This window comes from Notothenia rossii (genome assembly GCF_949606895.1).
Source record: "Notothenia rossii genome assembly, chromosome: 9".
Classification (NCBI taxonomy): domain Eukaryota; kingdom Metazoa; phylum Chordata; class Actinopteri; order Perciformes; family Nototheniidae; genus Notothenia; species Notothenia rossii.
The window spans coordinates 78610483-78682571 of NC_136907.1; the positions used below are offsets into that span (position 1 = coordinate 78610483).

The 72089-nt window shown below is 39.7% G+C and overlaps 3 protein-coding genes and 2 long non-coding RNA genes across 11 annotated transcripts; 4 read left to right on the top strand and 1 right to left on the bottom strand.

Annotated features, from left to right (window-relative positions):
* Positions 1–21291: 21291 nt before the first annotated feature.
* Positions 21292–26050, top strand: LOC307020569. 2 transcript variants are annotated; one of them, XR_013802918.1, is made up of 4 exons: positions 21292–21711; positions 23234–23428; positions 24792–24952; positions 25781–26050. It is a non-coding gene; the product is annotated as an uncharacterized lncRNA (long non-coding RNA). The 2 variants fall into 2 exon arrangements; XR_013802919.1 differs by lacking the exon at positions 21292–21711 and having other exon boundaries at positions 23090–23428; positions 25781–26047.
* A 648-nt stretch (positions 26051–26698) lies between these two features.
* LOC307020570 lies at positions 26699–28776 on the top strand. 3 transcript variants are annotated; one of them, XR_013802921.1, is made up of 4 exons: positions 26730–26905; positions 27167–27234; positions 27736–27779; positions 28667–28776. It is a non-coding gene; the product is annotated as an uncharacterized lncRNA (long non-coding RNA). The 3 variants fall into 3 exon arrangements; XR_013802922.1 differs by having other exon boundaries at positions 26731–26905; positions 27736–28776; XR_013802920.1 differs by having other exon boundaries at positions 26699–26905; positions 27167–28776.
* A 5015-nt stretch (positions 28777–33791) lies between these two features.
* On the bottom strand, positions 33792–41318 carry LOC307020549 (uncharacterized protein). Of its 4 annotated transcripts, none has more exons than XM_079651996.1 (18): positions 41064–41318; positions 40029–40140; positions 39767–39899; positions 39591–39665; positions 39027–39422; positions 38735–38839; positions 38394–38626; positions 38136–38314; positions 37453–37546; positions 37136–37371; positions 36804–36918; positions 36285–36402; positions 36113–36204; positions 35557–35674; positions 35358–35459; positions 35086–35259; positions 34443–34619; positions 33792–34215 (listed from the first exon to the last, which is right to left on the bottom strand). In XM_079651996.1, the coding sequence occupies exons 2-18, from the start codon at positions 40095–40097 to the stop codon at positions 33893–33895; spliced, it is 2739 nt and encodes a 912-aa protein (XP_079508122.1). In that variant the 5' UTR covers positions 40098–40140; positions 41064–41318; the 3' UTR covers positions 33792–33892. The 4 variants fall into 4 exon arrangements, with proteins under 4 accessions (XP_079508122.1, XP_079508121.1, XP_079508120.1 ...); XM_079651995.1 differs by having other exon boundaries at positions 40029–40287; XM_079651994.1 differs by lacking the exon at positions 41064–41318 and having other exon boundaries at positions 40029–41051.
* Positions 41319–42283: 965 nt separating this feature from the next.
* On the top strand, positions 42284–44932 carry LOC307020563 (GTPase IMAP family member 7-like). Its single transcript, XM_079652020.1, has 2 exons — positions 42284–42350; positions 43547–44932. The coding sequence occupies exons 1-2, from the start codon at positions 42326–42328 to the stop codon at positions 44443–44445; spliced, it is 924 nt and encodes a 307-aa protein (XP_079508146.1). The 5' UTR covers positions 42284–42325; the 3' UTR covers positions 44446–44932.
* A 4850-nt stretch (positions 44933–49782) lies between these two features.
* Positions 49783–52017, top strand: LOC307020565 (GTPase IMAP family member 9-like). The gene is made up of 2 exons (XM_079652023.1): positions 49783–49879; positions 50916–52017. The coding sequence occupies exons 1-2, from the start codon at positions 49855–49857 to the stop codon at positions 51785–51787; spliced, it is 897 nt and encodes a 298-aa protein (XP_079508149.1). The 5' UTR covers positions 49783–49854; the 3' UTR covers positions 51788–52017.
* The last annotated feature ends 20072 nt before the right edge of the window (positions 52018–72089 follow it).

The window sequence follows — 72089 nt, forward strand, 5'->3', positions numbered from 1 at the left end:
CACAATCTCCTTTGACTCCTCCTCCTCTTCCTCCCACAAAGAGTATTTCTGTTCAATTTCTGTTCAGTTAGGGCTTAAGAAATAAACCTTTTGTCAACCTTTACGCTGACTCCCTCATAATTATTGGTTGTTGTGTTTTATTGTCTCCAGGATCCCTAGACCTTAGTGTGTGTGTGTGTGTGTGTGTGTGTGTGTGTGTGTGTGTGTGTGTGTGTGTGTGTGTGTGTGTGTGTGTGTGTGTGTGTGTGTGTGTGTGTGTGTGTGTGTGTGTGTGTGTGTGTGTGTGTGTGTGTGTGTGTGTGTGTGTGTGTGTGTGTGTGTGTGTGTGTGTGTGTGTGTGTGTGTGTGTGTGTGTGTGTGTGTGTGTGTGTGTGGCCTCAAACTGTGGAATTCAGACTGTAAGGGTAAAACAAAACGGCCACCTTTAGTAGGTTCAGGTAAACTATTCTTCTCATTATCTGAAGTTAATTGGGTACCAAGTTACGATAGGAGACTGGACAAAAGTCAAGCTCCCCTCTCACATGTTGGAAACTAAAAAGGTCCAGTGTCGGTCTATGCAGTGCAGGGAACATGGACACGTGTACAGAAGAGTATGTGAAAAGGGTTAGAACAAAGAATCAGGGAGGTGTTGTATCGTCCTTCACCTAGGTCAACCAATAAGAAACATGGAGGCTTTAGCTATACAAATGCTAATACATGGTTTGTTTAGCAGTTTGATCCCAGGGTCTGCTCGGACTTTGTTTTCTGTCTTTGACAAAATAAAGTTATTTTGCATCGTGCTCTGTCTAACTCCAGCGACTCCCTCTGATCCTGTTAGAATGTGTTGTTAGAAAAGTGATGAGGAGGTCCGGACTCGTCAACTAGCCTGGACCGAGATCTCTCCCAACACATTGTCAATTTAAAGTAGCATCTAAAACTGCTTTAAACCCAGGGACGTCTGTCCGTATCTGAAAATAAAGCCATTGTGTGTATTGAAATTTCAAGAACATTTAACTTTTAGAAATTGTTTATTTTTTTCAGCCTTCTCCTCAGATATCAGATACAATGATGAGACTCTCAGGATTCTGATGGAGGGGAAGATTGAAGCTGGGCAGAGCTCCACAGGAAACACCATTCCTGGAATGGGGGAAGTTCTGATGAGGATTTAACAGTGTGAGTTTAATTAAAAGGATCATCAAAAAAACATAATAAACCACTCACACAGGGTCATTATGTCACCTAATGGGCGTTTTTGGTACTTCTAGTATATTTAGCTGATAATGCTATTTTAATATTTTCTTGAATAAAAATGATAAGTGTAGGCCTTACAGTCATATTCTCTCTTTCTTTTTCCACCACTGTTTACCAGCCACATGAGGGTGCTGTATCTCAAGGTTTTAAATCATAGTTGACCTTTCTCTGTTTCACAGCATCTGAGCTTAATTAGGTCACACAGTGATCTTTTGCCAAACATTTATACAGTAACTTTAGCATTTAATAACTGCTAAGGTTGATGTCAATAATGGTGGACCCCAACATTGCTGTTTTTAAAGCTAGACCAATAGAATGATACAAAAACAGGTAAGATTGGTTTGTGATTCCAAGGCGCTCCCTGGCCAGCGTAGAGATCCCTCCACCTAGTCTTGGCCTCCTCCGAGCTGGATGTGCCTGAAACACCTCTCTAGGAAAGTGGTCAGGTGGCATATTTACCAGTTGCCAAAACCAACGAAACGGGCTCCTTTCTACATAAAGAAACAGCGACTCTGAGTCCCTCCCGGATGACTGAACCTCTCACATTATCACTAAGTGAGATGTCAGACACCCTCCGGCGGGAACCAATTTTGTTCGCTTGTATCCGCAATCTCATTCTTTCGGTCATGAAGAAGACATACTTTATGAATCCCCAAGTGGAAATTACTTGTTTCTGGGGTTATTATTTCGCTACACACACATAGCTGATATGATCACATATCAGACCACATGCAATTGTGGAGGGGTGGCAGAGCGACGGGACTGCCAGTCATCCAGGAGTAGATGGGGCACCATCAAGAGCCCCTCGGATGTGCCAAGAAGTGAGTGAGTGAATTGGCACTCCAGCTACCAGTACACACTCAGTATTCTGGTCCGACAGGGACGTGAACCGGTGATCTATGATCCCCCCCCCAGCCCCACCTCACTCGAGAACAAGACCCATAGACACTTGAACTCCTACACTTGGGGTGATGACTCACTCCCTACTGGGAGTATCAGGGCCTCAGATAAAGAGATGCTGATCAACAGAGACTACGAGCTGCAATTCAAAGGCCTGGCTTCACTTCACTCTGTACGTGCAGTTTCTTTGTGCCATTTAGAAGAACAGAGGGCATTTCTTGTAAATGCTGAAGGGAGGGGGGAGCAGGGTTTACTGAGGGCAGTTATCTAAAAGCAATCAATTAAATGATATGGGACTTTCAAGGGTTTTAATCATTTCAGTCAATCATTGAATAAGAGGTGCAATACAATCATATCACATGAATGTGATAACCTAGCCGGGAAAGAAATGGCAGTAAAATAATAAAGATGGTCCATTTAATCACTTTGTTTCTTTTTGAACACGTTGACAAAGATCAGGCTGTTGTCATAGTGTGGATCAGTGCCACACTTTTACAACAGTTGAAGGAGCAGTCAATCTGTCCATTTGTTGGAGCAGAACTTTCCCAGAAGAGATGCTCAGTATAAAAAAAGTAATCAGTATATTAGTTCTATAATACTCAGTTTAACACAGTATATGTATATAGTGCAGGGGAGTCCAAACTACGGCCTGCGGCCCTCAGTAAATGAGCCCCATGTCAAATAAATTCCGTCATTTAAAGTTGAAGACATTTTCTAACAAATCTTAGTTCATAAAAAAAGCCCAATAACTTATTTACTACAAGCTTGAAATAGACCCTTCCTGTTTCCCTTATTATAAACAATCTGAGGCTTCTGTTTTAAGGAATGAGCTGCTAACTAAATAATTGAAACCCTATGGAGGCTGTTTTCTTTCTTAAAGCTTATTCAACTATTAAGCATAATTCACTTACATTTCATTGATTTTGTTGATTTATAACTGAACTTATGAGGCAATAAACCTCACCTCTAGTGAGTGGTCCAGCCCTTCCTATGTTTTTCTGTATGTGGCCCTCAGTGAACTAAGTTTGGACACCCCTGATATAGGGCTGCCAACACTCACGCATTGAGCGTGAGAGTCACACAATTAACCCATATCTCACACACTCACGCCACACAGGCCTTTCCTCACACTAAGTTTTCGTCCAAAATAAATGGATATAAATATAAAAATAAAGTGAAGGAACCGCAAACCGAGCGGTCTACGAAATGAGACGGTCTTCTGGCTTAGTTGAGTAAAGTTGGAACGATATTGGGAGATTCTGATTTCACTCATGAACAAAACGTTATTCAGACACAAAAGACGTCTCCTAAGTACCGTGGTAAGGTTGAAAACGAACTACAATCACATTTTGATCAAAAAAAGCCAATACGCGCCGTCCTCCGAGCTAGACACATTACATTGGTCTCTGTCCGCTAGTGATGTGTCGGTCGCGAACGAGCCGGCTCAAAGAGCCGGCTCTTTTAAGTGAACAACGGGAGCCGGTTCACGCCCACGAACGAGACGTTTTTTTTTTTTTTAGATAAGTAATACAAGACAATGATATGATGATCTCCGCGCTGCAGCTGCTCCGTGCATGCATGCAGTGGTAATATCCAAGGATTAGAGACGGTTGGATGCTGCTGTTTTGAGCATTGCAATATATTTATTTTCACTATGTTATTTATTTATGATTATCTTTAGGCTCAGCAAAGATTTGATGTCAGCTGTTGCTGTCTTTTTTTCTATTGTTAATACTGAAATAGAGCCCTGCTGTTTTGTCAGGGCCTTTTCTTTAAATATAATTTTAAAATGTCGATACAGTAGGCCCTTTTTTATAATGTCTATGCTTAATTTTTTATAGTTGTTGCTGTCTGCTTTGTGTAGCGTGGTTCTACAAGTCAGTGCATTCATTGGGTGGTATCAGAGAGTTACAAGGGTCTGTAAATGCAATGAAAACATTTTGCCACAGCAAATAATTGAGATTAAACATGTCATTTTTACTTTTGAATACTTCAGTACAAAGGATGTATTGAATAATGTAAGTGATACATGTGTACACATATAATTCATTAGTCAAAACAGGGCTACATTTGATTAAATTAAAACAGGTATAATATGTGGTAAACTGAAGAGCCGTTTGGGAGCCGAAAGAGCCGGCTCTTCTTGATGAGCCGAGCTAAATGATCCGGCTCACCAAGAAGAGCCTGAATTCCCATCACTACTGTCCGCAGCCGGAGTAGAAACGAGTGCTCAGGGGCCGTCTGCAAAATGCAACTCCGAAAAAAGAGAATACAATAATATTCAATCACTATTATCCAGCTTATTACTACCAAATCCATTTGTAACACTGTACACATGAACGCTTCTTTTTTCGGTTCACCGAGAAAAAAATCTCACTCCAAGCTGAACTCAAATGTTGGCAGCCCTGCCTGATATAGTGTAATGTGAGGGTTTTCACACGGTCAGAACAGTGTTTCCATCATAATGTGGAGGATAGTAGCGGGGTCTGCTGCTAAGACTGGTATGTGTGTGTGTGTGTGTGTGTGTGTGTGTGTGTGTGTGTGTGTGTGTGTGTGTGTGTGTGTGTGTGTGTGTGTGTATGTGTGTGTGTGTGTGTGTGTGTGTGTGTGTGTGTGTGTGTGTGAGAGAGAGAGAGAGAGAGTGTGTGTGTGTGTGTGTGTGTGTGTGTGTGTGTGTGTGTGTGTGTGTGTGTGTGTGTGTGTGTGTGTGTGTGTGTGTGTGTGTGTGTGTGTGTGTGTGTGTGTGTGTGTGTGTGTGTGTGTGTGTGTGTGTGTGTGTGTGTGTGTGTGTGTGTGTGTGTGTGTGTGTATGTTTTACACATTTGAAGGTTGGAAAGGACGGGCAGAGGGATTAGAGGAACGCTGAGTTGACAGATTGGATTTTTTCCAATTCACAACGTTTGTAAAGGAAAGCAGCACTTCCTATGAGAGGCCGTCTAGCTCACAACTCATACTTGGTCTTACAAACAATATCAGAATCTCACACATACACCATTAAACTCTTTTATACATATTGCTAAACCAACCCGGTATCACGGCAAGACGTGAACATGTGACGATCTACCACGCTGGGAGACGTGAATTTGTCACGGTTTCGTCCCTTCAAACGTGACAATTACCCGGTATTGTTAACATGGCCCAACCAGTGGAGAAATACCCGGAAGTGCCAAGCAAATGTTCTACCGCGCCTATTGGTCGGTTAGATGTTTTTAATTAATTTTTTAATATTCACACTCGATTTTGCCGTTTTTCTTGTTGCCCTAGCTGGTCGACACCTCTTTCAGCAGAAACAAAGGCTACATTAATGTATTAAATCAATGTTAATCCATGTGTGTGGATCATAGACTGTATATAGGCCTATAAAGGATGTGGAATTAACGGACGTGACGTTGTGCGATTGCGTTGCCAATCACAACCCTAATTATATTTTAAAACATTTTAGAAGCCCTCAAGAAATACTTTAATGTACATTTAAATGTGAAGGGATGTGTGTAATGTGGTGATTGGCATTATTCACCCACGGATCTATGGGTTGGGGTATTGTTCCGCACGGATATTTTAGTTAACCGGACTTCCTGTTGATGTGAAATCCGAAAATATTTTTTAAAAATAAAATACTTTATTCCGAGTGTGCTTGCTTTTCTCTTTGGGTGTCATCACATAACGGCATTGTAATACACGGTTCGGCTGCATTACATATTACATATCTGCCGTAGTTCTCTATTTATAGAGCCCTGATGAGAGGACTTCTAGACAAACTTGAAGAACTGCCGCCGAAACTGAATATGTGATGTGGATCATAAATATATCAGCAATTAAACAACATCTTACATTTCTTTTCACAAAATACGTCTCCTCGCAGTATCAATACTAATTTGGCTGACTTTTATATTTGATCCAATTGGTAGATAGGCTGTATTTTACACTTCTACTTGAATAAAACTGAACTTTGTACGATGAATACTTCATAAAATACTGCAGATCCTTTATCTTACCTCTTTCTAATCTACACACATACAAGTATTTAACTGAAGTTACTCAACAGTGTTGTTGAAACAGAGTTGGAGTTCATTCACACGTCACATACTACAGTGGGTAATGTTTTCAAGAAACATTGAACAGTGCTACCTCATATGACACAGGAAAAAAAGAAAAGACTGGACCCTTTCTTTGCCATTATATAAAAATAGCGTTGCTACAAAATTATAAATTAGGCTTACTAATAAGACAAGTCAGATCTGAAGCTACAGGAATCTGCTGCAAAGTGCAATAAAAAGACACAATTAATAAAATCAAAACCTTTTTTTGTTGCATTTTAGTAGAGTATACAAATAAATGCCTTTTAAAATAGGATGCAAGCAACATAAAAGCAGAATTGATAATAGACTATAATCAATTTATGTTTGCATTCTTATACCATGTTGTACAATAATTAAAATGAATAAGTTCAAACAAACTAAAACTTACAGCTGATTAATAACGGTATCTAACTTGAGTTTTTATTATATCAAAAACCTGTTGAAATGCTACTGTTATTTTTTCTGTCCCCAAAAAGCGCGTGGGCAGCCTCCAGGAATGCTTCTTTCACAACTTCGCCGTCTTTGAAAGACTTCATGTGTTTCTCAAGAACGTGACTGACACGATAAGATGCTATGCTACCAGCAGGGTAGGATTTTCACGGCGGCCATGACGGCAATGGCCGTCGTAGCCCCTCGGTCTGGCCATTATGCCCCACAAATAATTGTACGTCCTACGGCCACCATGTGCCCCTCACACTGTTAAAATCTCGAAGTTGCTTTAAAAGCGTCAGAACAGTGTTTTCTGAACTGCATTATGCTGCGTTCTGTAAGCAATTCTAGAACCCTGAAGGCAGGAGAGACTGAAAAGAGTCAAGGGAAGCTTATAAAAGTTAACAGCATTTAATTACACAAAAGATGCGGTGGTGTACAAAATGAAATGTGCGAAGCCGGTGAGTCGGGCGTTAGTGTCCACGACAGTGGACGCAGGTAACGTAATGTCCCCATGATCTGAACTGTTATTACCTGCAGTAGATGCAGTGTTACTGCTGGCGATAAGGGCTGGTTGTTTTAACCATTTGCTGATGTCCATCACTGACTGCTGTGTAAGCACCTTGCAGATGACGAACGCGCAGCGGCACAGGTCACGCACACCCGACATAATAACGTTACTTACCGTTTAAATTGACCAAATAAATGCAGCAGACAATGTTATTTAACCACAATTACACATTTTTTTATTTCAACTAAATTCTTCTTCTTCTTCTTCTTCTTCTTCTTATTATTATTATTATTACTATTACTATTACTATTACTATTATTATTGTAATATGTTTCACTTTTAATTTTTCTTTTTTTTCACTTTACATTTTTCAAATGAGGGTGCATAATGACTCAACTGAGGGTGCAATGCACCCTTATGCACCCCCGTAGAACCGGGCCTGGCTGACGTTGAAACCTCCTATGCCTGTAAGTGCCAGATTTACACTGGTAAAGCTGCTGGCAGTGCTGCCGAGGTGGGCCAGGGAAAGCGTGTCGTCCTGGAAATGACAGAGGGGCTCCAAGGGATCACTGTGACTTGTGACAATTTTTTCACGTCATATGCACTTGTGCAGGAGCTACTAAAGAGGAAAGTGGCCCTGGTCGGAACCATCCGAAGAAATAAGCCTGAGCTTCCATCCAAACTCCTGCAGGTGAGGCAGAGAGCTGCCCTCTCCTCTCTTTTTGGTTCTACCAAGAACACCACAGCGGTGAGCTACATTCCCAAACGGGGGAGAAACGTGCTCCTCCTCAGCAGCAAACAAAGGGACCCAGCTGTGACAGAGGAGGAGAAAAGGAAACCTGTGATCATGGCAGACTACAACCACTGCAAGGGAGCTGTCGACAACCTAGACAAGGTATGGAGGCATTACCAGTATATAAATAATACATGATACAGTTGTTAATAATTTAAAAGAATATTTGTATTAATTTTGTATTGGTCTTTTGTGGGTTGTGGGCTCCTACAGCTGCAGGAGGATGACCCATCGGTGGCCACAGGTCCTCTTCCACAACATGATAGATGTCTCTGCCTTTAACGCATTTGTGCTTTTTACTGCTGTGGATCCCTCATGGAAGCAAGCCAAGTCCTTCAGGAGGAGGCTTTTCTTAGAGGAGTTGGGGAGATCTCTGGTGTCTGCAAAAATCATGCGGAGAAAGCATCCACCTCGTACACCGGCTGCTGTTACCATAGTGGCGGACATACAGGCCTCGCCAGCTGCCCCTGACACCGGTACAACCGCAAGCGGCTCCACAAAAAAGAGGGGACTGTGCTGGATGTGCACTGGGAAAAAAAAGAAAAGTGCAACCACTTGCATCAGGTGTGAAAAGTTCACCTGCAGAGAGCACCAAATCCCCTGCTGCAGGTTTTGCTGGATGAACTGATCTCTCTCTCTCTCGCACGCACATACACACACACACACACACATTATTTGTTATCTCCATCTATCTTACTCCCTCTCTAACACACATACTTGCTCTATCTTCATCCATCTCTCATTTTATTCAACACACACTCATACATATTGTTCTGTTTTGACTGTTTGATTTGTTCATGAATGTTGATTGCAGTTTGGAAAATAAATGTTGACATTGATACATCTGATGCTGATTTAAAAATGATTTCAGAGAAAGTTGAAAATAGTATTACTTCAGTGTTTTTATAGGTCATATAATTCAATGGTAAAATGTCACATCTGGTGATTTACAGTAAAAGGGACACATTTAACTATTTTCCTCCAATATAAAACCCTGACATTATAAAATGCATGATTATAGACCGGTATGGCGGAGAGATCAAAAGATGTGGTTATAATGGGAGTGGATGGGACACGAGTGGCTAATGTGTGAGTTTTTTGTTTAATCTGATTTTGTGCAAAAACTAATAATCCACCAAAATAAATGTTGTTGCCAATCTTTGATATATCCAAGACTGTGATAAAAAAAAAGCCGACCCCCCCAACATTTATTATATGGAAAATAACTGCCTTTTTGTGCATGTTTTTCATAGAAAACACAAATTCATGTTTTCAAACTGGAAGTTCAAGGGTTAAAATCCTGAACATAATTTATCATTTGGTATTTTTGATCAGAACTGAAGTTGATTGAAAGATTTAACACCAAAAAATAAAAAAAAATATGAATCTGTTGTCATTTTAGAGCAGTTTTTGGAAGTGGACATTTTTACCAAATGACTAATATGTAACTTTTTTGTTCAATCTGATTTTGTGCAAAAACTAATAATGCAAAAAAAAAAAAATTGTTGGTATTTTCTATTAGGGCGGAAGTTGCTTTAAAGATTGAACCCAAAAAAGTTGTGAAAAAAACCTTTTAATATAATTTTTTAATCAAAGTATTTTGCAGTGGACATTATTGTCTTGAATGACTAATTTGCGTAGTCCAATCGAATGATACCGGAGGGTTAAGGAATGAGCTTCTAACTAAATCATTGAAACCCTTTGTAGGCTGTTTTCTTTCTAAAGCTCAACTATTAAGCATAATTCACCTACATTTCATTGATTGTGTTGACTTATAACTGAACTTATGAGGCAATAAACCTCAACTCTAGTGAGTGGTCCAGCACTTTGTATGTTTTTATGTATGTGGCCCTCAGTGAAAGAAGTTTGGACACCCCTGATATAGTGTAATGTGAGGGTGTGCACACGGTCAGAACAGTGTTTCCATCACAATGTGTGTGTAACTACATGTGGAGGATAGTAGTGGGGAGTGCTACTAAGGCTGGTTTGCGCGCGTGTGTGTGTGTGTGTGTGTGGTGTGTGTGTGTGTGTGTGTGTGTGTGTGTGTGTGTGTGTGTGTGTGTGTGTGTGTGTGTGTGTGTGTGTGTGTGTGTGTGTGTGTGTGTGTGTGTGTGTGTGTGTGTGTGTGTGTGTGTGTGTGTGTGTGTCAAGGTTAAAAACAAGGCTACAAACTGTGGAATTCAGAGTGTAAGGAAAAAAACGAAAAGGCCACCTCTAGTAGGTTCAGGTAAACTATTCTTCTCATTATCTGAAGTTAATTGGGCACCAAGTTACGATAAGAGAGTGGACTAAAGTCAAGCTCCCCTCTCACATGTTAGAAACTAAAAAGGTCCAGTGTCGGTCTATGCAGTGCAGGGAACATGGACACGTGTACAGAAGAGTATGCGAAAATGGTTAGAACAAAGAATCAGGGAGGTGGTGTATCGTCCTTCACCTAGGTCAACCAATAAGAAACATGGAGGCTTTAGCTATACAAATGCTAATACATGGTTTGTTTAGCAGTTTGATCCCAGGGTCTGCTCGGACTTTGTTTTCTGTCTTTGACGAAATAAAGTTATTTTGCATCGTGCTCTGTCTAACTCCAGCGACTCCCTCTGATCCTGTTAGAATGTGTTGTTAGAAAAGTGATGAGGAGGTCCGGACTCGTCAACTAGCCTGGACCGAGATCTCTCCCAACACATTGTCAATTTAAAGTAGCATCTAAAATTGGTTTATACCCATGGATTGTCTGTCCGTGTCTGAATTAAAGCCAATTTGTGTTTTGGAATTTCAAGAACATTGATCTTTTAGAAATGGTTTCTTTATCAGCCTTCTCCTCAGATATCAGATACAATGATGAGGCGCTCAGGATTCTGATGGAGGGGAAGACTGAAGCTGGGAAGAGCTCCACAGGAAACACCATTCCTGGAATGGGGAAGTTCTGATGAGGATTTAACAGTGTGAGTTTAATTGAAAGGAATTGAAGAAAAGTTGGTTTATTTCAAAGCCAAACAGAGAATTAAAGCTACGATTCCAAGTGCTGACTACAGTCTGCAGGTTTTAGTGACGTTTAGAAGAACAGAGGGCATTTCTTGTAAATGCTGAAGGGAGTGGGGAGCAGGGTTTACTGAGGGCAGTTATCTAAAAGCAATCAATTCAATGATATGGGACTTTCAAGGGTTAGAATCATTTCAGTCAATCATTGAATAAGAGGTGCAATACAATCATATCACATGAATGTGGAAACTTAGCGGGGAAATAAATGGCAGTAAAATAATAAAGATGGTCCATTTAATCACTTTGTTTCTTTTTGAACACGTTGACAAAGATCAGGCTGTTGTCATAGTGTGGATCAGTGCCACACTTTTACAACAGTTGAAGGAGCAGTCAAACTGTACATTTGTTGGAGCAGAACTTTCCCAGAAGAGATGCTCAGTATAAAAAAATAATAAGTAATCAGTATATTAGTTCTATAATACTCAGTTTAACACAGTATATGTATATAGTGCAGGGGAGTCCAAACTACGGCCTGCGGCCCTCAGTAAATGAGCCCCATGTCAAATAAATTCCATCTTTTAAAGTTGAAGACATTTTCTAACAAATCTTAGTTCATGAAAAAAGCCCAATAACTTATTTACTACAAGCTTGAAATAGACCCTTCCTGTTTCCCCTTATTATAAACAATCTGAGGCTTCTGTTTTAAGGAATGAGCTGCTAACTAAATAATTGAAACCCTATGGAGGCTGTTTCCTTTCTTAAAGCTTATTCAAGGATCAAGCATAATTCACCTACATTTCATTGATTGTGTTAACTTAACAGAATTTATGAGGCAATAAACCTCACCTCTAGTGAGTGGTCCAGCCCTTCGTATGTTTTTCTGTATGTGGCCCTCAGTGAACTAAGTTTGGACACCCCTGATATAGTGTAATGTGAGGGTTTGCACACGGTCAGAACAGTGTTTCCATCACAATGTGTGTGTTACTACATGTGGAGGATAGTAGTGGTAAGTAGTGCTAAGGCTGGTTTGCATGTCTGTATACAGAGGCCTGTACTACGAAGCTGGTTCCACCTAACCTGGATATGTTTGAGTTAGCCGGTTGGCCTAATCCAAAACATACGCGCTCTCGCTAAACGGTACGAAGACGCGGGTTATCAAGTGGATCGCTCAAGCCAGCCGTGTCCTATCTAGTTAGGTGCACGTTCACATGAAAGGGGTGGTATCTGGAGCATTCGACCAATCACAAACATGCAGAAGTGTACTGACAGCGTCATACTTCCTGAATGAAAAGTCAACTATAATATTAGACATATGAAGAAGTTAAACTTTAAACATCCATGACTTAAGCACTTTATCCATCAAAGCCACATAGCTGCACCTGCAAGGTGAATACAGCTGTTAACAGAACAAGTATGTGAATGCGTACATTAACAGGTTTATGATATCACTGCCCCGTCTAAGACACCATCTGACCTTAATTACATTTGACTCGAGTGTTTCGTCAACTTAATGTGTTGCTTAAAATAATACTTCTGCGTACAGTATGTGACACTGTGAGTGTTGCACGGCCAGATATACGGCTCAGCTGACTCAGATAAGGAGATATATGATACATTATGATGTGATATGAATGATAATGGGACACATCGACGTCTGCACTGTGAGTATGGGCTCAGAACAGTCTCATAATACACACATGCACACAGAAGGATTCACACTTGTATTTCATGATCCGCAAAAGGATTCACACTTGTATTTTTCAATGCACACACAAATGTGTTCCGTTTCATATACATGTAAATAAAATCCAAATACAGAAAAAAGTTTTAAATGTGTATTTTTGATCCACACATATTTGTTTTCCATTTGAAACCTCTGAACCTGCAAACACAAACCGCTTTCTGTGCACGGATCGCTGTGCATTACTGTGTGGGTTTTTTGAGACTCCCCTGACGGTCAGCCGATTCGTAGGCCTACTTGTAATTTTTTCTATCTATAGCCAATCAGATGTCTCCTCAATTCTAAGCCAATCACATGAGCGCGCCCCCACAAGGGAAGATTTCTTGCGTTCATGACGTAGCGCTTCATGTACGCACTTTTCGCAGTCCGGAGCTGACAGGTCCATGGAGCCTGCATGCAGGCGCTAATCTCAGGACACCACCTCCACTCTCAGTACATTGCCACTTTCCGAACAGGAAATGCACGCAAATACAAGCCTTTATATTATTAAGGTTCAGCGCCACTTTCCGAACCATTGATGAATGCGTGTGTGTACACAAAAACGGCAGGTAAAACCGTTTTAAATGTGTGTTTCCTGTATGGCGAATACAGCTGCTTTATTTATGTCTGTATGAAGTTGTTGTGAGTGTGGAGGGAGCAGCTACAGGTTAGCTTAGCCTAATGGATCAGTGCACTACGAAGCCAGTGCTAGACAGTGACCACTCAACGGGGGGGGCCCCGCCGGTCATTATCGGCCGATATTCACTCTAAATAGTTTGATCAGTGCTCCCTATAAAGGCCGATCAGGAGAGCTGGATCTGATCGATATGGACATAAACGAGAGTGAAGTGTGACCGGAAGCGAGAGAGAGATCAGATCAGCTGCTGAGTCTGACGGAGACATGCAGCTCTGCATGATCACCTGAAGCTCCGCCCTCAGTTTAGCGAGCTGACCGGACTGCGCAAAATGCGTATATGAAGTGTCATGAACGCAATAAATCATACCCTCATGGGGGCGCACTCATGTGATTGGCTTAGACTGGAGGAGACATCTGATTGGCTATAGATGAGATAAATTACAAGTACGAATCGGGTGAGCGTCAGGGGAGTCTCAAAAAACCCACACAGGAATGCACAGCGATCCGTGCACAGAAAGCGGTTTGTGTTTGCAGGTTCAGGGGATTTAAACGGAAAACAAATATGTGTGGATCAAAAATACACATGTAAAACGTTTTTCTGTGTTTGGATTTTAGTTACATGTATATGAAACGGAACACATTTGTGTGTGCATTGAAAAACACAAGTGTGAATCCTTCTGTGTGCATGTGTGTATTATGAGACTGTTCTGAGCCCATACTCACAGTGCCGCGGACTGTAGGCTATGTACTTTGATCCGGTTACTTATGTTGTGACAGATATTTAATTAAGCTTTCTTAACGTAATAGTATCATAATAGTTACAATAGTCCAATAATATTCTATTCATTTTCACGTTCACACAGTCGGTGATTTTGGCCGGCCGTCTTTCCTGCAACGGCAGTTTAAACTATATTTCCTCCGCACACTGAGCTCTGATTGGTCAGCAGGCGTGGTGCTTTCACTGAGTTGATCTCTTATCCTGGAACCAATCCTGTTTCGGAGCACAGACTTGGTTCCAGGATAAGTCACCATGGAGATCTAGCCTGCTAAAAAGTGAACCAGCTTCGTAGTACCGGAAATCCCAGAAGCTATCTTGCTAAACGAAAATCCTGATTCGTACAGATGTAGCACCTCATTTCAGACTCCAGCTTACAGCTTCCTGCCTACGACCTGCCTAAGACCAGTATAGAGGAATGTTAAGCCCTACCACTATTTTCCAAGAGGGCGTTGCCAGATTTTCAATTTCAAGTTTTAACCAGGAGATGGCGCTTCATTCACAAATACAGAAAGACAAGTTTCATGGACTTTCAGTTGTGTTTTGAAGAGCAATTGAACACATCAATATTTTAGATCAACTAAAGTATATCTAATCTTGTAATTCAAAAATATATAGTCTTTATATATTAAATAATCATAATTATAACGTAAATGTTTACATTACACTTCTTTATTTGTTATGCTGATACTTTTACCTTTACAATCGTTTGCTTTAATTTGCAGTATATGTTTTGTATATTTTTGTGTTTGCTTCCTCCTGCTCCCTTTCGGACACATACTGTATGATTTATTATTATTATTAATATGAAGATATTATTAAGATAAGATAAGATGTTACTTTATTGATTGAACATTTTAGTTTAGAATGTGCTGTCCCACGGTAATTCAGAAGGCTCACAGGTCACATTCCGACCATTATTTAAAACAATAGGTGCTTTCACACCGTCTACAGTTTGATTTGTATAGAGGGAGCTCTGTCGGTGTTCGAATTACCCATTTGCTTTCGGGGAGCCCTATTTTTCAGAGCACATCCTGCTACTAAATATGTCACACGCACGCTCTGTTGAGTGGCGCAGCAGCGCGGATGCGATCAATTGCTATAAAAACACTCTTCTACTAATACAGACGGTGTCACTATGCCGGCGGATGTGGCCGTTGTTGAAGCCTCTTCAGGCTCCGCATCGACAGGCCTCTCCCTCGGTGTGGAGCTGTCAGACTCTACCCTAACGCCGCTTACAGCCGGCCAACTAAAAGTTGTTTTCCGTTCACGTTGTCATTTTTAGAATCCTTCGCTTCTTTGCTTGTGAATCCAAAAGCTGTGACGCTTGGCTGTTTTCGTTTTGCCATATTTTTTATTACAAAGCCAGAGTTAAAAAAATATCAATATGAACATTTCAAATACCGTGCCGGCATCACCGCCATAACCATAGCAACGTAAGTAAGAATGCAGCGCCGCCACGTACCGATGGCAACACCCAGACATATTCACAAATATAAAACAAATATTCAGAAACTGTAATGAACAATAACTATTATTTATTTCAAGAACTGTTATTTACAGAAACTCAACATTTCTAATCTGTGTGACACAAATATGCACGATTGTTTTGGGCTCCCCCTATTTATCTCAAAGTCAGCCTTCAGGGGAGCTCCCTCCCTCTTCGGGGAGCCAAGCTCCCCTAGCTCCCCCCCATTTCGAACAGTGTCTGTGGCTGAATGGCCAGCGATTAGGTGCGGCGCATTTATCATAGGTGATCAGAGCTAACTGCCTGCCGTCAGATTTCATTTAAAAAAAAGATCTGATTTTAAGACTATTTCTGCGCTCATAAAGAATGATAAGAATAAGAATAATGCGTATTGAACTGGTTTAATTAATTAGTGAGTTTATTTAATACTAGAACCACCAATCGGGTCAATTTGTGTGATGTGTGTTGTGTGTGTGCAATGTAACTTTTTTTCAATCAAATATTAAAGTCTCCCAGTCCATGACTTTTCCTGAAAGTGTGTTATGTAGCACCCAATGTTGTTAAAAATTGCATTCTAATAGCGGGATTTGACGGGTTTAGGTATTCCTATACAAGAACCTCTGGCGGTTCTAGTGTTAAGGTAATTAGGTACAGTAGAAGCCCTTTTTTATCAGTAACGAATTTAGCAGTTGAACATAAAAGTCAACTAACTGAGGGTCACTTGCAATGACAGTGTTGTGTCTAACTGTAAGCTTGTCACTCAGAGTAACCTACAGTTAATTTAGCTGCTGGAGAAGAAAGATCAAGGGGGGAGGGGGGGAGAGCGCTGTAGTTGATGGGCCATTAGTTATGTAAATACACAGCTGAGAGCTGCCGTTTCATTCAGACTGTTTAAAAAACGGTAACAACGTGCTGTTTTTCTTAGCGGATGCATGTCAATTTAAATCAATACATACAACTATTTTTTAAATCAATAAAAACATTTTCTAAATCCATAAAAGCATTTCAATTAATATTGGGAGTCATGTCGTTACTTTGTTGAGAATGTGGCCATGTAATAAGCGGGATAATTTGCAGCGACTTGTTCCTTATGGGGAAAATAACACCCTTCATCCAGATGAGGATCCCTCCGTGAGAGCCGGGCTGCATTTCCTCCCGTTCGTTTTTTTCGAATAACAAAATTATTTTGTTAAATAACAACATGGTGATGTTTTGTAAATGATTACATGTCTCTTATTTAGCACAGAGTATGATATCCGTGACATATGGATCTTAACAAAGTTCCGCTGTACATCCAGCATACTGTATCTGACTTTATTTCACATGAGCTCCAGTGTGGAACCCCACTGCACCCCCTGGTGGATCAATGATCCATTGCAGCTGGCTTCATTATAATTACATTTATCTATCACGGGGGCGGTCTCAAGTCAAGCTGGAGGTTTTCCCTTGAGCGAGGGCAGATCACGTACCAATCATGGCCCTCGCGTTTCAAACTGTCTGAAATGAATCGCTATGTGTAAGGGTGTAGCAGTTCAGAAAGATATGGTGGGGTCATGCCATTTAGGAATTTAAAAGCAAATACAAGGATTTTGAAATGAAACCTAAAATGTATTGGCAGCCAATGGAGTGAAGCCAAAATGGGGTAAATGTGGTCATGTTTCCGTGTGCCAGTTAAAGGCGTTCGCACCCGCTGCAGACGAGCGAGGGATGACCCACTGACCCCCATGTAGAGAGAGTTACAGTAATCCAGCCGAGTGGTGACAAAGGCGTGGATTACTTTCTCAAATTGCTGTCTGGAGAGAAAAGGTTTTATTTTGGCTAGCTGCCTAAGGTGATAAAAGCTCGTTTTTACCACAGATTTAATCTGACTCAAGTTTTAGTTCAGGGTCCATTTTAATGCCAAGGTTCGTAATGGTGGAAGAAAAGGTGTAAAATACCCTCACAGTGGTATGAAGAAAGGTTTTCTGATTTCTGATATTGCAGGAAGAGAATGCCCAGTAAGAAGGTGTTAACACTCCATCCTTAAATTGTGTCACTAATATACAAATCAGTGTGATAATGTATTCGTCCCACAGAGGGGAAATTGCATTTGTCACAGCAAGAAAAGAGCCAAAGACAGCTTAATATAAACCAAAATCAACACATCTGGAGATACATGATTTTCACTGGACAGGAAGGGGAGGAAATACTTGAAATCTGAAAACTATCTCAAGCTCAATAAGTATATTTACCTCTAAGATGTAGTGGAACAGAAGGGTAGGCCCGTACAGTACTCTTCAATGTGTTACATTGTTAGCCCTTGGTTGTTCAGCCTGATCACTGCAGACACAAAAGACTATCCGAGGCACTTTGTCAATATATATAAATCGAGTATCCAAAGAATACACAATATGAAATGTAAATACTGGATTCAAACTCTCTACAATCGACCAATGTACTACCAAAACAAAAACCCATGCACATAGGTTACTATAAGAAGTGTGCAAATGTATTTAGTTTCCTATCCATGTGAAACATTTTTAAGTGAGGGGAGAGGACCTCACCTCCTTTCGGGGGTCCGGGGCATGACATATTTAAGATTTTGAAGTTAAATGCATGAAACTGGTCCACTTTGATGGTAAAATTGAGATCTATGGATACATCTCTCAACATAGATGGTTCTGGTCCACTACAGTAGGTGGCGGTAAGGCAAGAAGAGGAGAAGTTCACCCGGAAGTGAGCCTCACGTGTTTCCTTCATTTCTCCATGCTTCTGAATCATGGATGAATAGAAGTTTGTTTGGGCTCCTGGTTATAACTAAAGGCAACTTATACCCTTAAAAGTTTTTTAGGCCCAAAATGGGTTAATTTGTAGAAGTATGAAAGATAGAAACTAAACATGTTGTAAGGACTATTTGTAAAAATTAAATATAATCTTATTATATCTTATATATCTTATTAAAATAAATGTACAGCTAGAGGCCACTGCTGCACCATTTCAGTTCAGGTTGTATTCAGGCAGTTAAGAAGTCAAACATCCAGGCAAGAATAACATTTAGTTTGATTTTAATTTCCTTAATTTGTGTTCATCATGGTGCCTCTCTCTCTTGCTCCGGTAAAGAAAAAACAAACAAGGTTCCTTCAAGGTGTATCTCTTGACATTGACAGACCCAGTACTTTTATCACCAAACCAGCCAGTCACCTAATAAACACTTTCTATGGTGCCAATAGCATCTACAGGAATACATGAAAAATATCAATTGAATGACATCTAGAGATGTTTTAGATTATTAAACCATCTTGAGCCCACCCCCCTCACTGTCAACATTGTTCATTTGGTAGTTGAACCGTTTTTTAAATAACGAGATTGCAAAATATGTCTTCATTTTTTTCAGACCTCCCATCAGAATCAAACACATACAATAACGCTGAGCTCCGGATTTTGATGGTCGGGAAGACCGGAGTTGGGAAGAGCGCCACAGGAAACAGCATTCTGGGAAAAGGATTCTTTAAATCAAAGTTCTCTTTTAAATCCTTGACCGTAAACTGTTCTCATGCATTTGGTGAAGATGATGGGAAGAGGAAATGGAAAAGAGAATAGATAAAAAGCATGAGGAACAATTTAAGAAAATCAAAGAGGATGCTGAGAGGTTAGCAAGGCTGATAGAAGCTCATGAAAAAAAATGGAGGAGAATGAGAGAAGAGGAGGAAAGGAAGGCCAGGAAGGATGCTGAGGACAGCGCTTCAATAATTGACGACATCTGTTCTGCTGTGAAGAAAGATGGAGATCTGTGAAGTCTTGGTTTCCATGATACAGTCTGACCCTCTGGAATACCTCCTTGTTAATCTTCACAGTCCCCTTTTTGATTTTGTTGTTTGATGTGATTTATAGTAATATCAGTTATTTCTGTGGTGAGTTTTACTTTTTAGAGAAGAGCATTTTTCTAAAGGTGAAAAATCTTTTCAACTTTTTCAAAGAAAAGTGCAAAACTCTGAATAAGAGTTCAGGCAGCTTCACGCTTCATTATCTAAAATACCCTTTCTAATATTTAGTAAACTGATCAAAGTACTAGTGTTTTTCATTTATCTTCAAGTTGTATCGTGGTGGCTTCCATGCATTTAACTGAAAGTGAAAACATCTTAGTTCAAAGACAAGCCAGAAACAAAATGCATTAAAAATGAATGTACTTTTATTTAATTAAACTCAAGAATGTCAATAGAATGATGTAACTCAATCTGTGGCTTCATTTATTTAAAGGTCCCATGACATGCTTTTCTGGTTATTAACCGCGGATCTCTCAGCCTGAACTCAGCCTGAGCACACAAAAAAAACTCACAGCCAGGCTACGAGTGTGTGTGTGTGTGTGTGTGTGTGTGTGTGTGTGTGTGTGTGTGTGTGTGTGTGTGTGTGTGTGTGTGTGTGTGTGTGTGTGTGTGTGTGTGTGTGTGTGTGTGTGTGTGTGTGTGTGTGTGTGTGTGTGTGTGTGTGTGTGTGTGTGTGTGCTCAGGCTGAGTTCAGAGAACATTGGACAATGTAAATCTATTCTAGTAGACCTCAACAATGAAATTATGATCAGTAGAAATGGCCATGTCATGTTTGTGAGCTAGAGCCTGATAAGCACCGTTTTTTCCTGTTCACACCGCAGCGGAGCCGGCTCTTTTCCCCGAAATCAGGTTCTTAACAAGCACCAAAAAAAAATCGGTCTAGAATCAAGAACCGCATACGTCAAGCTTACGTCGGAGGGGGGCGAGATCAACCTGAGCAACTGTTTATGGCGAGAACGGCAAATAAAAGTTGTATCAAGCAGTAGCGCTGAGCAAAGTGACTAGAACGCAACCACACACTTTCTAAAAATAACACACTTTATAAAATAACACACTCTATAAAACACTTACCACTGCCATGCTTAATGTGATTCTGTTTATTTGTACCTTACTTTGACCATCCGTTCGCTGTTATTGATCATTGTGGAGAGCAGGCAGACATTTTGTTTTATTATAGCAGCTATCGAATGGAATCAATACATGTCCGTCTATCACAAGTAGAATCACAATGAAAAATACGACGGTAATATGTGCCTGGAGAAAACAGCTTATACTACAATAGAATAGCAACAAGTAGTCAAAATAGTCAGTTTAGCTTTGGTTGCTATGCTAACATCACCTATTTTATATCAGATAAACTTTCATAACAGCGTTGTGATGCCAAACAGCGGGCAGCACTGCAGCGGTCGGTAAATGCAGCTGAAACACATTAATAAATAATGAACCATGGCACTCTGGAGAAAAGTATAAGGGTTGAGAAGTAGTTATTTAATCTGGCTTTGTGTGATTAAAAGCAACACGACCATCGACCCGACGCAGTGCCCCATTGTTGTTGTTGTGAGCGCCGTTGGGGAGAAAATCAGCGACGTGAACGGTGACGTCATGACGCAGCACCAGTCGGGCTCTGGGCGGTGTGAACAAAACGGGGGCTGAAAAGAAAAACCGGTTTCGAACCAGAAGAGCGCAAGCACGGAGCTAGAACGGGAACCGCGTTGGTGTGAAAGGGGCAACAGGGTCATTCTGTCACCTAATGGGCCTTTTTGGTTCTTCTCGTACATTTAGCTGATAACGCTACTGTAATATGTTCTTGAATAAAAATGATAAATGTAGGCCTTACAGTCTTATTTTCCCTTTCTTCTTGAACCACTGTTTATCAGCCACATGAGAGTGCTGTATCTCAAGGATTTAAATCAAATTTGACCTTTCTCTGCTTAACAGCATCTGAGCCAACAAGTCCTCCAACTAATACGACCAAATAGGTCGATTGTTTTCCTCGTTTTCCGACCCATTAATACGACCCAGAGCAGCGTTTTCAATCAACGGGTGCGTCAGCCTGTATACCTTTACGACCCACGGGCGCGTTTTAAATCAACGGGAGGCGGCGTAATGACGTACAACGTCCTCGACAACTTCTGTTAACAACCATCGTTTTTCAGACACGTACACTCTTCAAAAATCACGGCTTTCTGTCGTAGAACAAAACGTGATCCGCCTCTTAAATTTGTGTCGACCACAGACCTTATTTCGAGCTATTTTCCCAAATCCTATGGAGAAATCTCATTGGTTCTGACGCGAGGGAACCGGAAGTGGTCAAATGCTAACTCACCGGGGTTTTGGACTCGTCACTGCATCAGACAACATCCATTTATTTCCCAGACAAGCTAATAAACGTGAGTAGTCAGATATCAAAAGTATATTCATTTTGGGATATGTATTATGTTGTTTTATTTTGTCGTCTAGTACAGTGACTAAGATTACTATGTTTACCTAGGAATAATGATAGCAAAGCTAAATTAGCCAAAAGTAGAATCAGCTAACGTTAACGTGAGCATGGAAGTTATGTGATCCATCGGTTCATGCGGTTGATCCAAATGTTATCAAACGTCACATTCTTTATAACTATATTAAATACTATTTATCTATTAAGTGAAGAGTGACCAGGGGTGTAATACTGCCGGAACACCGCTCCGGCACCTAAAACGGGGATGGTTGTTAGCATCTGGTGCTAGCTAGCTATGATAACGGATAGGCTAAGAGGCTAATGTACCTAATGTAATGTTTACACAGTTAACTTTAGTCTAAGTTATCTCAGTGGGTCTGAAACAGTTTGGTCACCATATATGGAAATACATATTTCCAAGGCACACTTTTATATTATTGTAATGTTCCACAATAGGAGTCGGAAATTCAAGTTCTTAGGTTCAATAGCTCCTTTGGTAGTATACAAATACAGGTTCATAGGTCACAGGTTGCAGGTCGCAGGTTCAACGTCACACAGCACCCTAAAAAAAATCGAATGAATGCAAAACATCGATGAAATCATTACAATTCATACTATTGGACATACAACAAATGCATAAAAAAACAAAACAGTAAATAGTTAAATATGCACAAAGATACATTTTTAAAAAGTATTATTCTTATCATTTTTTTTATTATTGAAATGTATACAGTTAAGTTTCATATGGGTGTTGACAGATGTATCCATAGATTTAGTTAATTTTGCCCTCAAGTGCACAAGATTGATGCATTTAACTTCACGGGGGCCTCCGGACCCCCCTAGAGGACATGAGGTCCACCCCCACTTAAAACATATTCACATGGATAGGATACTAAATACATGTGCACACTTTTTATATAGTAACCTTTGTACCTCAGCAGGAGGGAGTTAGTTTATAAAGGTCCTTCACTGATCACTTAACTATCACGCAGCTGTGTGCAGCATTTACTGTAAGAATCACACATTTATTCAATAATGCAGACTTAATAAATGACCATTCTTTGTTGATTCTGGCTGGAGTGTTAATTGACAGTAGTTACATAAGCTTCAAAACAAGCCACAACTGCGCGTGCACACATGCAGAACTTATAGAATTAGCAATACACCCCTGCTAATGATGATTTTAGTATTATTTTCTGTGATGATGGAGCATCAACTTTTGGATCAACCAGATATTTACAGATTAGGGTTGTCCATAACAGTCAATTTAAAACATGTGACTGACTCTGTATAACATTGTTTTCCTTACTCTTGTGATTTTTGTTCATCCTATCTAAAAGATAAAAAAACATGAGTTCATTGTTTTAACAAGATTTTTCACGATATAATAAAATACATGAATCCTGTAAACATTTGTAGTATAGTATTCTTATTTTTGGTATTCCCTGACATTATCTGTGTTTCTGTTACAGACGCCTACTCAAAAAGTGTGCCAGACATGCAGGCAAAGCATAGGAGTAGCAAGTAAAAAATGCAAACAATGTGGTGCCATCCAACCCTACAAAGAGAAACTCTCCAAGCAAAAAGAAAAGGTTGCACAGGAGTGGAAGGCCACGCAACAGAAAAACCACAGTGTCAACAAAGTGTATGACTCGACACATTTACTGGTAAGCTTTTTTCTCTTGCAGATGTCAGTTATCATAAAAAAGTGTGTAAATAATCCCTGATCTTAATCTTTTTATACAAATTGTTAAATTACTGAATTGATTTATACTTTCCAACAGTCGCCCTCATTCACTTTTTAAAAATAATCCTAATTTCTTAAGTAAGTTTATGTGAGAAGTACAGACTAGTGCACGATTACTGCACTTCATGTAATGTGTTAAGCAAAATTGTTGTCACCGTTGTATTTAAAGCTGTAAAGGCATAACACATTTTTTCGAACTGATGTTAGATAGTGTTTGTACTTGCAAGCACCCAGTTTTAGTAAAACATTATTTCTTAACCAGAAGTAACATAGTTCAGGCCAGTGGTAATTCCTAGAATCAGAGCTTCAATGTACATGTTTTTCTAATTATATCTTACAAAAAAACCTGCATTTTGGTGTTTTATATTTTATTTTTGAACTTCATGGTATGGAAAACACATAATTATGTGACTATGGTTTCCAAAAGTAAAATAAATGAAATATCATATAAATTTTTGAATAAATGGTAAAACCAAGAATGTCACAGAATCAAAACCAGCCCATATTAATATAGTGCTTGAAAGACAATCAAGACCTGGACAGAGTTAGTATTAATAAAGAGGCCCTTAAAAGCACTTTCATTAAGCTTACCAGAGTCTCTGACTTTGAGCCGTGTTCGAACAGTCATTTCAAAATTCCCCTGTAACACCAGCTTTACATCTGAAGTGCTGTTAATGCAGAACTTTGAACCTGAAATGATATAGGTTATAGCTTGCTGACATGTTTCAAAGCTAAATGTAGCTTATTCAGATATCTGAATGTGAGAATTAAATGGACAAATATTAGGCATGCCAGAAACTGACCATGATCAAAATCGGACAGCCCTGGCGAATATTAATTGATTATTCGCCGCCGAATTGAAACTAAGCCAGGAAAAAAAAGAAATACATAAATAATAATAAAAATATATATAAATAAAATCGAATTTTAAAAATAATTTTCGATTATGGAGACTGTAACGAATATTCGAAAAATAGAATAATCGCTGGCATCCCTAACCCATATAAAAATAACTATGCCCATGTAAAAAAAACTCAAAGTGAACCCGAGCTCGATAAACTTCTTTTTTTTTTACAGTTCTTTTTTAGGGGCTCCCCTAAAAGGGGTCTAAAATCACACCTGGTTAATTGTGGGGTGCCTTCCTCAATGTGCACACGTATCACATCAGTGCATTTTTCACTTATGCAAAATAAATGGAGTTATAATGGCTTTAGGTGTGTGAAAATGTTTAGAACTGTTGTGTACATAATATTTCTTGTTTTTTTGTGTCCATTGTGTTCCAGCTTCACAAATGGAAAATGTTAGATCGGCGTCCCATCCTCCTTCTTGCCAAGAGAGGCACAAATGGTTTTTGCCGATTGCATCTGTCCATGGCAAATCGAGACAGAAGATGGTAACAATGCACTTGTTACCATAAAGAGGATTTACGAAAGCCTAATTAATGGTAAAGTATACAAATCTGCATGCTATATTTCAGCAATTTATCTGTTAACATGTTTTGTAAATTAGTTGCTCAGTTATCTGGTTTTAAATGTAAAAAAATGTGAATCACTGTTTACCATGTAGTACAAATATGTCGTTATGTCTTGTTTTGTCATTAAAGGTCCCATGTCATGCTTTTCTGGTTATTACCCGTCCCCTTGTGTGTTATGAAGCTTTTCCTGCATGTAAACGGTCTGCAGAGTCACAGACCCTCAAAGTACACCCTGTAGCGAGTAAAACTCTAACACAGAAAATACCTGTCTATGCTGCTCTTTTTCAATTTTTTTCTTCCTGAGTATAGTGACGTAACGGGCATAGTGACGTACCGGCTCACACACACTCACTCAGCCTTATCTTTTCTCAGCCGAGGCTCCGCGGATCTCCTCACGCACACACGCACACACACTCACAGCCTGGCTGTGAGTGTGTGTGTGTGTGTGTGTGTGTGTGCGCTCAGGCTGAGTTCCTCGCTGTCTCGCAGACCCCACACAGCAACCAGGAAACAACACCAGTAATCCAGCTCACACTGTCTGCTCCTCGAGCCTCAAAGGGCGGAGCAGCGAGCCCCCCAACGTCCCGCCAACACGGCACCCAGACCCCACGCAGCATTCTCATCTGTTTGTCCTTACTGGTGTCATTTCCTGGTTGCTAACAAACGCCATTGTAACACAGAATCACTGATGTTCCGCTGTTTCATTTTTAGCTGTAATTACTCAGATTATAAATGTATATGGAGGATTATACTTGGTCATTTACTCACCATGCGTCTACTTTTTTTTCTTCTCAATAGTGACTTTGGCAGTTGAACCTGAGGGCCCTTGTACCACACAGGCAGAAATGGCCGCAGACCCAGGATCAGACTTGTCTGTACCTCTTACCACCGAGACTGACACTGAGTTCACTCTCTTCCTCACTCCTGTGTCCTCCGGCCTGACTCCTGCTCTCTCCTCCGGGCTGACTCCTGCTCTCTCCTCCGGGCTGACTCCTGCTCTCTCCTCCGGGCTGACTCCTGCTCTCTCCTCCGGGCTGACTCCTGCTCTCTCCTCCGGCCTGACTCCTGCTCTCTCCTCCGGCCTGACTCCTGCTCTCTCCTCCGGGCTGACTCCTGCTCTCTCCTCCGGGCTGACTCCTGCTCTCTCCTCCGGCCTGACTCCTGCTCTCTCCTCCGGGCTGACTCCTGCTCTCTCCTCCGGCCTGACTCCTGCTCTCTCCTCCGGCCTGACTCCTGCTCTCTCCTCCGGGCTGACTCCTGCTCTCTCCTCCGGCCTGACTCCTGCCCTCTCCTCCGGGCTGACTCCTGCCCTCTCCTCCGGGCTGACTCCTGCTCTCTCCTCCGGCCTGACTCCTGCTCTCTCCTCCGGGCTGACTCCTGCTCTCTCCTCCGGCCTGACTCCTGCTCTCTCCTCCGGCCTGACTCCTGCTCTCTCCTCCGGGCTGACTCCTGCTCTCTCCTCCGGCCTGACTCCTGCCCTCTCCTCCGGGCTGACTCCTGCCCTCTCCTCCGGGCTGACTCCTGCTCTCTCCTCCGGCCTGACTCCTGCTCTCTCCTCCGGGCTGACTCCTGCTCTCTCCTCCGGCCTGACTCCTGCTCTCTCCTCCGGCCTGACTCCTGCTCTCTCCTCCGGGCTGACTCCTGCTCTCTCCTCCGGCCTGACTCCTGCCCTCTCCTCCGGGCTGACTCCTGCCCTCTCCTCCGGGCTGACTCCTGCTCTCTCCTCCGGCCTGACTCCTGCTCTCTCCTCCGGCCTGACTCCTGCTCTCTCCTCCGGCCTGACTCCTGCCCTCTCCTCCGGGCTGACTCCTGCTCTCTCCTCCGGGCTGACTCCTGCTCTCTCCTCCGGGCTGACTCCTGCTCTCTCCTCAGTGTCTTCCTCACAGAAAAGAAGACCAACGAGGAATAAAGTGGCAATTAATGGTATGTGCGGGTTAATTAGTAATTATCTTATTTACATCGACTGAAACTGTGTTTGATTTTGCACATTGAATTAGTTAAAGAGAGAGAAAACAATCATCGGTACAATTAGAATACACCACCTTTTGTTTTGTTTAAGACTTTGCAGTATCGAAAGTCTCAGTGCCATTTTGAACAGTTTAATTGAGCACAATGTGATGTTAGGCAATGTTTAGGAGGTTATTGCTGAACTTCAACTTATTACCATCTTTTAATTCCTTGCAGAATGTCCCATTCATCAAGGGTCAGACACTTTCCCCTACAAAAAACTACTGAGGGAACGAATCAGGGAGGTTTGTTTAGAAAATATTTTTAAATAAATAAACAATGACAATAATGTTTCCGTGGAACCAAGTCTTATCTTATTGGATTTTCGTATACTTTGTTTAAAAGGAGTGTTTCAGTCTTAAGCATGACTGCTAATGTAAATATTGAAATTACAGTAACAATAATTTATTATTAATTTAAGGTTGAGGTACTTGTGTAATGCTTCATGTCGCATTAATGCATCATGTCCAGCCATTTATTTATATATTACATTTTTTCTTGTAATCCTTTGTAGGTGAATTCCTATTCTTGGCAGTACAAATATTTTTTTAAATAATAATAGTATTCCAAAATATTAAACTGATGGGGAAAATGCTATTGACTATGTTACAGTCCTTCATATGTTTGAGTTAATCGTACCTACTATTATTTCAAATTATCATTTGATTTCACTGGACTTTTTGTATTTACATGTATGACATTTGAAAAAAATGAAGTTTACCTAAAATCTGTGTTTCTTTACTCAGGGCCATACCGAGGTGTTGGTGCAGTGGCAGTCTTGCTCTGGATGGTATGTATCTAATCTGAAGTTTCCTTCAGTGTAGCTGATGGGTCTGGCAGAACAGGGGCCACAAAGTAGTCTTACCAACCAACTTCATCAACCCTGAGATCACTAACTTAAACATTTTGGGTTCCTCAGCAGTAAATTGAATTTAGTTGATCACATGGGGGTGGGGAGCCATGTCATCAATGGCTCTATCAGACGTTTGCGCCATAAAGTAAGACATCCAAGTTCTCTGCCCTTCGTCATTCAGACATCGCGCCCTAGAAACGCTGTCTGATTGTAACACATAAGCAGGGAAGTAGCCTACATTGAAATAGAAATTAAAATATACAATAGAGTTTATCATTGATCAATATCACTAAAGGTTAAATGATTGATATGTGAGGCTGGATGGTATTTGATCTCTTTTGTAATTACTGACTTGTTACATTTGTTCTTAACAATTATACTATAAGTATAGTTAGTAGTAATAAGTAGTATTATTTCTGTGTGCAGTCTTGCAGGCAGTTGTCTAAGTTTAGTGCTGTATGTTTGGGCATTGATAAGACAGCAAATTCAAAGAATTGGTCAAATGAAACATTGACTTTGAAATAAAAAATGTACCTTGTATTATATATGATGTACGTGTTATATATAAATATATACATTATACTGCACTTTCATCATGATATTTTTGAGTGACTTAGTATATCTTCTCATTTGAAATAGCATTGTCAACATACTGTAGAACTACATATTCCAAAAAGTAATACTTTTTGCTGTGTCAGTATTGTCATACTGATATTCTGTACAAACTGTGAAGTCCATTGAGACAAATGTAACATTTGTGATATTGGGCTATATAAATAAACATTGATTGATTGATTGATTGATTGACTGTTTCTGTTTTACAGTGGGGCGAAGTGGAAAAATTCCTGGGAGCCAAAGGAAAACTTTTCCAGTTAAATATGGCTGACTTTTTTTTTTCTATTTTGGAGTAATAAAATACATATAAAAAAACATCTATGTAAGTGTTGTGCCTATTTGTGTTCTTATGTTATCAGTGAGCTGAAGCCAAGACAAATACAAATATGTTTTAAGTGTATCCATACAAACTCATTCTCTAAAACTGTCATGATTGGTCTGTTGTGAATGACACCCATGAGGAAAAAGGTCCTATACATTATATCACATCGGCAGGGCTGTGATGGGATGAGGCCCTCGCGAGCGTCGACGGGGGGGTGGTGTGTAAACCCTGGACACACCAAGCCGATTACAGCTAGTGGAGCCTCGCAGCAGAAACTGTGGCGCGCTCAATTGCGCCGCATTTGCGCATCAGATGAGGCTCCCTCCACAAGATGAGGGCGAGAGGCAGACGCAGTCTGTGTGATCGGCGTGTATGGAGGGGCGGGCCTGCACATCGGCATATCACAGACTGGTGCATACATTGTACAGGCGGCAATTTGAAATGGAACGCAGCCCACACACGGCAGACAAACCCAAACACTTTTGGAACACGCCACCTCCAGACACATTAACATGCACTCCCCTAACTTTCCCCTAATCTGACATTGTATTTCATTCCATAACATATAAATATACTGTTCACCCATGTGAAACACACACACTGAAACCAAAATAATTTACAAACATGTGAAAATCTTTCATATGCGATGGAAACTTCTGAAGCAATGGAAACAGGAGTCAGAGAGACACGAGGAGAGCAGGAACTTTGATGGCAAACTGATGGTTTATTCACAAGACATGTTGTGTGCCACGAATTGACACAAAAGATGCCAAACCAATTCTGAAGATCTCTACCCCAGACCCATATTTAGCTAGTTCTGAGAGAAGAATCAACATTGTGCATAACAAGATAAAACCAACACCTCTATCAGCTGACGCCAATAGGCAGGAACAGGGAGACAAAACACTGAGAGCACAGTAGCCAAGGCTACAGGTGCCTGTGCTCAGTCAGGACAAGACCTGGGGGGTATACCACGAAACTGGTTCAACCTAACCTGGATATGTTTGAGTTAGCCGGTTGGCCTAATCCAAAACATACGCCCTCTCGCTAAACGGCACTACGACACGGGTTATCAAGTGGATCGCTCAAGCCAGCCGTGTCCTATCTAGTTAGGAGCGTTCACATGAAAGGGGTGGTATTTGGAGCATTCGACCAATCACAAACATGGAGAAGCGTACTGACAGCGCAGCGCGTATACTTCCTGAATGAAAAGTCAACTATATAATTAGACAAATATGAAGACTTTAAACATCCATGACTCAAACACTTTATCCAGGATAAAAGCCACATAGCTGCACCTGCAAGGTGAACACAGCTGGTAAAAGAAAAAGTGTTTGAATGCGTACATTAACAGGTTTATGATATGCCCCGTCTAAGACACGATCTGACTTTAATTACATTTGACTCGAGTGTTTCGTAATGTGTTGCTTAAAATAATACTTCTGCATACAGTATGTGACACTGTAAGTGTTGCACGGCCAGATACGGCTCAGCTGACTCAGATAAGGAGATATATGATACATTATGATGTGATGCCGCGGACTGTACTGTTACTTTGATCCAGTTACTTATGTTGTGGCAGATATTTAATTAAGCTTTCTTAACGCTAATGTTATAATAGTCAGATTGCTCTGAAGATGGGAGGTGATATTCTATTAATGTTCACATTCACACGTGAACACGTTTGGTTCTATGCAAACTCAGTAATATCCATTGTGATACAGTTATAAGGCCTTCAAAAGAGACTGTCAGTGGAGATTAAAGGGGATCAGGAGCTCACGTCTTCTCAGAGTCCTTGGTATCTGGCTTGATGATTGTCTCACATTTCTAAACTTCATGTCAATAACCTGCTTAAAAAGCTGAGGGTTAGCCTAGGTTTCTTCTACAGGAACAAGTCCTGTTTCTCTGCTTGAGGCCAGGAAAAGGCTAGTCACTGTGACCTTTTGACCTGTGCTGGACTATGGTGATTTGATCTATATGAATGCACCTGCCAATTGCCTGGTCAAGTTAGATGCTGCGTATCACAGTGCACTGAGATTTGTGACAAACTGTAAAGCATTAACCCATCACTGTACCCTGTATGCAAGGGCTGGTTTGCTTTCACTAACTGTACGGAGGCTCAGTCACTGGTACATTTTTATATACAAAGCCATGTTAGGGAAACTTCCATCTTATATCTGCTCCCTGATCTCACGGAAAATTGTAAGTGGCTACTGCCTGAGATCGAATGCTGTGGTTTTATTAAATGTGCCAACTGCTAGGACTGTCTTAGGGAAGACAGCTTTTAGATGCGCAGCTCCTCTGTCTTGGAATAGTCTGCAAATTAAATGGAAACTGAGCAATCTGGTGCCACTAAATGTTTTTAAAGCTCGGTTGGATGCTACTCAATCGGAAGCTATTGGTACCTGTTTATGTCGATAGTTATGTAAATGGTGCTGTATGATGTCCTTTTGTTGTTCTGTTTATGTTTTTATGTTTCGTGTGGAACCTACTTGAGCAGGTCTCCCTTGAAAAAGAAATCAATGATCTCAATGGGATACACCTGTATAAATAAAGGTTTGAAATTAAATGAAATGAGAGTCATCATCATCATGTTCTCTCTGCTGCTGCTGCTGCTGCTGGCAGCTGGAAGTGAGTCAACACTTATTATACTGCTGTTTAACAGGATAATCTGTCATATAACTTTTTTTTGTATTTGTACAGGTGTGAAGTGTGAACAGTTGACACAGCCAGCTTCTGTGACTGTGCAGCCAGGTCAACGTCTGACCATCACCTGTCAGGTCTCTTATTCTGTTAGTTAATAATAATAATAAAATTCAATAACATGCTTTAACCACTAGGTGCCCGTTTATCAGCTGTGCACCGTTATGGTGTAAATACTGCCTATCTACCAATTGGATCCAATATAAAAGTCAGCCGAATTACTGTTGATATTGCAAGGAGACATATTGTGTGAAAATAAATCTAAGATGTTGTTAAATGGCTGATATATTTGTGATCCACGTCACGTTTTCAGTTTTGGCGGCAGTTCTTCCTGTTTGTATAGAAGTCTTCTCATCAGGGCTCTATAAATAGATAACTACGGCAGATATGTAATATGTAATGCAGCCGAACCATGTATTACAATGCCGTTATGTGATTAGCTCCAAAGAGAAAAGCAAGCAAACTCGGAATAAAGTATTATTATTTTTTTTTAAAATGTTTTCGGATTTCACATCGCATAAACACCATTTCCCAACGTGCATTGCGGCTAAACCATGAATCACCGAGCTGAGGATCTTGGTTATGGCTAGAAAGGATCCGTCTTGTGTAAAACTCTCGCGAGAGTTCGGCTGAATGTCACGTGGCTGAATGTTTACGTTTGGCAGGCAGCCTTTCAGTTAGGATCGTTAACATCAGTTGGCCACAGCAAATGATGGTGAGAAGCTAAACTATCTATTAATTATGTCAATGACAGGGAGTGTGATCGTTGAAAAGCGGTCTTGCTGGTGTTCAAAGAAGAATGACAACACTGTAGATCACCAACACTATGGTTTATTTTTTATTCACAGGCAAGTCAACGTTGTCGCAGTAAAAGTCCCAAGATAGCTCCTGGTGCAATAAAATGTTCCCTTGCAGTGTTTTACTATTATGTCTGATGTTTCTCTATTAATATTGCTGCTGCATTAATGTGTATGTTGCATCATGTTACTGCTGTAGATGTGTTTCCGAGCCGCTCCGATTACAACGAGAGTTACAACGAGAACGTGACGTCATATTTACAATAGAAGGATCCTTTCTAGCCATAACCGAGGATCTTGCCTACGTCTGTTTCCGGTATTGTTTTTGACGGATGTATTTTGTTATACACACATTCCTTCACATTTAAATTAAAATGTACATTAAAATATTTCGTGAGGCTTTCTAAAATGTTTTAAAATATAACTACGGTTCGAGTTGAAGAGTTTATAAATTAACATGAACCGAAGCTGTTGCCTGGTAACGCAATCGTGCAACGTCACGTCCGTTAATTCCACATCCACACACATCGATTTAATAAATGAATATAGCCTTTGTATCTGCTAAAAGAGGTGCCGACCAGCTGGGGCAACAGAAAATTGGCGAAATTGAGTGTGACTATTACAAATGAAATCATTATTATATTAATATTGATAATAACAACCGACCGTCGGGGTAGCATTTGCTTGGCATTTCCGGGTATATCTCCACTGGTTGGGCCACGTTAACAATACTGTGTAATTGTCACGTTTGAAGGGACGAAATCGTGACAGCTTCACGTCTCCCATCATGGTAAATCGTCACATGTTCACGTCTTGCCGTGATACCGGGTTGTGCTGACCATGTCCATGCCTTTATGACAACAGTGTACCAATCTTCTGATGGCTACTTCCAGCAGGATAACTCACCGTGTCACAAAGCTCAAATATTCTCCAACTGGTTTCTTGAACATGACAATGAATTTTACTCAAATGTCACAGTCCACAGTCATCAGATCCAAATCCTACAGTGCACCATTGGGATATGGTGAACGAGAGATTTGCGTCATGGATGTGCAGCCGACAAATCTGCAGCAACTGTGTGATGCGATCAGGTCAATATTGAGTGAAATCTCTGAGGAATGCTTCCAGTACCTTGTTTAATCTATGCCATGAAGACTTAACGCAGTTCTGAAAGCAGATGGGGGTCCAACCCATCCTAGCAAGGTGTACCTAATTAAGTGGCTCGTGAGTGTATTACTTAGCTCAATTTGTATTGTTAGTGTGTGTCTGTAGGAGTAAAGTCTAGACACATTCTTTGGATGTAAGCATTGGCTAATTAAACAGATCATGATTAAATGACATGATGATAATAAGGGTGATCACCAAAACCTTATACCAGGGGTGGGGAACCTCTGGCCCTCGAGGTAACTCGGATCTGAAGGTGACTGATAACTGCTAATGGCATTTACTTGAATACCAGACATAGTAAATGCAAAGCAGGATCATATAAAAAAAAGGGTAATAAACAAGCCATTCAATCGTAATACTCGTTTTAATACATTGACATGCATACAACACAATAGACTTGTTAAGTCCTGTTCGTTGTCCTGTTTGTTGTCCTTATCACCGTCCTGTTAGTTTTCCTCATCACCGTCCTCATCACCGTCTTGTTCGTTGTCCTCATCACCGTCCTCATCACCATCTTGTTCGTTGTCCTCATCACCGTCCTCATCACCGTCTTGTTCGTTGTCCTCACCACCGTCCTCATCACCATCCTGTTCGTCGTCCTCATTACCGTCTTCAATGTCTTCCTCCATCATGAGAAAAGACGAGTCCGAGCCAATACAGCTGTAGGTGCTGGTGACTCTGCTCAGTTTCTGCTCCAGAAGATATTGATGGTGTAAAATACAGCAGTGCAGTCCCCTGTATCCCTCTTCTGTTATATCGCTTGGAGAAACTAAAATAAAAAGACAAAATGACAGTCTATGTAAGGCAACTTTTAGTTAGCATTGATGTTGGTTCCATATAAGCAATTTGAATGTTTAACTCCGAGGCTGTATATTAGCTAAAAAGATTTGTGATTCAGAAAAAATGCAATCATTACAGATGCTATTCAGTGATAGACATTTGACACTGGGAGGGGGGCAGTGGCAAATGTTATAAATCGGTATTTGTGGAACATACTTTGGTTTCTGATGTCGTCTTTTGTCTGATGAAGGAGGCGGTCCAGTTTGTCCAGTGCCTGCCTCAGATTTTGACAATGCTGGGTCATCTCCTTCACAATGATGACTTTCTCCTCTTCCATACGCCTGACCAGCATAACCTGGTCAAAAAGTCGCCTCTTTGTGCGCAGGTTCACCACTATAATGGAAAAAACACAAAATATAACAACCACAATGGTAAGGCTAATAAAACAAATAATATCAGTTTGTATTCAATCTTTTTTAATTAAATTGACCAAAACCTTAAAATCTGGTAAAAAAAAATTCAACCTCGCCGCTTGCTGAATTTTTTCAATTCTGTCTATGTTGGCAGAATTAAACTCAGTATGTCTTGAGATTCAACATTAGTATGCAGTTCAGGGTGGTCAGGAAGGGTTTTACTGTTTCCATAGATATGCCTGTCCCAGTGAGACTAGACTATTAAGACTTGATAGGGCAACATCATACAGACCTTTCAATATCATTATTTTTAAAATGATTTGTTGTGATCATGATGATTTGTGACACCTATGTTGATAGCTCTGTGTTACATTGGTGATTGTATTCTAGTACTTCAACTGAATTTATGGAATATCTAGGGCAGACAAAAACAAGTTGTTTCTTACCATCTCCTTGCGCCTCCCAGGGCAGAATGACATCCTCAGACAGACCGCATGCTGCTTCTGTGTCAATTTTCTCTGAACAGGCATCAATGGTGTTGTACTGCAGTATCCTCTCTCTGAGTTTCTTTTTGAGCTCTGTCAGTCTTCTCCGTTTGCGTTGCCTTGTTTGGTTGCTGTCTGTAAAGTAAAACAAAATACAAATAAACTAATATTAATAATACAAACAACAACAACAAGAAACAAATATTGTTTCTAGATAACGTAATAATAAATACCATTTTGTCGATAGAGGTCGTGTTTCTTTCTTCGGAGGGAATAAATAATTTCATCTATTTCTCTCTGGAGCTCCTCTTGGCTACTCTGGGCTCCATGTTTCTCTTGAAAACAGAAACAACAAGGTGTAATCATAAAACATGAAGCCAAATGTTTGGAAATATGGAACCAAATCTATACCACAGTGATCATATAACATACCAGTGGCTGCCCATTGCTTGACCTCCAACACCCACTGCTCCGTGTCCTCCAGGGAGATGTTCAGCTCTTGCTTGAGACTCTCAAGATTGTCCACTTCAGTTTGTGCTCTCTGTGTAGTCTGGTTAGAATGTTTAAAAGGAAAAAGTGAATATGCGTTCCAGTTGGTTGAGAAGGTTGTTTTTTACTGAATTCCTTTATGCACATTAACTGACCAGACAACAACATGAAATGCTAAACACCTTCTCTTCAAGGTTGGCAAGTATCACCTTAGTTTCCCTTTTTTTTCAAGATCAAGCAGGATTAACATTATTATTATTATTATTATTATTATTATTATCCAGAAATTCAGATGAATCAACCTATAGTGCTTTATTAAAAACAAACAGAACAGAGACTCTCTTGGCAGAACAGTGTGCCATGGCAGCACCATCATAATGAAATGATTGCAGAATACATTCAATTCAACAACATGTAGCTAAGGATGGTGTTAAATTACTACAACAACAAACTCGGATAGTCTTAATATACATTTTGAAATGCAGCATGGACGTCTTACTTTGACAAATCTCTTTGAGAGTGTCTTGTGGAGATTCTCCACCTTCCTGTGGTTCCATTGCATAGCCAGCACGGTTATCATATCTGCTCTAGCTGTAAACACAAAAACATGAAAATTCATATGAGCTTTACAATGTGGCACTACTTCAAACTATTTGTTTTCCTCTACCAACCTGATTTGGTCATGTATTTTGTTGTCAGAGCTGCCCTTGAGAGGAAGCTGTTAACCTGTTCCACTTCCTCGCCGACAGTATTTCCAGCACCTTCCTGGCTTCTGCCACCCCACTTCACCTGCTCAGAATCATAAACAATGAGATCTAGCTATTTAGTTCAATATTATAATTTCTTGTACTGTACATCTTTAGTTATCATCAGTGTCAGGAGCAATTTCAGAAAGTTAAAATGTTCTAATATTGAATTATGCTTTGAACTACAATGTCACAACTGCAGTTATTTGAAGCTCTATTCATTCATTATTTCTACAGTGCGGATATATTTACTAAAATAAACATAATGGGTTTTGGAAGCCTATCCTTGTGACAGTCTGTTTTGTAACAATTTTGTCAACATTTGTAACTATTACAATTATTCCACAGGCTTGAATAGAATATACTACATGATATTCTTATGTGCACTACAATTTCTAAAACATTTGAATCTAGTGACACAAATGTTTAACTTGCATACTGTACCTCGCATTTGCCTGTGTGGGCCTTGGCGTGCATTACAGAGAGAAAAGGTTTCATCTCTGTAAGTGGTTGGAGCTCAGGCAACTTTGCTGCCATCTTCTCCAAATAAGGCCAGTACCTGTAATGACAAAATCAATTAGCTTTTCCAGTTGCATGATGGCATAATAGTAAAAAGATAAACCAGGTCCTTAAAATTACCAGTACAATCCTTGTAACCAACATCAGCATTTATCCAAATGAATGTTTTTTTTGCTTTACATCTACTGGATGTGCAAGAATTAAATAGATAACACGTTTCCCACAAACACTTCCAATTTTGCAATAGTTATAACTACCTGCAGGCAACATCCATACAAAAGAATGTTGCATTCGCAACTTCAGCCAGCTCCTTCTGCAGGAACATTGGGTAGGCATATATTTCACCACGGTAGTGATTTAGGCCTTGTAGTAAGATGCCATGTCTGCACACAGCTATTTGCAGTCCTTCCTCATCCACCTTGGCCCTGGACTTGTGTGAGGTTTCTCTGCAAGCTGTGAATGTTGCCGGTCCACAAACATCACGACCACTTTTCTGAAATAGACACAATCTGTTACATTTAACCCTGTGCTAAGAAAAATAAATAAAGGGTTAAGGGATTGAATAGATTCTTACAATCGTCATCTGGCTCCTGATTTTGTCGACAAAGGCCGACACTTTACTGTCCTGGGCAATGAACAGTCCATCAAATAGAGACGGTTCATCTGTCCTGCGAAATTCGAGAAAGACATTGTAAGCAACATTATCATACATACATAAGTTTGATTGTGTCCTCTATTTAATGTGGCCAATTTGCTTTTGCCATAACATTTTCATAAATGTGGAAAAGGTCTTTGTGAATTTGATCTGTAATTCTGTGTAAAGTCTTTTGCCACCATTATTTAACATTAGTGAAAAGTTTACTGACTTCTTGTAAAAAGGTAAAAATAAAAGTACATCCTTTATATTGATGGGCATGGAATAGGGCAGAGGAAGGCATAGAAAAAGGTTCCTGGGCAATTTAATACATTTTTCATGAAGCGATTATATCCAAAACTGGTTCTTAGCTCCAACATATCCAACTAACGTCAACCATTTAACATTTTAAAGTTGAGTTAACTTTACAGGCGTCATATATAATAATGTTTATGAATTGGATTTATATAATTATGTGTAATTTCAAACCAACTATTGTTTTCTGATGGTCTACAAACTTTGGAAAAAGAAATTGCAGAGTTGGGGAAAGTTAGACATTTCAGCAAAGACATTCAGCTTAGTCAATAAAACAACAACTAAAATGAGAATATGATTTCACTGACCCTCTGGACTTCTTGAAGCGATAATGCTTTCTATTGCCATCTACAGCAATAGCCAGCATGTCAGGTGTGCATGCTGGGCATTTAAAGGGCTCCACCAGGCATAGATCTTCTTGTCTGTAATTACAGAAGGCAAACTCCCGAAAGACTCTGTGGAAGATATCGCTACAGATTCTGCCTGTCTGGAAAAAAGAATGGTATTCATTTGGTTAATTAAAAGTTTGGTATTCAAAAATCTTGAAAACCACATTTTATTCTTACCCTTCCTGTGGAAAACGATCGATGTTCAAGCATTTTTATAAATACTTGCTGGGATAATGCTGGGCTGGCCAATTTCATTTGCTCGAATGATGTGAACACATCAAAGTTAAAAATAATTTTGCAGCTGTCGGTTGCTGGCCAGTATTTGTATCCCAGCAAGTCACCTATGCTCGGGGACCATTTGGCGGAACAAATTGGGCAGCACACAGAAGGCAGACGAACGTTGTATGGACCTGAGAAAAAATATAAATGTGCAATTTGACAGCTATCTATGCAATGTAGGACAAAAGTATAATAGTAATCCTGTATTTCTGCTTGATCGTCTTCTGGTGGCAACAAACCATTGATAGTCACCAACACGGTCTGCTTTCCTGGGATGATGGTGAAATCTTGGCTTGGACCACAGAAGCAGATTTGGGATGGCGGAGGAATAGGAAGCAGACACACTGCAGCAAAGACAATTTCAGAGATTCATATGCATGTTAGGACATGTTAGGAAATGTAGTCAATACAAATTGAGACATTTTAACTGTTAAAGCAAACTTCCGACATGGTGAAAATGATGCCGCTGTATATGTAGTGCACATTAGGAAACCATGGTAAGGGAATATGTAATACCTTATTTGAACCCACCTTGTTCACAGAGTCCATATTGGCCACTTTCATCCACAACCACTAAGGATGTGGGAGGAATAGGTCTGTAAAACCCATCAAACATGGCTTCCCTGTCATGGAAGACATGTTTACCATGGATAATAGGGTCACATGCCGGACAAAGAAAGGGAGTTCCTGGTGGAACACAGTCCAAACACCGGACCACAGCATCAGCAGTTTTGCATTGGAGACAGGAACGTGTAGTGACAATCTCTGCAGCCAATTTCAAATGAAGGAGCTCTGGCATTGCAGCTCTGAATTTTTGTTCACGTTTCAACTGTCTTTGGGTCCATGTTGATGCAGTGGGTGTTTCTTCTGATGATGCAGGGACAGTGAGAGAACCCAACAGGTTTCTCAGTGTCTGAAGATGTTGATCTAAAATAACAAAATATAAAACAAATCATGGAATTTAGTTTAATTAAAAAAAGATATTCCATACATGGCTTTTCACTTTACAATGTATCATGAACAAAGCTATTACATACTACAAACAATTACCTACATTTCAAGTTGAAGGATAATTTAAGAATTCATTGTGCATACCAAGACTTGGGACCTGTAGAGGAATCTCATGTGTCTCCTCGACCTCTGGGGACTTCTGAGAGCTGGAAGGTTTAACTGCATAAAACAAAGTACGAATTTATGGGAAACATTATTGAGGACCGACCAACGACATTAAAACTTAATGAAACACTAGAACTAGATTATATTTTACAGACCAGATCGATTCTTATTCCAATGTTGGGCTATAATGTTCCCATCCAGGTCCCTCTTCCTCCAGGAAACATTTGATCCTTGCGTTATTTTCTTTGGTATCTTCTGTATCTTCGGTTTCTTTGGTTTCTTTGGTATCTTAATATATAAATATATAAAAGAGATTATATATTTCCCTTAATTGTTGCACACACATCTTTGTAATGTGTGTGTCTGTTATCATTTGAGTAAATGTTATAATAAATTTTTGGATAATGTTGTACTTGCCTTATTTGCCAACTCATCTGCGAGGGCATTCCCTATCTCTAGCCATTCATTCAGTTGCTTGGATGCCATTTTTAAGTGAGGATAAAAAGGGCAACAACAAACAAAGGATGAACTGACATACAGGGAGGGAGAAAAACAAAACAAAAGACAAGAAAACGAGAGGGGTGAAAGAGAGTAGGAAGAGGAATATGGCTCTGAAAAGAACCGTTGATTTTTTTATGATAATAGGCTACTTCATATAATTGAATTGATAGATGACCTGAAAAAAACCAAACAGATGAACTCAGATTAGCTGTGCTACCATGTAATTTAATTGTTGCTTCATAAATAAGCATTCGCCAAAATAAAACTACAGGCACCAAAATCAATCAAGTCCCAGGTAAATCAGTAATTACAGGGAAATATATTTCTCTTTTTAACTAGATGTGATGCTTTCACAAAACTTAAGTTGAATTAGCGAATGTTTAAAGTAGTAAAACAACTATGACCTGATGATATTCAAGTGTTGAACTTACCCTAACTATCATTAATGCAACATGTTAGGTGACATTTCGAAGAAAGAAAAAGTGTGTGCATTATAAAAAGCGCCATGTAAATGTCAACTATTATTATTATTATTATTAAAGTGCCATTTCCTTTCGCATTGTTTACGTTCATATCATGTCCTGGTCTGGTTAGCTGAATATACATACTTTTGCCATTGTTATGTGTTATGTCACGTGCTACCAAGGGTTTTGTTTTTAGGCAAGATTTTAGCTCCTTTTGTGCGAAGGAGAAAACTCTCCCTACAACTTGTTGTAGACGAACCTTCTTATATTGCAATACATATCCGTTAGCGCATATAAGCTAAGCGCTAAGCGCTAACCTTTACAGCCATGCTATTGCTAACAACATGCATTCGCCTATACTGCCTATGCCACGGGCCAGCCCTAAAACGTAAAACTGAAATATCGTGGTTAAACATGCTTAGTAGAAAAACGACAGGATTAATTAAAAGCGTAAACAAATCAAATGAAATACAGAAATCAGATTTACCACTTGTAAAGCTCTGACGCTCTGACGCTCTTTAACAATCCTTCTTCTTCTTCATCTTCTTCTTCATCTTCATCTTCTTGGCTCGTCGCACTTTTATTGATGCGCAAGGTTAAAGTTCACGGGATTACGATCGTGACAAAACGTGACAAAAGGTTGTAATAAACTGCTGCTAGAAATGAATAATGGGAAAGCTACGTGGCTATGGGTCGTAATATCGTGATCAACACTGCTTAAACAATCGACCTATTTGGTCGTTTTTTGTAGGAGGACAGGCTGTCTGAGCTTAATGCCACATCCTGTCATGAACAGAGACTGAAAGCTACAGTTCAAAGTGTTGACTACAGTCTGCAGGTTTTTGTGGCATTTAGAAAAACAAGGTGCATTTCTTGTAATTGCTGAAGGGAGGGGGAGCAGGATTTACTGAGGGCAGTTATCTAAAGGTGAAAGGAAAATACATTATAATGACAAATGTAAGGGTGTCAATCATTTGAGTCCCTGAATAAGAGGTTGAATAAAATCATATCACATGAATGTGAAAACCTAGCGGGGAAATAAATGGCAGTTTAAACACATCCATGCCCCTTCCCACCAAACCAGTTTGGTTCTAGCTCCGTGCTTTTCTGGTTCTGAACTGGTTCTCCTTTTTAGTCCCAGTTGTGTTCCCAGCCACTCACAACCACAACAATGGCGGACTGCGTCGAGTTGATGCTCGTGTTGCTTTTAATAATATGAAGCCAGATTTGATTAAATCACTATTATGTCAAATGCTGAAGTTAACTGTCCATGTTTCTTATTAAACACTTTGAGAGCTGCAGACTGCTGAAGGTGCTTCAAACTGTAAATATAATGTAGCTCTACATGTCCATGCGACCTTGGGTAAAATACTTAACTACAAATTGGTATGGCCAACGTGTGTGAGTGTGTGTGAATGTTAGTCTCCCTGAGCACATTGCATGGCAGCCTCTGCCTCTATGAATGTGTGTGAACGGGTGAATGTTGATATGTAAAGAGCATTGAGGGTTTATATCTCAAATACGTAGTCTGAACACATGAGGCTGTGTTTCCCCTTCTTCTGTTTATTAAGGGAAGGATGTTATACTTTTTAATCTATGAATCATCCCACTGTAGCTGGACTTCAGACTGTGATGTCAGCAGTGTGTGGGTGTGGTTTGCTGCATGCAGTCTGTATTTAAGGAAGTGTTGCTGCAGACTAACTTCACTTCAGCTCAGCAGCAGACCAGCTCCTCCCTCCAGAACCAACTATGGCCAGCACACGTCCCCCAAATGGTAAGTGAATAAACTTTATTGTTAATGATGATTGCAACTTATCTAAATACATACGTATAGATGGATAGGTGGCTTTCCATATGTTATAATAATGAACAGATCATAACAATCCAGTAAAAGAGAAAGGAAAAAGTTAATACAAAAATTATATTTCTTAAATTCCAATTAATTTTGAGAGCCTGGTTGATCCACTCCCAATGTTGGGGATTCAACATTACCTTTATTTGATTTTATTATATATTCTCAAGGCTACGTGAAGGTTTGTGTGGGATCATGTTTCAACACAAGGCAATTCAAAGTGCTTTACAAAAATAAAAAACATTAAGAGCATCAAAAGTGCAATGTAATCACATTGACATATAAACATTTAAAAGCAGTCACTGAAAAGTGAAGAGAACAAAATAAATATAAAACAAGCTTATAAATCAAATACATTAATCAAAGAGTGCAGTGAATAGTAATAATAATATGAATAGATCAATTAAAAGCAGTGACAAAAAGAAAAGTCTTCATCCTGGATTTAAAAGGACCTGCAGGTTTCTGGGAGTTTGTTCCAGATGTTTGGAGCATAATAACTGAACTCCTCCAGGTTTAGTTCTGACTCTGGGGACAGAGAGCAGACCTGAAGACCTGAGAGATCTGGATGGTTCATAATGTAGCAGCAGATGAGAATCAATAAATAGGCAAATTACCGGTATACCCTTAAACCATTTTAGGCCTAAAATGGTGAAAAGTAGGAAAGAAAAAAACTAAACATGCTGTAGTGACTTTTTGAACAAAATGTTTTCTCATTAAAATAAACGTATAGCTAGAGGCCACTGCTGCACCATTTCAGTTCAGGTTGAAGAGAGGCAGTTCAGAAGTCAAACATCCAGGCAAGATTACTGTTTAGTTTATTGTAGTTTCCAGTTCAAAAGCAAACATGTATGTTCTTCATGCTGCCTCTCTCTTGCTCCGGTAAAATGTATATTCCTGGTGCACCTAACATTTATTTAGCCACTACCTTTTTAACTGAACCTGCTATTCAACTAACACATGCTTGGTCTGGTGCTCAGTGCCCAAAGTGTCTACACAAATGAACTAAATAATAATAATGAATTAATATGTTATGACACGTACACATTTTTTAAGCCATCTTGTAGTTGCAGCATGTTATAAATACCTGGAGCTAAAGATATATATATTTTTCTCATCAGAATCAAACACATACAATGATGAGGCTCTCCGGATTGTGATGGTGGGGAAGACCGGAGCTGGGAAGAGCACCACAGGAAACACCATTCTGGGAAAAGAGGCCTTTGAATCAGAGTTCTCTGCTGAATCTCTGACTGTTAACTGTAAGAAGGCCTTTGGTGTGGTGGAGGGACAAAGAGTTAAGGTTATTGACACTCCGGGTATGTTTGACACCAGAACTGATGAAGAGAAGAACAGAAAATCTATTGTTCAGAGCATTTCTTTTGCTGCTCCTGGACCCCATGTCTTCCTGATCGTCATCAGACTGGGCAGATTCACAGATGAAGAAAAACAGACAGTGCAAATGATTCAGGAAATCTTTGGAGTAGATGCAGACGGATACAGCATGATTCTCTTTACCCACGGTGATCAGCTCCAAGGGAAACCTATCGAAGAGTTCTTGATGAAAAGTGAAGAGCTGCAGGAACTTGTGAACAGATGTAACGGGCAGTACCACGTCTTCAATAATGAGGTGAAGGATCGTTCTCAGGTCAGAGAGCTGCTCGACAAGATCAGAAACATAGCAGAGAGCAACGGAGGAAGCCATTACACCACTGACATGTTCCAGGAGGCAGAGAGGGCCATAGAAGAGGAGAAACAGAGAATCCTTAAAGAGAGAGAAGAGGAAATACGCAAAGAGGAAGAGGAAATGAAGAAGAGAATATCGGAAAAGTATGAGAAACAAATGAAGGAAGCAGAGGCAGACAGGGAGAAGTTGAATAAGTTAAATAAAATCCGCGAAAGGGAAATTGAGGAGGAAAGCGGGAGAAATAAAAAAGAGCAGGAGGATAGAGCCAGACAGGTAGCTGAGAAAAGCCCTTCCTCTCTCTCTCGTATAATGGAAAGATGCAATATATTATAAGGAAAACTCTCCTTATAAAGCCCTATATGAAGTTATAATAGAATGTGTGAGAATGTTTAAGCAAAACATTTTCTGTTAAGACACCTAAACCTGCAGGACTGGATAATTAACGTGTGTTTGATTAATTAAAATAAGATGGGACAATCAAGGGTTTGAATCATTTGAGTCAATCATTGAAAAATAAGTTGACTAATATCACAACACATGTAAAAATACGTAAACACGTAAAAAATGTGGGAAAGAAATGGAAGTTGAAAAATAAAGACACTATTATGCTTTGTGCTGAAGCAGTGTGTTTATGGTTCTTTTTGAAAATGATGCTCAACTGTTTGCTGTAACTGGATCAGTGACACACCATTAAAACACAGCAGCAGACTGAAGGGGCAGCTCAACTGTTAGCTATCAATTCATGTCTCATCTGTAACTGTGTTCATATCCATGAAGTGTCTGTCTTTTGTTTTCTTCAAATAAATTCCATTCTAGTTCATTTCTGAGTTTCTTTATTGTCACTTTTGAAATGTGTGAATATTGATTGAATTGGCCGTTTTTACATTTCAAACATTCTTATATAGTCTGTAAAACACCAGATATGTAGAAAAAGAAAGAATACATATTTAACAAAGGCTAAACTTGTTCTGTTCAAGGCAGGGGATTTATCAGCTTTTAGTTTTTGAAGCGTCGCACTGGAGCTTAACGTAAGACATCAATAAACTGTGATGTCAGCAGTAAAGGTAAAGTGAGCTTTGTTGCATGAAGTCTGTATTTGAGGAGAAAATGTGCCAAAAATGTTGGGTCAAAAAATCATATTTCTAGTGTTGAGTGCAATTCAACTGATTACATATTTATATAAAGATATGTAGCTTTTCAAAGTTCATAATGAACATAGAAACAGCATAGTGACGGGGAAAGAGAGAAAGTTAAACCTTTCTCAAATCTCCAGCAGTCTCGTGAGCTTGGAAGATAAACTCCTCAACGATCTGTTTAACAAGATCAGAAATAAAACAGAGAAGAAGGAAGAAACTGAAAGGTTCCAGAGGGCGGATGGTGAAATAAGAAATGGAGGATGAGCTCACATTTAATATCTGAATGTGACAAAGAAATGTTCCAACCTCTGAAAAAAAATTCAGGCTTATTCCATAAGCCATTTCCATGCATTTAACTAAAAGTACAAAAAATGCATTTACAAAATGTGCTTTTATTTAGGTAAGCTCAAGAATGTCAATAAAATATTGTAACTATTTCTTTCAAATCAGTGTGTGTGTGTGTACCTGTATTAGTGATGTTGTGGGGCCCATGAGTACAGAGTCACACGCGGGGACTTGCCTTTTCTTTAGGGACAAAATTCAAATCCCTACAATGTAAATGATTAGGTTACAATGTAAAGAATTGATTTAACCCCTGCATTCTGTTCACATGCTGCCCCCTGTGGTACTGCTGGGTTCAAATTGACCCGAAACATGATAGCGGGAAAAAAAAAATACAGAAATAAAAAAATAACATACACAATCCCTCACATAGGTTAGCAGTATCCTCATTTTAAACAATACATCTAGTAGTTAGGATTATTGTTTGCAAATACACTGAGGGCTGCTTTGCTACTCGGAGTATCATCAATCTCAATCTCTTTTTTTTGTAGCACATTTAAAACAACCTCAGTTGACCAAAGTGCTGAACAGGCAATATACAATAACACAATGGGAGTAAAATAATAAAACAATAATTCAAAACATGATGAAAAGCAAAATAACTAGAAACATATAAAAACACATACACAAACAAAGACGTGAGTTTTTAGCTGAGATTTAAAAAGTTCAATAGACTCAGCAGCCCCGATATGTGCTGGGAGGCTGTTCCACAGTCTGGGGGCAGCAACACTGAAAGCCCTGTCACCTTTTTTCTTGGACAGAGGAACCACCAACACGTTCTGCTGAGCTGAGCGCAATGCTCTAGCTGGAGCATGGTGCAACAACTCAGACAGGTAGTGTGGTGCCAGTCCATGCAATGATTTAAAAACAACAAGTAAATACTTGAACTGGATCCTGTAACCGACAGGAAGCCAGTGAAGATCTGCCGGAACAGGTGTGATGTGGTCATATCGTCTCTTCCCTGTAAGCAGGCATGCAGCCGTATTTTGGACCAGCTGCAGGCGACGGATCAAAAAACGAATCAACACCAATATACAGGGATTTAGAGTAATCTAAGCAAGACGTTATAAATAGGTGGATGAGCTGCTCAAATTCCTTACTAGGAAGATAGGCCTTTACCTTTCCCAGAAGCCGCAGCTGGAAGAAGCTTGTCTTGACAAACAAGCTTATCTGTTTGTCAAATTTAAAACAGCTGTCAAAGATGACTCCAAGATTTCTGACAGAGGGACGGCTGTAGGAGGCTAAGGGCCGAGTACACTATTAAAGCCATCCAGGAGTTCAGACTGTCCAAATATTAACATCTCTGTCTTGTTTTCGTTGAGACTCAAGAAGTTGATTTCCATCCATGATTTCATGTCTTTCAGACCAACACAATCTCACTCCCAACTCGGCCTATGTTGACGTTATGTCAGGGTCCCTGTCGTCACTTTCCAACGCAAGGGGGGGCCCTTTAGCGACGAGTCTAAACTATCAGGGACTCCCATTGACTTGCATAGAGCTCCCTGAACGTTGATAATAGACGAGTTGAGATTCATTCTCACAGCGTTTATCAACCTTTTTCTTATTCAATATCAAGCCACACTTAATGTTTTTACTTCTTTATTTTAATTGAATAATGTAGGACTTTTGTTGCCGTCAGTTATGGGGAGAGTAGGGGCTCAGAAAACTGAAATCTGTATTGTTTCATCGTTTTTTCCTTCTAATTTTGTATTCTTTTCTAAACCACACACTGTTATTTACTCAACAACAACACATAATTATCCTTGTGTTTATTTATTTGTTTGATTGTATAATGTCTGACTTTTGGAGTCCGTCAGGACCGAGGGTCGGAGCAGCTCATTCGAACTTAATGCACACAATGTTCAAATACTGCTTACTGCACATATTTCATATTTCTATAATTTATTGGATTCTATTTCAATGTAAATTACTGCTTTATTTTATTGCTATCTTATTTTATTTTATTACAGTGTTCTTAATATAGTTCACCATCTGTGTACTTTTTTAAAGGTTTGTTTTTTATTTGTATGAATGCACCAAGTCAAATTCCTCGTATGTGAACCTACCTGGCAATAAACCCGTTTCTGATTCTGATTCTGATTAAAGACAACGGAAAACTGTGACATACGAGTCAATTGGAGAGCGAGGCAGCATCATAGCAAATAACACAGGCAAATGGTCCGAAATACCAGTGTCACAAATGTACCTGATACGAACATCTAAACCATGAGACAACACAAGGTCCAGTGTGTATCCCTTTTCATGTGTCGGGCCGTTAATCGACTGTGTAAGAATAATTCATAAAATCTTTGACCAGCGGTCGGGAATCACATGAATATTAAATTCGTCAATGATTAAAAAGCCCTCCACTTCTACCAGTGGTCCGCGGGGTGCTGATGAATGAGCAATCGGGACGAAGGAGTTCAGAAAAGGCTGTATCATGGCCTCAGATTTAGAGATGCTGATCAACAAAGACTATTCAGAAATCCGTAAAAAAAGAGAAACATTAATAATAAAGTAAGTAAAGCACACATTAGTGATGAAATCAAAATAAAGAGAAATAAGTACACAACCATGGCTACACATTCTTAGCACTAATTTAAATAAAACTAAGTGATATTTATGGCATTGAAGTATTGTGAACTTAAAAGAATATAAATTGGGACATTTATTAAAAGTAGTATTTTTTTCTACATTAAAGTGATTATAGCGGGTACAAATTGCAGATAGGGTTTATGTTGCACATTGCAGGTTAATTGCAGAAGATTGCAAGAGTCTCTATTTTTTGGGGTCTACCAGGGCCGTGGTGGTTGGAGAGCCTGACTGCTGCAGAAAGGAAGGACCTGCGGTATCTCTACGTGTAAAGAACTGGAAGAACCAGTGGAAATGGTGCGGTATTCGGCGTTTAAGGTTCACTAATCAGTTAAAAAGTGTTTTTACAAAAGAGTAGTGCAAAGTAGGATAAATGAAAATATTAAAAAGCAGAAACTTCTCAGCGTTGAGTAGGAGAGATGTAAAAAGATGCAACACATGAAATGATATGAGACTTTTAAGGGTTTGAATCATTTCAGTCAACCATTGAATAAGAGGTGCAAAACAATCATACCATCTATCTGTAAAAAACCTAGAGGGGAAAGAAATGGCAGTAAAAAAGGAGGATGGTCAGTTTAATCCCTATCATGTTGTATGCTGAATCAGCCTGTCCATGTTTCTCTTGAAAACACTTTGACAACGTTCAGGCTGCTGTAGCAGCATTTATTTTATTATTTTCAAAGCCCTGCTGAAGGTTTTGAAAGTTTACAAGCTTGTGATTGCAGCTTAATATCACATCCTGTTATGAACAGAGACCGAGAGCTGCAGTTCCAAGTGCTGACTACAGTCTGCAGGTTTCTGTGTCATTTAGAAGAACAGGGGGCATTTCTTGTAAAGGCTGAAGGGAGGGGGGAGCAGGGTTTACTGAGGGCAGTTATCTAAATGAAACAAATTCAATTATATGAGACTTTCAAGAGTTTGAATCATTTCAGGCAAGCATTGAATACAAGGTGAAACACAATCATATCACATGAATGTGAAAACCTAGCGGGAAAATAAATTGCAGTCAAAATATAGAGATGGTCCGTTTAAATGTATGCAAATATAATCCAATGCCGATATGAGTCTGTAGTATATTTCTATATATTCCTGTACGTTAGTGAGACTGTATATTGTAAAGTACTAAATGTATTCAATAGTTTCGTTATAGTGTATATTATGTAGATACTCTAGTGATACATCTCCTTTCCATTGTGAATATTTAGATACTTGCTGCCTATATCTGTTTGTCATTGTATCTTTTATATATGTTTAACTCGTGTCATGCTATTCAACACTGCTGCTGTGACTTCAATAATATCCCAATCTGGGACGAATAAAGCGTTGAATGTGTGAATGCTGACTTGAATATGTAAAGCAAATTGAGGGCTCTCAAAGACTGGACAAGCGCTATATAAATACAGTCCATTTAAAATGTCACTCTTGAAATTCGTGAATATTCATGCATCTTACATTTAAAATATATAGTTTGTTAAATAAAAAAATCCATGGAAGGATTTTATACTTTTTAATCTATGAATCATCCCACTGTAGCTGATCTTCAGACTGTGATGTCAGCAGTGTGTGTGGGTGTGGTTTGCTGCATGAAGTCTGTATTTAAGGAAGTGTTGTTGTAGACTAACTTCACTTCTTCAGCTCAGCAGCAGACCAGCTCCTCCCTCCAGAACCAACTATGGCCAGCACACTTGCCCCAAATGGTAAGTGAATAAACTGTATTCATATTTTAACGTTTTATCGGCGAGGGGTGGATCTTTCAGAATTATTTTCAAACAAGTATGAGAAGAGCCGACCCACCCTCTTATTGTATATCAGTTACTGATTGAACGCTGCAGCTGATCTGATACTTACTGCAGTGTCACACCGGAGTGAACACTGATGAGAGGTTAAACATGCAGAGCTAACGTTAGCCTTTGGCTCATAGCCCCACCATCCTGCTTCCACCAGGAAAAACAGATCGTTTGATAACATACAAACAGGATAATATCAGAGGAACAAGTGTATCATACGTTGGTGGAAGCATCGGCTTAAAGCCTCCATTGACTGTTTTTATTCAGTAGTATGCTGATTTTATTTATAACGCCACTAAACTCCTTCTTTTGTTATTGTTTAGATTGAGAGACCCTTCGGAGCTAATTACATATTCTACATTCAAGAAAAAAATATATATTAAGGGCTAGCCAAGTGGACACCACATTATGCAACTTACAGTCTTAAATGTTTTTAACGGACCAACATGCAGTCACCTGTGCAACTAGCTAAGGAGAAAACAGAACAGCTACTTCCCACTTGCCCATTGTTATTATTAACTTAAAGGTGGGGTATGTAATTTATTTCAGAAACAATTTTTGTTATATTCCATGGAATGCTCTTAACATCCCGATAGCAATGAATATCTGAAGTGCTTTGACAACAAATCCATAAAAAATCTCATCTGTGGAAGCCGTAGTGCTGTAAAAAGCACGACCAATCATCTGAGCCGGCTAAAGTAACTGGATGGCCTACCTGCCTGTCAGCCTTCCATCTGTGCACAAACTTATCTCGTGCCCTCATTGGTCATGTGCGCGTTTGTGTGTGTTGGAGGAGGGGCTCTGTAAGGAAGTGGCAGATTTGTTCCGGTTGTGTATTTTCAAAATCTAGCGCACTCGAGCTGGTTTCTCCAAAATTACCTACCCCACCTTTAAGATATGAGTACTAAAAGTACTTAAAATATATGTTGTTTTTTTCCCCCATCAGAATCAAACACACACAATAACAATGTTCTCCGGATTGTGATGGTGGGGAAGACCGGAGCTGGGAAGAGCGCCACAGGAAACACCATTCTGGGAGAAAAGCGCTTTGAATCAGATTTCTCTTTTGATTCTCTGACTGTAGACTCTGCGAAGGTCTTTGGTGGCGTGGATGGACAGAGAGTTGCTGTCATTGACACTCCGGGTCTGTCTGACACCAGGTTTGATGCAGAGAAGACCAGAGGCAGTATTAACCAGAGCATTTCTTTTGCTGCTCCTGGACCCCATGTCTTCCTGGTCGTCATCAGACTGGGCAGATTCACAGATGAAGAAAAGCAGTCAGTGAAGAAGATTCAGGAAATCTTTGGAGAGGATGCAGACAGATACAGCATGGTTCTCTTTACCTACGGTGACCTGCTCAAAGGGAAACCTATCGAAGAGTTCTGGAAGAATAGTGCAGATCTGCAGGAACTTGTGGGGAAATGTCACGGGCAGTACCACGTCTTCAATAATGAGGAGAAGGATCGTTCTCAGGTCAGAGAGCTGCTCGACAAGATCAGAAACATCACAGAGAAGAACGGAGGAAGCCATTACACCAATGAAATGTTCCAGAAGGCAGAGAGGAAGATAGAAGAGGAAAAACAGAGAATCCTTAAAGAGAAAGAAGAGGAAATACGCAAAAAAGAAGAGGCAGTGGAAAAGAGAATAGCAAAACTGTACGAGGAAAGAATGAAGGAGTTGAAAGATGATAAGGAGAGGTTGTTTAAGCTAATGGAAGATCGCGATAGGGAGATTAGCGAGCTCATCAAGAATATGATGAAGAATGAGCATGAAAGGGCCAGATGGCAGGCTGAGAAGTCATCTTGTACAATATCATAGATTTATTTCAAAAGAATAACTAACATGTCAGCTGGTTTGCATAAGAGAGCGTCTGACCTCCTGCTGCTGGACTGAAGCAGATCTACCAAACCTTTGACTGTCTGATTCTTTGCACATCTTTATCCTCTCTTTTTGGATTTTCTTGTTTAGAGTGATTTCATGTAATATTGGTTAATCATGTGTTAATAACCTTGTGGGTGTCTCAAGTAAAAATATATTAGTGTGTTTAACTGGTGTCTTACTAATTGGTTATTAACTGAATGATATGTGTTGTCATGTTTTATTCAAAATAAAACCATCCCACCCATTCGGATTGGGAGATCCTAAAACAACTGCACGTCGTCCTCTCCTGCTTTTAGGTAAGACTGCACAACTGCCTCTCACTCACACTCAGTTAGAGTCACGCCTCATTACAGACACTAGAATCTGGATCACTTAAGAAATGGAGTAAATTGTAGGTTAAAACAGCTGGTTCATTAAACCAGGTTCTGCAGAAGTTAGTAGAAGTCAGACCTTGCTGATCCAGCTTGAAGCCTGGGGGTACAATTACAAAGACTCTAAAGCTCCTGATAGGTCAATTAGTAGGTGTGATTAATAGCCAGAAACAAATTCACGTCATAAAGCATAAACATCTCATGTTGCTAACAGACTAAAAGCAATGACTCAAAGCTGCCTTCACTCTGTACATGGGATGGTGGCATAACTTGGTTTGCAGTTATCAAAAGGAACCATGAAAATGCAGGAAGACTGGATATTTAATTGAAGAATCTGGTTAATAAAACTAATTGTGAAATAATTGAAAATTTCTGTATTTTCTCTTGAGTAATTATGAATAATGCTGTACTGAATATAGTTACCATTTTTCTTTTCACCACTGTCTAACAGCCACATGGGGGTGCTGTGTTTCAAGGTTTTAAATCAAAGATGATCTTTTTCGTTTAGCAGCACTTGGCCTAATAAATGGCTGCAGTTGAGCTTTTGACATCAAATCATCTCAATTGTGTCAATACTAATAATTATTCTTCTTACACCAATAAAATGATCCAGAAGGCAGAGAGGGCCATAGAAGAGGACAAATGGAGAATCCTTAAAGAGAGAGAAGACGAAATGCGCAAAGAGCAGGAGGAAATGGAGAAGAGAATATTGGAAAAGTATGAGCAACAAATGAAGGAAATGAAAGATGACAGAGAGAGGTCGGAAAAGCTACTTCAAACTCTTGAAAGAGAAATAGAGGAGAAAATGAGGAGATTTAGAGAAGAGCAGGAAAGGAGGGCCAGACAGGAAGCTGAGAACACCCCTTACATAATTAGGTTTATAAATGGCGTAATTAAAGTAGTTAAATCCCTTTTTAAATAACAGCCGGTTTGCGTGAGACAGTCAGGCCTGATGCTGGACGGCAGCAGATTTATCAAACCTTTGACTGTCTGACTCCTTGTTAATCTTCACCGTCCCCCATTTTGAATCTCAATGTGTGATTTATAGTTTCTCAGTTATATCAGGGGTGAGTTTTGACCAAATACTAAACAGTGTCACAGAATGTCAAGAACAAAGATGTTAATAAGTGGCGTTATTAATCTGTTATCAACTGAACAATGTTTTTCAGATGTTGTGTTTTCATTGTTTGATTGCTTTTACTTTTCTTATGGGAAAAAGAAGGTAGTAAGGTTTTGTACTTTAACTTCCTCCTCCCCCTAGGTTATGCAGATCTCTCTGAAATGTAGTAAGTAAAGCCGTAAGACACGGGGAAAGCTGGATAGTGAAAGTTGTGTGTCTGCGTTCAACGACCTAAACAGATAGTACTTTTTTAGGGCTAAGGGTTGCTTTTAGACGCACAAAACGTGGCACATGCATACACTTAGTTACCTGATATGTTTATATTTCGTCAGTTAGGCAAGGTGGCTCGATAGCTCCCTCTACACAACTTTAACAAAGCTTTTGCGCTTCATTTCACCTGTAGATGTACAATATCTATTAGGTATTAACAGGTATTTTTAACTTAACTTTTGTCCTGTACCTTTTTAATTCCATAACAATGGCAGCCATATTAGACACTCGCCAAGAAACAGGAAGTTGTAACTTCCTTGTACAGTCTCCAAACCACCAATGTTGAGTGCTTGATAAATCATAGCACCACCCTAAAGGCAACAGGAAGTCAGCCTCATGTGACAAACATTATGAAAATAACAATGTGTGGTTTACAATTGATGTTTAGTGTCATTCTGTTTGTTCATAGTGTTTCCTCTAGCACCACATAGTGGACATATAAAGTGGTGCAAGGTGTGCAATGTCTGTAACTTCCAGCAAATCACACTCCATGCTCCAGTGATCATGAAATAAAGCTGATAATGAATGAGTAATGCTTTACTGACATAATTCGAGGTATGTAAAAAGACAATTAATCCTAAAGAAAAGGTGTAAAATTCCCCTCTGTGGGATGAAGAAGGTGTTAACACTCCATCCTTAAGTTAGTCACTAATATACAAATCAGTGAGACGTAACGTATTCTTCCCAGAGGTGAAATTGCATTTGTTATATATATCAATCGAGTATCCAAAGAATACACAATATGAAATATACATACTGAATTCAAACTCTCTACAATCGACCAATGTACTACCAAAACAAAACCCATGCACATAGGTTACTATAAGAAGTGTGCAAATGTATTTAGTTTCCTATCCATGTGAAACATTTTTAAGTGAGGGGAGGGGATCTCACCTCCTTTAGGGAGTCTGGGGCATGACATATTTAAGATGTTGAAGATAAATGCATGAAACTGGTCCACTTTGATGGTAAAATTGAGATCTATGAATACATCTCTCAACATAGATGGTTCTGGTCCACGCTCCAATACAGTAGGTGGCGGTAAGGCAAGAAGAGGAGAAGTTCACCCGGAAGTGAGCATCACGTGTTTCCTTCATTTCTCCATGCGTCTGAATCATGGATGAATAGAAGTTTGTTTGGGCTCCTGGTTATAACTAAAGGCAACTTATACCCTTAAAAGTGTTTTAGGCCCAAAATGGGGTTAATTTGTAGAAGTCTGAAAGATAAAAACTAAACATGTTGGAAGGACTATTTGTACAAATTAAATATATCTTATTAAAATAAATGTACAGCTGGAGGCCACTGCTGCACCATTTCAGTTCAGGTTGTATTCAGGCAGTTAAGAAGTCAAACATCCAGGTAAGATTAACATTTAGTTTGATTTTTATTTGCAGTATTTTTGTTCATCATGGTGTCTCTCTCTCTTGCTCCGGTAAAGAAAAAATAAAAAAGGTTCCTTCAAGGTATATCTCTTGACATTGACAGACCCAGTACTTTTATCACCAAACCTGCCATTCACCTAATAAACACTGTCTATGGTGCCAATAGCATCTACAGGAATACATGAAAAATATCAATTGAATGACTTCTAGAGATGTTTTAGATTACTAGACCATCTTGAGCCCACCCCCCTCACTGTCAACATTGTTCATTTGGTAGTTGAACCGTTTTTTAAATAACGAGATTGCAAAATATGTCTTCATTTTTTTCAGACCTCCCATCAGAATCAAACACATACAATAACGCTGAGCTCCGGATTTTGATGGTGGGGAAGACCGGAGTTGGGAAGAGCGCCACAGGAAACAGCATTCTGGGAAAGGGATTCTTTAAATCAAAGTTCTCTTTTAAATCCTTGACTGTAAACTGTTCTCATGCATTTGGTGAAGATGATGGGAAGAGGAAATGGAAAAGAGAATAGATAAAAAGCATGAGGAACAATTTAAGAAAATCAAAGAGGATGCTGAGAGGTTAGCAAGGCAGATAGAAGCTCATGAAAAAAAATGGAGGAGAATAAGAGAAGAGGAGGAAAGGAAGGCCAGGAAGGATGCTGAGGACAGCGCTTCAATAATTGACGACATCTGTTCTGCTGTGAAGAAAGGTTGGAGATCTGTGAAGTCTTGGTTTCCATGATACAGTCTGACCCTCTGGAATACCTCCTTGTTAATCTTCACAGTCCCCTTTTTGATTTTGTTGTTTGATGTGATTTATAGTAATATCAGTTATTTCTGTGGTGAGTTTTACTTTTTAGAGAAGAGCATTTATCTAAAGGTGAAAAATCTTTTCAACTTTTTTCAGAAACATGTCAGAGATTAGGCTTTGGAAAGGGAATAGATTAGTCAACACAATGTCCCATCGAGTGATGAAAACCAGTTTGTGTTTATTTTTGTGTTATGTCTCTGGAAACACACACTTAGTCTTTTAAGTTATATTTTATTGAAAGTATATTTACTCAAATATTCAAAGATGATTTTGTAGTACTGCTTTCTCAAATCCAGGCTAAAAACAAAGGGTGACTTTCACTTCTTAAAACTCACCTTTTCATTAAAGCTTTTAACACATGATGACACCACTCGGTTTTACTCGACTTCCATGTTCTATTTTTATTTTTTTAATTTAATATGTACGTTTAAGAAAAGTAGTCAAGCAACTTTTCTTATGTAAAATCATACAGCATGCCTCAAAAGTCTTTGCTCACCAATGAAGAGCTCTCACATCATAGGATGATTCAACATTAGATGGATTATTTTTATTTGCACCTTAAGTATTATTTAATGATGCACCTACATAGGGCACCTTGCTGTAAGTGTTTCTTTATCATGCCTTGTACATTTAAATACATTGATTTCATAATGAAGACACAGCAATGTATAAGGTATCCTCTTGAATGATTCATGTAATGCCTTATATTAGCATAATATGACTATTGACATCTTTGTTTATCAGTGCCTAAGAGGACTTTGTAGTGGCTGCAGTTAACTCTAGCTCACATGTGATAGCTTTACACGAAGAAAAAAAAAGTGCAAAACTCTGAATAAAAATGTGTGTACCTGTATTAGGGATGTTGTGGGGCCCATGAGTAAACAGTCACTTGCAGGGACTTGCCTTTTGTTTGTGGGCAACATTTAAATATTTTCAATGTCAATCCTTGGCAGCATTACAAGGCTATTTATACTACTAGCACACAATAACAACTAAAAAATCATAATATAACACTCACACAGGGTCATTATGTCACCTAATAGGCATTTTTGGTACTTCTAGCACATTTAGCTGATATTGCTATTGAATAAAAATGATAAATGTAGGCCTTACAGTATTATTTTCAAGTTCTTCTTCCACCACTGTTTACCAGCCACATGAGGGTGCTGTATCTCAAGGTTTTAACTCATAGTTGACCTTTCTCTGTTTCACAGCATCTGAGCTTAATTAGGTCACACATTTCCACTCTCATATTATACCTTCGACAACAGTGATCTTTTGCTAAACATTTATACAGTACCTTTAGCATTTAATAACTGCTAGAGTTATATCATAACTTAGTACTTATATCATAACTTAGTACTTTTTTTTAACATTATGTAACATTAAGCTGTCTGTGGCTCTTTCCTGCTGTAACGATGCAAATGTCCCCTCTGTGGGACTAATAAAGGTATTCTGATTCTGATTCTGATTTTGAGTTGATGTCAATAGTGGTGGACCCCAACATTGCCGTTTTTAAAGCTAGACCAATGGAATGATACAAAAATAGATAAGACTGGTTAGTGATTCCAAGGCGCTCCCTGGCCAGCGTAGAGATAGAATCCTTCCACCTAGTCTTGGCCTCCTCCGAGCTGGATGTGCCTGAAACACCTCTCTAGGAAAGTGGTCAGGTGGCATATTTACCAGTTGCCAAAACCAACTAAACTGGCTCCTTTCTACATAAAGAAACAGCGACTCTGAGTCCCTCCCGGATGACTGAACCTCTCACATTATCACTAAGGGAGATGCCAGCCACCCTTCGGCAGAAACCAATTTTGTTCGCTTGTATCCGCAATCTCATTCTTTCGGTCATGAAGAAGACATACTTTATTCATCTCCAAGTGGAAATGACTTGTTTCTGGTGTTATTCTTTCGCTACACACACATAGCTGATTTGACCACATGCACGAACAAGATCACATGCAGTTGTGGAGAGTTGGCGGAGCGAAGGGACTGCCAGTCGCCCAGGTGTAGATTGGGCACAATCAAGGGCCCCTCGGATGTGCCAAGGTGAATTGGCACTCCAGCTACCAGTACACACTCGGTAGTCAGGTCTGACAGGGACGTGAACCGGTGATCCATGATCCCCCCCTATCAGGGCCTCAGATAAAGAGATGCTGATCAACAGAGACTACGAGCTGCAATTCAAAGGTCTGGCTTCACTCTGTACGTGCAGTTTTTTTTAGGCATTTAGAAGAACAGTTTTCATTTCTTGTAAATGCTTCAGCAGGGGCGAGCAGGCTTTACTGATGACAGTTATCTAAATGCAATCAAATAAATGATTTGGGACTTTCAAGGGTTAGAATCATTTCAGTCAATCATTGTCCGTTTAAACACTCACTTTGTATCTTTTTTAACACAATGACAAAGATCAGGCTGTTGTAATAGTGTTGATCAGTGCCACAGTTTTACAACAGTTGCAGACTGCAAAGGAGCAGTCGAACCGTACATTTGTTGGAGCAGAACTTTCCCCGAAGAAATGCTCAGTATAAACCAATAATAAGTAATCAGTATATTAGTTCTGTAATACTCAGTTTAACACAGTATATTTATATAGTGCAGGGGAGTCCAAACTACGGCCCGCGGCCCTCAGTAAATGAGCCCCATGTCAAATAAATTCCTTCTTTTAAAGTTGAAGACATTTTCTAACAAATCTTATTCATGAAAAAAGCCCAATAACTTATTTACATAACACGCTTGAAATAGACCCTTCCTGTTTCCCCTTATTATAAACAATCTGAGGCTTCTGTTTTAAGTAATGAGCTGCTAACTAAATAATTGAAACCCTATGGAGGCTGTTTTCTTTCTTAAAGCTTATTCAACTATTAAGCATAATTCACCTACATTTAATTGATTTTGCTAACTTAACTGAATTTATGAGGCAATAAACCTCACCTTTAGTGAATAAAGAACTTTATCACAATATTCTAATTTTCTGAGACAGTCCTGTAAGTCAATGTAATGTCCCCTGAAGTGATGTGTGTGTGTGTGTGTGTGTGTGTGTGTGTGTGTGTGTGTGTGTGTGTGTGTGTGTGTGTGTGTGTGTGTGTGTGTGTGTGTGTGTGTGTGTGTGTGTGTGTGTGTGTGTGTGTGTGTGTGTGTGTGTGTGTGGAATTCAGAGTGTAAGGTCAAACGAAAAGTGTGAGTTTAATTGAAAGGAATTGAAGAAAAGTTGGTTTATTTCAAAGCCAAACAGAGACTTAAAGCTACGATTCCAAGTACTGACTACAGTCTGCAGGTTTTAGGGACGTTTAGAAGAACAGGGGGCATTTCTTGTAAATGCTGAAGGGAGGGGGGAGCAGGGTTTACTGAGGGCAGTTATCTAAAAGCAATAAATTAAATTATATGAGACTTTCAATGGTTAGAATCATTTCAGTCAATCATTGAATAAGAGGTGCAATACAATCATATCACATGAATGTGAACACCTAGTGGGGAAACTAATGGCTGTAAAATAATAAAGATGATCCATTTAATCACTTTGTTTCTTTTTAAACACGTTGACAAAGATCAGGCTGTTGTCATAGTGTGGATCAGTGCCACACTTTTACAACAGTTGAAGGAGCAGTCAAACTGTTCATTTATTGGAGCAGAACTTTCCCAGAAGAGATGCTCAGTATAAACCAATAATAAGTCATCAGTATATTAGTTCTATAATACTGAGTTTAACACAGTATATGTATATACTGCAGGGGAGTCCAAACTACGGCCTGCGGCCCTCTGTAAATGAGCCCCATGTCAAACAAATTCCATCTTTTAAAGTTGAAGACATTTTCTAACAAATCTTATTAATGAAAAAAGCCCAATAACTTATTTACTACAAGCTTGAAATAGACCCTTCCTGTTTCCCCTTATTATAAACAATCTGAGGCTTCTGTTTTAAGGAATGAGCTGCTAACTAAATAATTGAAACCCTATGGAGGCTGTTTTCTTTCTAAAGCTCAAGTATCAAGCATAATTCACTTACATTTAATTGATTATGCTAACTTATAACTGAACTTATGAGGTAATAAACCTCACCTCTAGTGAGTGGTCCAGCCCTTTGTATGTTTTTCTGTATGTGGCCCTCAGTGAAATAAGTTTGGACACCCCTGATATAGTGTGTGAGACTTACCGTCGAGCGGCCCGACCAAGCAAGGAGGCAGAGGCAGAACGTCCAAAAATATAACCCGACGTGGGCATTTATTAAAATCATGTGTGTGTACTATACTTGTGGGGATCTAAATCTGTTTACACAGTCACGTGTGGGGACTCGCTTCCCTTATGGGGACAAATTGGAGGTCCCCATGAGGGGAATCATTAATTTTATGGTGAATACTTGGTTCGGATTAGGGTAAGGGTTAGGCATGTGTTGGTTAAGGTTAGGATAAGTCTCCAGGAAATGCATGTAAGTCAATGTAATGTCCCCTGAAGTGATGTGTGTGTGTGTGTGTGTGTGTGTGTGTGTGTGTGTGTGTGTGTGTGTGTGTGTGTGTGTGTGTGTGTGTGTGTGTGTGTGTGTGTGTGTGTGTGTGTGTGTGTGTGTGTGTGTGTGTGTGTGTGTGTGTGTGTGTGTGTGTGTGTGTGTGTGTGTGTGTGGAATTCAGAGTGTAAGGTCAAACGAAAAGTGTGAGTTTAATTGAAAGGAATTGAAGAAAAGTTGGTTTATTTCAAAGCCAAACAGAGACTTAAAGCTACATTTCCAAGTACTGACTACAGTCTGCAGGTTTTAGTGACGTTTAGAAGAACAGGGGGCATTTCTTGTAAATGCTGAAGGGAGGGGGGAGCAGGGTTTACTGAGGGCAGTTATCTAAAAGCAATAAATTAAATTATATGAGACTTTCAATGGTTAGAATCATTTCAGTCAATCATTGAATAAGAGGTGCAATACAATCATATCACATGAATGTGAACACCTAGTGGGGAAACTAATGGCAGTAAAATAATAAAGATGGTCCATTTAATCACTTTGTTTCTTTTTGAACACGTTGACAAAGATCAGGCTGTTGTCATAGTGTGGATCAGTGCCACACTTTTACAACAGTTGAAGGAGCAGTCAAACTGTACATTTATTGGAGCAGAACTTTCCCCGAAGAGATGCTCAGTATAAACCAATAATAAGTCATCAGTATATTAGTTCTATAATACTGAGTTTAACACAGTATATGTATATACTGCAGGGGAGTCCAAACTACGGCCTGCGGCCCTCTGTAAATGAGCCCCATGTCAAACAAATTCCATCTTTTAAAGTTGAAGACATTTTCTAACAAATCTTATTAATGAAAAAAGCCCAATAACTTATTTACTACAAGCTTGAAATAGACCCTTCCTGTTTCCCTTATTATAAACAATCTGAGGCTTCTGTTTTAAGGAATGAGCTGCTAACTAAATAATTGAAACCCTATGTAGGCTGTTTTCTTTCTAAAGCTCAAGTATCAAGCATAATTCACTTACATTTAATTGATTATGCTAACTTATAACTGAACTTATGAGGTAATAAACCTCACCTCTAGTGAGTGGTCCAGCCCTTTGTATGTTTTTCTGTATGTGGCCCTCAGTGAAATAAGTTTGGACACCCCTGATATAGTGTGTGAGACTTACCGTCGAGCGGCCCGACCAAGCAAGGAGGCAGAGGCAGAACGTCCAAAAATATAACCCGACGTGGGCATTTATTAAAATCATGTGTGTGTACTATACTTGTGGGGACCTAAATCTGTTTACACAGTCACGTGTGGGGACTCGCTTCCCTTATGGGGACAAATTGGAGGTCCCCATGAGGGGAATCATTAATTTTATGGTGAATACTTGGTTAGGATTAGGGTAAGGGTTAGGCATGTGTTGGTTAAGGTTAGGATAAGTCTCCAGGAAATGCATGTAAGTCAATGTAATGTCCCCTGAAGTGATGTGTGTGTGTGTGTGTGTGTGTGTGTGTGTGTGTGTGTGTGTGTGTGTGTGTGTGTGTGTGTGTGTGTGTGTGTGTGTGTGTGTGTGTGTGTGTGTGTGTGTGTGTGTGTGTGTGTGTGTGTGTGTGTGTGTGTGTGTGTGTGTGTGTGTGTGTGTGTGTGTGTGTGTGTGTGTGTGTGTGGAATTCAGAGTGTAAGGTCAAACGAAAAGTGTGAGTTTAATTGAAAGGAATTGAAGAAAAGTTGGTTTATTTCAAAGCCAAACAGAGACTTAAAGCTACGATTCCAAGTACTGACTACAGTCTGCAGGTTTTAGTGACGTTTAGAAGAACAGGGGGCATTTCTTGTAAATGCTGAAGGGAGGGGGGAGCAGGGTTTACTGAGGGCAGTTATCTAAAAGCAATAAATTAAATTATATGAGACTTTCAATGGTTAGAATCATTTCAGTCAATCATTGAATAAGAGGTGCAATACAATCATATCACATGAATGTGAAAACCTAGTGGGGAAACTAATGGCAGTAAAATAATAAAGATGGTCCATTTAATCACTTTGTTTCTTTTTGAACACGTTGACAAAGATCAGGCTGTTGTCATAGTGTGGATCAGTGCCACACTTTTACAACAGTTGAAGGAGCAGTCAAACTGTTCATTTGTTGGAGCAGAACTTTCCCAGAAGAGATGCTCAGTATAAACAAAGAATCAGTATATTAGTTCTATAATACTGAGTTTAACACAGTATATGTATATAGTGCAGGGGAGTCCAAACTACGGCCTGCGGCCCTCTGTAAATGAGCCCCATGTCAAATAAATTCCGTCATTTAAAGTTGAAGACATTTTCTAACAAATCTTAGTTCATAAAAAAAGCCCAATAACTTATTTACTACAAGCTTGAAATAGACCCTTCCTGTTTCCCCTTATTATAAACAATCTGAGGCTTCTGTTTTAAGGAATGAGCTGCTAACTAAATAATTGAAACCCTATGGAGGCTGTTTTCTTTCTTAAAGCTTATTCAACTATTAAGCATAATTCACCTACATTTCATTGATTTTGTTGACTTATAACTGAACTTATGAGGCAATAAACCTCACCTCTAGTGAGTGGTCCAGCCCTTCCTATGTTTTTCTGTATGTGGCCCTCAGTGAACTAAGTTTGGACACCCCTGATATAGGGCTGCCAACACTCACGCATTGAGCGTGAGAGTCACACAATTAACCCATATCTCACACACTCACGCCACACAGGCCTTTCCTCACACTAAGTTTTCGTCCAAAATAAATGGATATAAATATAAAAATAAAGTGAAGGAACCGCAAACCGAGCGGTCTACGAAATGAGACGGTCTTCTGGCTTAGTTGAGTAAAGTTGGAACGATATTGGGAGATTCGGATTTCACGGATCAATAACTCATGAACAAAACGTTATTCAGACACAAAAGACGTCTCCTAAGTACCGTGGTAAGGTTGAAAACGAACTACAATCAAATTTTGATCAAAAAAAGCCAATACGCGCCGTCCTCCGAGCTGGACACATTACATTGGTCTCTGTCCGCTAGTGATGTGTCGGTCACGAACGAGCCGGCTCAAAGAGCCGGCTCTTTTAAGTGAACAACGGGAGCCGGTTCACGCCCACGAACGAGACGTTTTTTTTTTTAGATAAGTAATACAAGACAATGATATGATGATCTCCGCGCTACAGCTGCTCCGTGCATGCATGCAGTGACATCATGTATTATCCAAGGATTAGAGACGGTTGGATGCTGCTGTTTTGAGCATTGCAATATATTTATTTTCACTATGTTATTTATTTATGATTATCTTTAGGCTCAGCAAAGATTTGTTGTCAGCTGTTGCTGTCTTTTTTTCTATTGTTAATACTGAAATAGAGCCCTGCTGTTTTGTCAGGGCCTTTTCTTTAAATATAATTTTAAAATGTCGATACAGTAGGCCCTTTTTTATAATGTCTATGCTTAATTTTTTATAGTTGTTGCTATCTGCTTTGTGTAGCGTGGTTCTACAAGTCAGTGCATTCATTGGGTGGTATCAGAGAGTTACAAGGGTCTGTAAATGTAATGAAAACATTTTGCCACAGCAAATAATTGATATTAAACATGTCATTTTTACTTTTGAATACTTCAGTACAAAGGATGTATTGAATAATGTAAGTGATATATGTGTACACATATAATTCATTAGTCAAAACAGGGCTACATTTGATTGAATTATAAAAGGTATAATATGTGGTAAACTGAAGAGCCGTTTGGGAGCCGAAAGAGCCGGCTCTTCTTGGTGAGCCGAGCCAAATGATCCGGCTCACCAAGAAGAGCCTGAATTCCCATCACTACTGTCCGCAGCCGGAGTAGAAACGAGTGCACAGGGGCCGTCTGCAAAATGCAACTCCGAAAAAAGAGAATACAATAATATTCAATCACTATTATACAGCTTATTACTACCAAACTCACAACACACATCAATAGTCTCCTGTGTGTCATACTACAGCAGAGAGTTTTGAAGAATATGCTTTTGAATACTTTTGGGGAATATGTATAATGTAAAATCTTCAATAAATATGGCATCATCTTCAATAACTTTACTATTATACAGTATATTTCTACCAAACTCACTATTTGCATTGTTGTTGTTAGCATCTGGTTAGCTAGCTGCGCTAACGGATATTAGAAGCTGTTTCTAAAACAATGAGAGGGAGAGCTCTGTCCTGTCAGACTGAGATAACTACAGCTCAGTGAGGTAAGGGACTCTCTGTTTAAATAGTTAACTTTAGTCTAGTTATCTCAGTGGGTCTCAAACGGTCTGGTCACCATTTCTGAGAATAAATGAAAAACAGTTATGAAATACTATGACAGTAAAACAAGAATACAGTTTAAAAGGTGAGTGATTTGTAAAATAAAGAAAAAAAGAAAATCTGTTTCCAGTTCTGTTTCATATGGGTGTTGAGAGATGTATCCATAGATCTCTTAATGTTGCTCTCAAAATGCACCAGGTTGATGCTTTTAACTTCAAATCTTGCCTGAGGAGCAGGCCCCCAGACCCCCCTAGAGGAGGTGAGGACCCCCCACCAACTTATAAAATAGCACTTTACCTCTGCTTACACCTATATGCCATTTTAAATGCTGTGAGCTGATTATCGAGCCTTCATTGTAAGAGTCACGGGTACACTGTGTATGTGCGTATTCCACTGTAGCGCCCGGTACATTAATGGGAAACCCTAGTTTGTACATGTTCAATACATTTGTAACACTGTACACATGAACGCTTCTTTTTTCGGTTCACCGAGAAAAAAATCTCACTCCAAGCTGAACTCAAATGTTGGCAGCCCTGCCTGATATAGTGTAATGTGAGGGTTTTCACACGGTCAGAACAGTGTTTCCATCATAATGTGGAGGATAGTAGCGGGGTCTGCTGCTAAGACTGGTGTGTGTGTGTGTGTGTGTGTGTGTGTGTGTGTGTGTGTGTGTGTGTGTGTGTGTGTGTGTGTGTGTGTGTGTGTGTGGATGTTTTACACATTTGAAGGTTGGAAAGGACGGGCAGAGGGATTAGAGGAACGCTGAGTTGACAGATTGGATTTTTTCCAATTCACAACGTTTGTAAAGGAAAGCAGCACTTCCTATGAGAGGCCGTCTAGCTCACAACTCATACTTGGTCTTACAAACAATATCAGAATCTCACACATACACCATTAAACTCTTTTATACATATTGCTAAACCAACCCGGTATCACGGCAAGACGTGAACATGTGACGATCTACCACGCTGGGAGACGTGAATTTGTCACGGTTTCGTCCCTTCAAACGTGACAGTTACCCGGTATTGTTAACATGGCCCAACCAGTGGAGAAATACCCGGAAGTGCCAAGCAAATGTTCTACCGCGCCTATTGGTCGGTTAGATGTTTTTAATTTATTTTTTAATATTCACACTCGATTTCGCCGATGTTCTTGTTGCCCTAGGTGGTCGACACCTCTTTCAGCAGAAACAAAGGCTACATTAATGTATTAAATCAATGTTAATCCATGTGTGTGGATCATAGACTGTATATAGGCCTATAAAGGATGTGGAATTAACGGACGTGACGTTGTGCGATTGCGTTGCCAATCACAACCCTAATTATATTTTAAAACATTTTAGAAGCCCTCAAGAAATACTTTAATGTAAATTTAAATGTGAAGGGATGTGTGTAATGTGGTGATTGGCATTATTCACCCACGGATCTATGGGTTGGGGGTATTGTTCTGCACGGACATTTTAGTTAACCGGACTTCCTGTTGATGTGAAATCCGAAAATATTTTTTAAAAATAAAACACTTTATTCCGAGTGTGCTTGCTTTTCTCTTTGGGTGTCATCACATAACAGCATTGTAATACACGGTTCGGCTGCATTACATATTACATATCTGCCGTAGTTCTCTATTTATAGAGCCCTGATGAGAGGACTTCTAGACAAACTTGAAGAACTGCCGCCGAAACTGAATATGTGATGTGGATCATAAATATATCAGCAATTAAACAACATCTTACATTTCTTTTCACAAAACACGTCTCCTTGCAGTATCAATACTAATTTGGCTGACTTTTATATTTGATCCAATTGGTAGATAGGCTGTATTTTACACTTCTACTTGAATAAAACTGACCTTTGTACGATGAATACTTCATAAAATACTGCAGATCCTTTATCTTACCTCTTTCTAATTTACACACATACAAGTATTTAACTGAAGTTACACAACAGTGTTGTTGAAACAGAGTTGGAGTTTATTCACACGTCACATACTACAGTGGGTAATGTTTTCAAGAAACATTGAACAGTGCTGCCACATATGACACAGGAAAAAAAGAAAATACTCTGAACCCTTTCTTTGCCATTATATAAAAATAGTGTTGCTACAAAATTATAAATTAGGCTTACTAATGAGACAACTCAGATCTGAAGCTACAGGAATCTGCTGCCAAAGTGCAATAAAAAAGACAACATTAATAGAATCAAACCCTTTTTTTGTTGCATTTTAGTAGAGTATACAAATAAATGACTTTTAAAATAGGATGCAAGCAACATAAAAGCAGAATTGATTATAGACTATAATCAATTTAAGTTTGCATTCTTATACCATGTTGTACAATAATTATAATGAATAAGTTCAAACAAACTAAAACTTAGAGCTGATTAATAACGGTATCTAACTTGAGTTTTTATTATATCAAAAACCTGTTGAAATGCTACTGTTATTTTGTCTGTCCCCAAAAAGCGCGTCGGCAGCCTCCAACTTCGCCGTCTTTGAAAGACTTCATGTATTTCGCAAGAACGTGACTGACACGATAAGATGCTATGGTACCAGCAGGGTAGGATTTTCACGGCGGCCATGACGGCAATGGCCGTCGTAGCCCCTCGGTCTGGCCGTTATGCCCCACAAATAATTGTACGTCCTACGGCCACCATGTGCCCCTCACACTGTTAAAATCTCGAAGTTGCTTTAAAAGCGTCAGAACAGTGTTTTCTGAACTGCATTATGCTGCGTTCTGTAAGCAATTATAGAACCCTGAAGGCAGGAGAGACTGAAAAGAGTCAAGGGAAGCTTATAAAAGTTAACAGCATTTAATTACACAAAAGATGCGGTGGTGTACAAAATGTAATGTGCGAGTGGAGGCGCTCTCCTTATCCAACGACCGGTCAGTACAGGTCAGGGGGTAGAAGAGATCAATTCTTAGCTTGCTCTTCCTGTTGTCATCTGAGGTCTTCTCCTATTGGCCGGCGTCGTCGGGGGGCGGGTCCAATGCAATTCCTGCCTTTTTCTGTTGCTAAATTACATCATTCTGGTGTCTGTGGTTATTTAAACATTCCCTAATAAACGTTATTCAGCGTCAATAAATGAGTGCTAATCCCAGTGTGTTTAGTGTACAACATGACATGTCAGTTCACCTTCAATTCACGATTTGAAAACGTAGCATTTCGCCACATGCTAATGCTAACCGGAAATGAAGAATTTTCAGAATAAAAGTGTTACGTTAAAAGTGTGAACTTCCGGTTTTACAGAATAAAACTGATTTAAATTAAATACTATATTTAATTCAAATTACGCCATATCAACATTGATTTTAATTTCTAACAATCCCTCCTTACATACCCTTTAAGGTATGTAAATAATATTGAAATCAATGAGTTCTTCATCCGAACATTGCATGGTATATAACTCATAAAAGTAAAAAATACAAATAAGAATATATATTCATCATAAATATGAAGTTTTTCATTTGTGCATAACTTCTAGCTTAAACCTTTAATGTCACTTCGTAAAATAGCAGCAATTAGCTTGGTATGAAAAACATCTAACTCCCTCCTTTCACATCATAAATCATCTTCACACAGTATCTGGTGTAAAGGCACTTGTTCTTTTACAAAGTATAAGAAGGATCAAATTATATGAAAATAGCTAAATATTACTCTTTATTTAAACAAGTCTAGCTCCATTCTATCAGTCTGTTTTTATCTAACTGTTTGTGTCATCTTTTACTGTGTCTATGGTGTAATTTAGGAATCTCTGCTGGTTATATCAGATATAGTTCTCCCCATCCACATTATTTTTGGTTGTGGGACAGAGGAATAATAATTCAGAACCTGCTGATATTTGAATCTTACTACTTGGCATATGTTACAAACAAAAAACATCTTCCTGGTGAACTAAAAAAAATCTTTGTAATCTTTCTCAAATCTAAATATAACAATGAACTATTCCTGTTTGTGTATAGACACACACTAACGTTATGTAATACAATTTCATTATGGATTCAAAAACAAATGAAGCTCAGCGCAAGTTCAGGCAGGAAGACCTATCACTTTGTATTGCGCGTCATGGCAATACTCGCTCCCTTCACTAAAGGATAGGGAGCGCCACTCCTCAGCTAACCTATCAATTCCCTCCATTCACAAGCCTAATCATCGCACCTGTTAATCCCTCTATATATGCTCTCCCCTTTTCCATCAGCTGTCTTCCAGGTGTCAACGCGCAAGCAGCAGCAGGGCTTCGTCCCAGCTCCGGGTATATATTCATCAGCTCCGCAGACTTGCGGATTAAGCTACAGGCGGCGTTCCCCAGTTGGCTAGCGGTTCTAGCCAGCCACCCCGCAAACCCGGACCCGGAAGAAAAAGACAAGGATACTGGGCTCAACGGAAGTTCCTCCGGCTTAATGGAAATGGGCTACTTCAGGCAAACAATTGACACATGCCTTCAGTCTCTCGAGAGGGCATCACTGGCATCAGGGCCGCTCAATGCGGCGCTTCCGGCCTTCACGCGGAACGGGCCCTCATCGCTTGCGAAGCTTCACCCACTTCCGGCTTCAACCACAACCCCTCTTGCAGGCAGGGCTCAAGCTACATCTCATCGAAGCTACTTCTCCTCCCGGCTCAGTAGCAGTACTGGTCACTAAGTGCGTCTTAGGTGGCAAGCAGGTAGTGATGGCGAGATGAAGCCTTATGAAGCTTTGAAGCTTTCCAGCCAATTGGTTCGCAAAGGGTTCATCTCATGAGGCTTCATCATGGGCTTCATTTGAACATAAACCCCGTTGGTCAAAGCGTGTAAAACAGGCAAATTGGAAATCTCAACAGTTGTGCTCTATCTCATACCGAGTTCCCAATGAGTAAAGCCTTAGAATAACTCTAAACAACGAACATAAAATCCTATTTTCATGTTAACAATATTGTTTTCATTTCAGTTGAACGATTGTGATTGGAAAGCCTATAGGTGGCTGGTAAACATTGCAAAGAGGGATTCGTATTCCTTAATATTATTCATAAACTTAACCATGTTGTAGCCTGAGAAGGCTAAACCATATCAGCAATACATTTATTAACTGCATTATCTCATTTAGCTGCAGCTTCTATAAGCAAACCCTGCGGTTGTGGGTCGGCTGCTTTCCAGCTGAGCCACAGCCCACACGCTGAATCTACCCAAAAACACTGGATATATCTAATCTGCATTTATTCATTTATTTATTCATGTTTTATTCCTACATTTATTTATGCTTGTATCTATTTATACTTATGACATTTTCCGACCTCTATATAAGTGAGGGTCTGAGCTCTTTTAATTCCATCGTGTCACCAGCGGACCCGGGTACAGGAGGGGTAATATGGTTCTTGTTATACATCCATGGGTATTATGAGCGTTGTGGCTCAACGGTTCAAAAGCTTCAACACAGCCACGGATGCTGCCCATCCGTGGTTTTGGGGGCTTTCTTTCAGGGAGAAAGAGAAGCTCATGTAAGATGATAGAAGACAGTCTAATCACCCAACCAGCACATCAGCATCTACGTCTCACCGTGGCGTAATTAAACTGCTAATTAAGCTAGTCCTATATCAGGGCTCGACAGTAACGGTTGCCAGGTTGCCATTGGCAACCATTTGGAAAATGTCAACCACTTCTTGGACTTTGGTTGCCATCAGTGGCAACCAGTTTTTACATAAGAAATAAGGACAGCAAAACGTGCACCCCAAAATAGATAAATGTTCATATTCGTTGTAAGAGTGATATTTAATTGTTGTGACCAGTCGGAACCTGATACCTAAATTGCACGTGCATTGGCGTGATTATGGAGCCAGAAAGCGATGCACGTTTACTCGCGTGTGCGGTGCGCCGTGTGTTTGTTTTACAACAAAATGGCGAAGCAAAAATAAGTTGCTTGACTGTGTGATAAAAAGTTAAGCCAACACCTCAACTTCTCAAACGAATGTTCAAAGTGATTCAACTGATGGAGCGTTAGGTAAAACCCGAACGAAAAACAAAGAGGAATGTTTTCCAGTCACTTCCGGTAAAAGTTCCTTCAAAATAAGAGTCCCGATCTTATTACTACCAAAATAAAAGTGCAAAACGAAACTTTACCATAGAAAATGGTTGCATTAAATTATAATCACTTCTATAAAAAGGTAACACATTTTAAATATAGTTAGACATATTAAAGGTAATTTACAGCATCAATAATTAATATCAAATGTTTAACTGTGAATGGGTTTCATTTATTTAACATTAGAAATGTATTAGTCTGGCCAATCCAAGACTTCAATGCTGAAGGGCCAATGGGTCTATGGTGGGGGTCAGCACAAAGGTCAAGAAAACCCACATTTGAAAGGGAGACAACGGATGATCAAGAAACTAGTGACTTGCTCAATTCATTTGTGAGGGATCTATGAAGAACAGGACAACAGCAGCACTGCTGGTATTTTGTATACCAGCAATTGAGGGTGGACAGTTTACTACCACTTAGGTTCAAATAAGTGCGTTAATTACTTATTGTAAAGCATTTGAACATTCTTGTGTCACATGTTCATTATTAAGTTGATGTATAACTGTATAGCATCTTAATTATTTAAAATATAAGGTATCAAAAAGGGCAACCGTATTTTCAGTTGGCAACCAAAAGCGGATGCCCGGTTGCCAGCCTGGCAACCACTTTTAAAAGTTAGCGTTGAGCCCTGCCTATATCATGGGTCATGTCTCAGTATTTACCTAAGCAAATATTATTTCATGCTGCTCATATTGCACTCATATATTTGGCTTCATGCTCACATGGCTTATGTTAAGCAGGGTATGATATTCATGCATCATTGTACTCAAGCTAAAAGCCGCATTACATTGTCTACATCTCCCTCTTCGCCGGGCATCGGCTCGTGCCGGCTATCCAAGATCTCTCCAGCTTACCTCTGCTAAACATGCATATAACTGGTGGTGGTGTCTTAAGAGCATTTCAGGGCTCGTTCAGGATAGGTGCAGCAAACCTGCCGCAATCAAGGTAATTGTTCCTCTTCCCTACAACAACCGCTTCTCATCCTACATTTGTCCGAACCTCAGTGCCGTGCTGGCTATCCAAAGGTCTCTCCAACCTTCAAATTGGTACGTATACATATAACTGGTGGGTGGTTCTTAGCATGTCAGCACGTATATTCGCCCCGCGGCTCATGTTTATCTGCATGTCTAACCCTGTACGTCCAGGTTGTAACCTTCGGGTCTGTATAAAATGTGTCCCTGCGAAGTCAGGTTGCCCCGTACGTCCGGGATGCCCTGTACGTCCGGGATGCCCCGTACGTCCGGGAAGCCCTGTACGTCCAGGATGCCCTGTTTGTCCAGGAAGCCCTGTACGTCCAGGGAGGATGCCTAGGAGGCATCAGTATGTCTAAATCCCCACATGTATTAACCTCTCTTTTCATCCATAGATTTCCACTGCATCCCACAAGGTAAGATTTCATCACGTTCAGTACTTCATACTTTCACTTCTTTTGGGGGTTCATCGGAAACGGTTCTTCCCTTCCCGAATGACATCCTACAAAACCTGGGCCTAATCGCCAAACACCATTT

Bases quoted from the DNA above. Each gene is read 5' to 3' on its own strand.
- LOC307020549 (XM_079651996.1), bottom strand. From the start codon at position 40,097: ATGGCATCCAAGCAACTGAATGAATGGCTAGAGATAGGGAATGCCCTC. The intron at 39,423-39,590 runs GTATGCACAATG...TTGTTATTTTAG, and splicing joins TCTACAGGTCCCAAGTCTTG to ATCAACATCTTCAGACACTG. The intron at 36,919-37,135 runs GTAGTTATAACT...TTGTCATTACAG, and splicing joins TGTATGGATGTTGCCTGCAG to GTACTGGCCTTATTTGGAGA.
- LOC307020563 (XM_079652020.1), top strand. From the start codon at position 42,326: ATGGCCAGCACACGTCCCCCAAATG. The intron at 42,351-43,546 runs GTAAGTGAATAA...TTTTCTCATCAG, and splicing joins CAGCACACGTCCCCCAAATG to AATCAAACACATACAATGAT.
- LOC307020565 (XM_079652023.1), top strand. From the start codon at position 49,855: ATGGCCAGCACACTTGCCCCAAATG. The intron at 49,880-50,915 runs GTAAGTGAATAA...TTCCCCCATCAG, and splicing joins CAGCACACTTGCCCCAAATG to AATCAAACACACACAATAAC.